Consider the following 72,089-nt stretch of genomic DNA (forward strand, 5'->3'; position numbering starts at 1 on the left):
AGTGCCGCATGAATGGCTTATAGATATATTAAAAATATATAAAGTCAATGATAATCTCGTGACCTTTTTGAAGCATATACTGACAGACTGAAAGACTAAAATTCACCTTCAAATACCTGGTGAAACCAATATCGAAACTGAAGATATCCCTATTAACCGGGGCCTTTTCCAGGGGCACTCGTTGAGTCCACTTTGGTTCTGCCTAGCGATGAACCCACTATCTCAGCTGGTGAGCTCTACTGACTCAGGATTTAGCATCAAAAATAACAACACTGTTATGACGAACCTTAATGATCTGTTGTATATGGATGATTTAAAATTAATGGCTTCCACTCGAAACCACTAAATCAGATGCTAAAATCTGTAAAAACTTTCTCAAATGATATCAGTATGCATTTTGGACTAGACAAGTGCCGTATACTAAATATAGTCAGAGGAAAGGTTCAGTCCGGAGGTTTCGATAATGCAAGATGCCAAAACGTCGAGGCAATGGGTGAAAATGATATATGTACAAATATTTTGGAGTACAGTAAGCGCGAAAAATTGACCATAAACTAATGAAAACCGAACTAATTTCCGAGTTCGTACGAAGAGTAAGACAACTAAATCGTAGCAAAAATTTAAGGCATTAAATAAGTACGACTGTTCCGCGCTTAGCTACTTATTTGGTATTATCAAGTGGTCAAAAATGGATATAGAAAGTCTCCAGCGAAAAGTCACTTCTCACAAAGGCGCAACAACACCATCCACGCAGTACAGTAGAGAGAACAAAATTATCGCGATATCAAGAAGGAAGAGGACTTATGGAAATAGGTGAGCAAGTGGATAAACAGGTTGCTAATTTAAGAACTTATTTTCAGATACAGGCTGAGAAATCTACTTTACATCGAGAAATTTGTGCAGTAGACGATACAACGTTGCTTAAATTAAGGGAAAAATAAATGCGCATAAACCATCCGACTAAGCAAGAAAAATTGCGCACCTCAATGAGATTAGCCAAGAATATGTCGACAATACAGCGACAAACTATTGGTTGGAATTAGGAAAGATGTTTCCCTCGACTGAGGGTTTCCTACTTTCCATTCAGGATTAGGTCATTCCAACTAAAAATTATCTGATATTATATTGTTAATCCTAATGATCCTCAAGTACAAAATGACAAATGCCGATATGGACGCAAGCCCAAGAAACCATCCAGCATCTTACCGGTGGCTGCCAGGCGTTTGTCGGCGCTGATTATAAAGACCGCAAAAACCTCCTAGCGAACATAAATGAACATCTTTATAAGGCCATGCACAAAGCTGTACTCCTCATGACGTCCAGATGTGTAGGTCACCTAGGGCTCGATAACATGGAAAGAGTCCCACCAGAGCTTAATCCTTTTGATACCGTAGGTATCTGGGATGAGTGTGAATTTTCCCCTTAGAGGGAGTGTGAGCCGTATGGCTAAATCTGGATAATATATATATATATATATATATATATATATATATATATATATATATATATATATATATATATATATACATATATATATATATATATATATATACAGGGTGGTCCTTAAGTAATTGTACAAAAAGAAACCGTAGATTTTACGCTTTTAATTATTACGATTTAAGCCAAATTGGTTTAATAAAATGTTGATATTAAGAAAGATACAGAGTGTTATCCCTGTGCAAGTGCAAATTTAAAATTTTATTTTTCGCTATAACTTTCATGTTTGTAAGCATTTATTTATAAAAATTTACAACTGGGTACTTTTAAATATGAGAAATTATAATTTGATGCACACTTTGATGTAACTGATAGAGGGCGCCACATATGCCACATATGTGTTATAAATTTGCACTTAACTTTTTTGCTTTTAAGCTACCGGTATTTGGGACAAAAAATATTAAAGATACATTATTTTAACAAAAAAAAAGGTATACCTGTTAATAACTTCAAAACTCAACAGTTTTCTAGATAATCGCATTTTACAAATCAGCTGCATAATTCTGATTTAAGGCAATTACTCCAGGTAACGAAGAAAAAAATAACAAAAACATTAATACTTCTGAATTTTGGTATAAAATACCTTAAACTAAAGTTAATAGTTAACGAAATATTAAATAAAATAAATATATCAGCAGGATAATTAATAATAGTATTTGACAAAATAACAGAATAATAGGATTTTACATCAAACATTTTACGTTTTATGTTAAATTAAAATCATAATCAAAACATTTTGTTTACAAACCAAATTAAGAAATAGTTAAACTAAATAACATAACTTTTTGTCAAAGTAAGTGTTCGATATGTCCACTATTTTCTTTAATTCATTTGTCAATATATTCCATAAAAGATCGTCTCATATTAAATAGCATCATTGGTTCTAAAGAAACTGCTGCAGTATTTATTTCTTCTCATAGTTGGTTGCAAATGAGTATGGGATTCTTATAGACACGTTGTTTTAATGCTGCCCATACACCAAAATCAAGCGGATTAAATTCTGGAATATAATGTCTAATGGATGAATATATTCTTTTGGATGCCTATCCAAATCTTATGGTATAATATAGAACTACATCTTATTTGTCGCAGAGGTTAAATAATGTATTAAACTGTGATGTATCTCGTTCATTGGTTACTTATATTCACACGGAATAACCTATCGATGACATTACGTTATAGCTTACGAGTAACTATAATTACATCTCGAACAAATGGACTATTATGATTTACTAACGAACTAATATTATGCTGAACTAAATTGCCTGTGTGTTTACTATATTTATAACAATATCGGTTATTAGGCCAACGATGATATTTTTGTAAAAATGCTGAGTCTTTAAAGTTAGATTTGTAGCAAAAGTATTATGAAACAAGACACATATTATGTGTTATTTAATACCTGCGCTCTAGTTTCTATTTGTCCTAATAAAAATGGGTAAACAATGGGTAAAGAATAATAACTATTATTTTCGGATTTTTTATGAATTAAATAATTATATCAATATTTCACCACATAGCCAAGGAATATGGCTACCACGACCAATCCAACGTTCAGAAAAGTTGTATTTACGTATGTTCTAACTGCCTTCTCTCTAGAATGTGGTGGTGTACCATCTTGCATAAACAACATATTTTGGGGTTTCAGCATTTTATAATAGAGAACAAATAATACAAAGCCATTATAGAAACTTAGGAGGTGATAGAAAAGGGAAATTGTAAACATGATGACGGCCAACGTCTGAATACGGACACGGCACCTAAAGAAGAAGATGAAGAATCTTTTCTCCAATAAGACATTTAGCGCCCATAACAAAGCATTTTGTGATGTTGCATTATCATCTTTGAGTTGTGTTAATAAGAAAAGACTATGAATTATGCTTATCTACAGGCATTCAGTGCTTTACCGCACAAATATCAAACTAAGAATTATTATGCAGTTGACTTATAAAATGCGATTATCTTGAAACCGGTTGAATTTTCAGGTTACTAACAGGTATACCTTTTGTTTGTAAAAATAATGTATCTTAAATATTTTTTAACACAAATAGAGCTACCTTAAAGAGTAAAAAAGTTAAGCGCAAATTTATGCCACACATGTGGCATATGTGGCGCCCTCTATTAGTTACATTCAAATGTGATAAAATTGTAATTTATCCTACTCAAAAGCATCCAACTGTAAATTTTTGTCCAAAAATGTTTACAAACGTGCAAGTTATAGCGAAACATAAAATTTAAAATTTCCAGTTTAACACCCTGTATCTTTCTTAATATCAATATGTTGGCTTAAATCGTAATATTTTAAATTGCAAAATCTACGGTTTCTATTTGTACAATTACTTAAGGTCCACCCTGTATATATATATATATATATATATATATATATATATATATATATGTCTTGAGTCAAGGAACAAATAATGAGAAACTATCTCCCATGCTCCATGCAACTCACTTTGTAATAATCCACACAAATATTCCCTAAGAGAATACCTACCGAAAATGGCAATTAATATAAAGAATGCTCTAACTCCCAATACGTGACCGAGGACACTAATTTAAAGGAGCAGATCCGTTATAAAATATTTTAGTGTATCAGACCTTAATATAGTTAACAAACTGGTGACAGACATTGTAAAAAATGCTGGTGCGTAAAAGAACCACTTTCTTAAGCTCAGCGAACAGACTATAATTTAAATACCTACAATGACCATTTATTATTTCTATTTGGTTGCAGAGAAATTTAAAATTTTTATAAAGTATATTTATATGTTCTAGTGTATAGCAGATAAATCAATACTCAAAATCTTAAGTAGTTTTTTATTATTGTAGAATTATTGGGCTACCACTTTCGAGACTTACAATATATGCCATCATTAGGCCACAGTACAAAGGTCTTTGTTCTAACAACAACTATAGTCTAAAAACAACATAGAACAAAGAATAAACACCTAATAAAAAAAAGGGTAAAATCAAAATTAATTAATGTAGCCAACAGCTATAACCTAAATTATATACGCAGCATTTTAAATCACCTGGTATGTATTAAAAAACCGAAAAACATTTTCAATATATATCTATTTCCTATAGTATATGTTAAAACACCGAAATATTATTTCAATCCTTTTTGCGTCGTCGAGATTTATAGAAAACACATTTTAAAGTTTGTTTATATAACACAGATAGGTATTTCTGCGATATTTCTTTGATCGAGAGCCGCTTTAGGATATTTTGGCGTCAAATAAACAAAAATATTCCCGTTTGTATGCGTTGTTTATACCGAGTGGGGCGAATGATTTTTGAAGAGAATGACATCAGTCTCAGTGAGGCCTCTGTCAAAGGCAGTTGGTTTCGGTGTTAGTCCGAATTTTTCTTCAAATTCGTAATATTTTTTCGTTTTTCGTCTTTTGTCATGAGAAAATGTGCAGTGTTGTAGCAGTTAAATGTGTAGTTACAGGTAGAAGTTAGGTTTGGAAGAGTTTTTTAAGAGAGAACCTGCGGCGTGGGTCGTCTGAAGAGACCGGCAAATTTGTTGGTAAAAAAGTGAATTATACTCGAATGTAATGTGTCAATTTAAATAAGAGTAATTACTGTTTTGTTTCGTGTCGTCTCTCACCTAAGGGATTTGACCAACGGCGTTTCAAACAACTTAAAAAGTTACCCACATGGTTCCAGGCAAAGGCTTGAGTGTTCCAAAAGCCGAGTTTTGAAGATTGCGTCCCAGTGCACAGCTACCACCCGCATTTTGTTTGTCCCAGGTCATTCCAAACTATCTTTGCAGTGTAAGATGCATTTATTTGTTTGCAGTGAATGTGAGCCCAGTTCTAACCCCAAAACTTTTAAAGGAAAAAACCAACATTGAGGGAAATCAGGCACTCTTCTTTGTTAAATTTTTTAAAGTAAAAATATACATTTTTCATCAATTATTGCTTTCATGACAAGTAAAGAAATTGTAATAAGTAAAATTATAAATGCTAAAGAGTTGTTGGCTGTGATATTAATTGTTCTCAAAGTTTTAAAATTTAGTATTGACATATAAAAGCACTATTTTTTGACAATTGGTATATACCTAATCATAAACTTACAATTCGTTTTATTTTGTTTTTAAATAAGGTCAACCTTTATGAAGCATCGTTTCATTTAAAAAGATAATTTCGATTTGTATTAATTTATTTCTGCTACAAAATATCGCCCATTGACAATTGTAAGTTCTTTTAGTATCTCCAACTTATAGAGTTTGTAAACCGATAGTAACATAGTAAGTTTGTTTTTGATATTTTGTATTTTATTATTATTATTTATATTTGTAACTGTTTGTGGTGGGATATCAATAAATATTTAATTTTTTTCCCTAAAACAAGTTGTTTATTTCCTTTTTAAAGGTTTCTAACCCATTTGTTTATAATTTTTTAGGAAAGAAAAGCCTTTTTTCCACCCAGTGGAAGATTCTTGTAAGCGGCGTCCTTACTTCAAACAGCGTGAAAACCTTCTTGTGCTGTATTTGTCCAGGAGACTCATGTAAGTACCCCTTTTGGATTCATTTTTGTAGTTACCCCATTCTAGCCCCCTTGTTTCATTCACTTATCTACGACCCAGCTGTCAAAAAAAACCCAGAGTAGCCGTTCGCAAACGTTCCGGTTTATTTTTCTTACTCTATCTCCACCCCAGTAATTTCTGTCCCCAATTTTCAACCCCCTACAGTTAACCCCCCCTGGTAGGCAAAATAATCGTTACAAGTAAAAGAACTGATACTATATAACATAATGTTAATTTAATTTAAAAAATGCAAAATTTATTAAGTGAGAGATTTGACACAGTATGCAATATATTGAGACATAAATGGCATTAGCTATAACCAGTCTGATGAAATTTGTACATTATAGTCAGTCAATAATAATAGTTATTAGATAAAGGGTTTGTAAAATTAGGTTTAAAATAAAAAAATTCAACGATAAACCTTATAAACAAACGATTATACGAAAGATTTACGATTTGTATATCAGACACAAGAAAAATTATTCATACTAGAAGAGCCTTCTTGTGTCTGATATGTAAGCCGTTACTCTTTCATATAATAAGGTTTATTTTTAAACTTTTTTATTTTAAATCTAAATTTACAAACCCTTTATTTATTAACTAATTGGTATAAACCAATAACCTAAGTATAATTTACAGATTACATCAGAGTACTTATAGCTAATGTCATTGATGTCTCAATATATTGTATATTGTGTCAATTCTCTCATTTAATTAATTTTGCAATTTTCATTTTATTAACATTATATATAGCGTCAGCTCTTTATTTTAATTAAGGTTATTGTTGTTGGCTCAATTTAAATTATTTTAATTTTAGCTTTGGTTTTGTATTACCTAGGTGTTGATTGTTTGTTTCATGTGGTTTTTGTCTTACAGTTTTCGTTAGAACAAAAACCTTTGTACTGTGTAGCCTAATAATTATTATTCTACAACAATAAAAAAACTACTTAAGATTGTGAGTATTGACTCATCTCCAATACGTTAGTCTTATGGATTCACATTAGTAACATATTTATCATTATATATATATATATATATATATATATATATATATATATATATATATATATATATATATTATATATATATATATATATATATATATATATATATATATATATATATATATATACAACAAGGTGCAACATCAAAAATTATTTCAGATACTGAAAGAATCTAGTAGTGATGACAAAGATTTACGCCTAATTAAAAATTTATACTTACAGCAAAGGGCAACTGTACGAGTAGACAACGAAACCTCACAAGAATTCACGATAAAACGGGGAGTACGTCAGGGCTGCATTTTATCACCGACGTTGTTTAATAGTTACTCGGAAATGCTATTCAGGGAAGCTATTGATGGTTTAAGAGAAGGTATAAAAATCAATGGTGAAATCATAAACAATTTAAGATATGCGGACGATACGGTTTTGATTGCTGATAATGCGGAGGATCTGCAAACATTAAAAGATTGTGTAGGGGAAGTCTGTGACAGATATGGCATGAAATTAAACTGTAAGAAGACCAAAATTCTTGTAGTAAGTAAAAACGACGTAATACATTGAAAATAATGGACAAAATTACATACCTTGGATGCAGCCTAAATAAGGAATGGGACCACTCATAGAAAATAAGATGTCGTATAGAAAAGGGAGAGCTGTCTTCAATCGCCTCTAAAAGCTTTTATGTAATATGCACCTGAACATTGATATAAGAACACGAGTCTTGGGATGCTATGTATTTTCTACCCTTTTATATGGAGTCGAAGCCTGGACCTTGTAAAGGTAACATCTAAACGATTAGAAGCCTTCGAAGTGTGGTGCTACCGCAGCATGCTCAGAATTTCCTATATCAATCATGTTACAAACAACACCGTGATTTAACGTATGAATAAAGATCTGAAAATTATGCGTATCGTAAAAATCAGAAAGATAACATACTTAGGACATGTGATGCGCAATAAGAAGTATCAACTAATTCAACTAATTTTACAAGGCAAGAGAGAAGACAAAAGATCTCAAGGGCGCAGGAGGACATCGTGGTTAAAGAACAGATTTAAGAGCAAATTACGATACATTAACCCCGATTGTCAGCAGTATTGCAGTTCAATAGCCCAGCCCAATATTTCTAATTCTAATATCAATTCACAAGTATCATCCTTTAGAATAAGCGATTCTCTTTCAACAGTTTTTGAATCTAATATAGAATCTAGTGAAAATATTAAACCAGATTTACATTTAGTTGATAATAATCATATTTTTAAGTCCACAAATTTGTTTGAAATACCTTCTATAATTATTACACCAGCATCTATTTCAAATAATTCTAATATGGCACCCATTTTTGATGTTAATAAGGACCTTTCTATCGTACCAGAGTACGACGGCAATCCAAATGAACTCCACAATTTTATTGGTGTTATTTCCATGCTTCTAAACCATTTCTGGGATCATACAAATCCCGAAAATTTTCAAAATCATATGCTTACCCGGTTAGTTATGAACAAAATTAAAATAAGAGCCAGAGAAATTATTTCTGTATACGGCTGTAAAGACTGGCCGTCAATAAAATCAATTCTTGTCCAAAATTTTGCAGACCAACGTAATGAAAATTCATTAACTAGAGATTTAGTCAACCTTCGGCAAGCTCCAAACGAAAACCCCCATTAATTTCATGAAAAAGTTATGAGTCTTTTAAATACCATTTCAAATCATATTGAATTACACACGGAAAACGAGGAAGTTAAAAGAAGTAAAAAAGAATTTTTCCAACAACAAGCTCTAACCACATTTTTGGCAGGCCTAAGAGAACCCCTAGGATCAACAATTCGATCCATGAGACCACCCAATCTCGCTCTTGCTATCCAATATATTCAGGAAGAAAATAACATTAGATATCTCCACAAAACTCATAATTATTCCTTGCCATCTTCTAATAAACCATCTGCGACTTCACAAACACAGAGATCCAATTTAACTCATACACCTGCTCCTACACGATGGCAGCCTGAGGTGCCTAAGCCCCAATGGCCACAGCCATTCTTTAGACCAAATCAAATTTCTGTGCAACAACAATCATTCAATAATAGTCCAAGAGGGACATTTCAACCCCCTAGATTCCAACAAAATCATCAACTTACTCCATATGCACAAAATTCTAGGGCTAATTAACCCAATTTTCATAAACCAGTTCCATCTCAATCATATAAGCCAACACCTATGAGCGTATCTACACGCCAAACCAGCTTTAATAGACCCCAATCTCAAAGAAACTTCCGCTTTCAACAAACAGCCAGCCCCCGATTCACCGTAGAAGAACTCTTTAATATCGAACAAGAGGAAAATAATTACGATGAAGGTATAGACAATGACACATACCCAGATTACACTTATTATGAGCAAGAAAGCCAAGAATATGAGGAAGATGTAAATTTTCAAACGTTTCAAGACGAAAAAGAAGAAACGTAGTAGAATTGCATTCCTATGCCGACAAAAGAGAGCTTCCTTACATTAAAATTCAAAATCCCCCTCTTAAACTTCTTATTGATACAGGAGCCACTAAATCTTTCCTTAATCCTGATATAGCCAATAAATTCTACAAGAATAATATTAAATATGAACCATTTATCGTTACATCAATTTTTCAAAATCATTCACAGGATTATTGTGTAGAAATCCCAATTTTTCCCGAATTTAACTCCGATATTAACCTAAAATTTTATCTTTTCAAATTTTACAAGACATTTGATGGTCTTATCGGCCTCGAAACTTCTAAAAGCAAATCTCGATTTTACCCAAGCTACTCTTACTACAGAGCATTCTAACCTTCCTATTAATTACTACGTCACAAACAAAGCCCAATTCTATACAGTCCAGCTAGAGCCCCAATCAATTACCCAAGTCCGCTTGCCAGTAAAGGAAACATCAGGTACAATCGTCATCCCAAGACAAGAAGTCGAAGGTGCCATCCTAAGAGAAACTCTCACCATTGCCTGTAATTAACTCGCCTGGACCGAGCTAGTCAATAACACCGATGAATACATCCAAGTAGCATTAACTGATCCCATCAAAAGTCAACCCGTAAATCTCGAGGAATATCATATAAATACGTCAGATATCATACCTACCGAAGACAGTAATCTAAAAGATGTCGATCCTCTCCTTAGAACCGATCATCTTAATACCGAAAAAGAATCTCACCTAAGACGACTGTGCAGGAAGTTTGCAGAAATATTTCATCATCCAGACGATCCTTTAACATTTACTAACCAAATAAAGCACCATATACGAACCAAAGACGAAGTTCCAGTTTATACCAAGTCATATCGGTATCCACACATCCATAAAGAAGAAGTACGTAAGCAGATCACTTCGATGCTTGATCAAGGAATTATCAAACCGAGTCAATCACCCTGGTCATCTCCAATCTGGGTCGTTTCAAAGAAACCAGATGCCTCAGGAAAAATTAAAAGGAGAATAGTTGTCGACTACCGGAAGGTGAACGAGAAAACCATCGATGACCGATATCCAATTCCAAATATAACAGACATTCTGGACAAACTAGGACGCTGCCAATACTTCTCAACCCTAGATCTAGCCAGCGGATTCCATCAAATTGAAAATGGCCACTATGAATACATGAGAATGCCGTTCGGACTCAAAAATGCACCCTCAACATTCCAGAGAGTAATGGATAACGTACTAAAAGGACTAATAGGAGAAATATGTCTGGTCTACATGGACGACATTATTGTATTTTCAACCTCTCTTCAAGAACATATGGTAAATCTTAAGAAAATTTTTGAAAGATTAAGAGAAACAAGATTTAAGATACAAGTTGACAAATGTGAATTCCTTAAGAAAGAAGTCGATTTTCTAGGTCACGTCGTAACCTGCGAGGGAATTAAACCAAACCCGACTAAGATTAAAGCCATCATAGACTATCCTGTACCACAAACAACAAAAGAAATTCGAGGATTTTTAGGATTACTTGGTTACTATAGAAAATTCATAAAGCACTTTGCCAAAATTACAAAACCACTTGCTATATGTCTTAAAAAGGATGCAAAAATTGAACACACCGAAGAATTCTTAAACTGTATCAAAACCTGTAAAATCTTATTGATTAATGAACCACTTCTGCAATATCCAGACTTCACTAAACCCTTTAACCTCACGACAGATGCAAGCAACTTCGCTATAGGAGCCATACTATCACAAGGTCCGATAGGAAATGATAAACCTATCGCCTATGCATCCAGAACTTTAAATGAAACAGAACTGAAATATTCGACTATCGAAGAGGAGATGTTAGCAATTGTGTGGGCTACTAAATACTTCCGCCCATACCTTTTCGGACGAAAATTCAAAATTTTATCTGACCATCGACCTCTACAATGGCTATTTTCACTTAAAGATCCAAACTCAAAGCTTGTCAGATAGAGATTAAAGCTGGAGGAATTTGATTGCGAAGTAATATATAAATCCCGTGTCGAAATTCACACGAAAGAATTAAACAGTGTAGACGAGAATATGGAAGAAATAATGAAACTCCTCTCAAAAGATGACGATGGTATCTCCATGATTAACCACCCCAGTTCCTTATCCGATCTGGAAGAATTTCTAACCGACCGAGCCGAAGAGTCTCAAAAAACTTTGAATCCGTCGACCCCTTTAGGTGACTTAGATAAAATCATCCAAAAAAATCAAACTGCAACGTTAACTCCCGAAGAAATAAGGATAATAGACGAAATCCTACATGAAGACAGCAAACAGCAAAAATCTAAAGCTCAGCCATCAAACTCCCAATACTTACAAGAAGATAACGATACAGATGTAACCAAACATTCCACGGCAGAAAATCCAATAATGGGAATTCCAATTAGCGAGAAACAACTAAATTGTTACAATAATCAAATAATTCTCAAGATAGTAAACTATAGCCCGGCGAAACCAATCATAGAGCAGTGTTTTGTAACAAAGAAGAGAATGTATGTCCAATTGGGAAAAAATGATCTTCACAACGACATTTTCCAGTTTTTCAAGAACTATATAGATCCGAAAAAGAAGTACGCCATTCTGTTTGAGAATGATGAACTCTACAAATCCCTATGCAATATTCTACGAGAAACTTTTAAAAATTCCGCATTCGATCTTGTCAAATGCAACAGCCTCCTAGAAGATATAAACAGCACAGAGAGACAGAAAGAAATTATAGAGAACTACCATCAAGGGAAGACTAACCACAGAGGAATTAACGAAACCGAAGCTCAAATAAGAAAACGCTACTACTGGCCTACGCTAAAGAAAGACATCGAAGAAGTTATCAACCTTTGTGATACGTGCCAAGCTAACAAGTATGACAGAAATCCAATTAAGCCGAAATTTATGGTAACACCAACTCTAACAAAACCGTTATAAATCATTCATATGGACACATTCCAAGCTAACAGACAAAAATTCCTTACAATAATTGATGCATTCTCGAAATATGACCAAGCATATCCCATAGAAGGATCCAACGCAATAAATGTCCTTAATGCCTTCATGCTATTTATAACCCACCATGGACTCCCACACATGATAATCGCAGATAGTGGAACCGAATTCAAAAACGGCCTTGTTTAGGAATTTGTCGATACACACAAAATTTCGATTCACTACACAACACCAGATAATCCACAATCGAACGGAATGATAGAACGTTTTCACTCTACAATTTTGGAACACCTAAGAATATTTAGAGAAAAAAGGAAGACTCTGGGTATTAAAGAACATATGTTGTATGCTATTTTAGGATACAACAATTCCATTCATTCATCAACTAAACAAAAGCTAATCGAAATTCTAAATGGCCATATCGATCCTCAGGATCCATTTGACATCGATATTAACAGAACTCTAATAAATAACTATACACAGAGCCACAGATTAAAGACAAAAGAAATCTACAGTGAAATAAACAAAAAGCTACAAGAAACCAAACAGAAAAATATTGAAAAAATAAATCAAAAAAGACAAACACCAATAACTTGCACCCAGCACAAAAGTTTACACTAGAAAAACAGTAAAAAGAAACAAACTTCTTCCGAGATTTTCTTCCCGCATTGTAAAAAATAATAATTCCGTAACAATGAACACTCAAGACACGTCAATACACAAAAAGAACATCAAACACCGGTCAAAGACTAACGCTAAAACTGCTTTACAGATGTACCTTAGTAGCAGCCCAACAAGTTAAAATTCAAAACCTGAAGGACAATCCAGGAATCCTCCCAGTTAAACTTGGACAAGCGAGGATACAGACCAGCACTCATGACTTCATCCACTATTTCCATCTAGAACCCATCGCAGAAGAGATTGAATCCATAGAATCTCAGTATATCACCACCAACAGAGCAAAAGAAAATGGACTTAGTCAACCATATTTTGACAGCCTACAAAACTTTGATAAAACTGTACAGTACCTCCTCCAAACAGCAAAAGAGAAACTAGACACAATATATCCAAAATCCAGAAGCAAAAGAGGACTAAACGGATTGGGAAGTGTAATAAAATCTATTTCTGGTAATCTAGATCAAGAAGATGCTGAAAGATACAACGCTGCCAATAAATCACTTAAAAATAACCAACAGAACATTATTACCAACATCAATAGCCAACTCAGTCTCAATAAAAGAATAATGACAAATTTTAACCAAACAATTTCATTACTTACACACAACCAAGAAATCATAGCTGAAGAGACAAGCAAAATTAGCTTAGAGATGAACCAATTCGTTTTTGATTTTAATGATTATATGCAAGTTCGAAATATCCTTGACCAGATAAATCTAAATTTACAAACAATTATACAAATACTGGATGATCTACAAACAGCAATTACATTTGCAAGAATCAAAACTTTACACAACGGTCTCATTAAACCTGAAGAAATAAAATGGACCGTGCAAAAGATGCTTAAACACCACCCTGCATCACAGATTCTCTATATTCAGGAAGAAGACTTAACCAAATACTATGAAATCATAGACATTGATGGTTACTACACGAATCACACCCTTGTTTTCATTTTACATTTTCCTATTCTTTATTCCAAGTCGTTCACATACTTCCATTTATACTCCCTTCCAACTAATAATCACACAATAATCATTCCACCTGGTCCATACCTAGTCCACAACTCAGACCTTTTTCAGTATATGGATGTACCATGCAAAAGAAGCGAATCCAAATCATTCATCTGTCCTGAGAAATTTCCACAAGAGAATGACCAGACTAATGACTGCATCATCCAAATTCTCCAGTTAATCAATGATGCTGCCCAATGCCAAAGTGTTCCCGTCACTGTTACTACAACGATCATTCAAAAAGTATCCGATGCACACTACATTGCCGTTTTTCCAAAGGCTACGAAAGTATCTACGAACCAATAATGAAGTTTACATGAATTCCAAAACAACAATTAAAGAAGAACCACTAACATTACCAAAAGTCAAGACCACCACTATTCCGAAGAACCACCCAATAGTCAAACCCCTAAAATTGGACAGAATTTCTTTAGACGAACTACACAAGTTATCACAGGAAGAAGAAAGGTTCCAATCCATCCTTCCAACACAAATGGACCACAGCTACATATGGACACCACCGATATATATCCTGGTAGCAATCCTTTTAATTTTTGGTTTTCTCAAGCTACGCAAACTGAAAAAAGAAAAAGATGAGCAGAATCCAACCACAGCAGAAGACATCTCTGACCAAAGCCAAGAGTCCTCAGAAATAGTTCACAGAGTTTTGTTCATCCCTCACAAAACTTCCTCAGGGGATGGAGAAATTACGATACATTAACCCCGATTGTCAGCAGTATTGCAGTTCAATAGCCCAGCCGATCAGCAGTTTCGACACATATTGTAGACAGGTCGTCATCAATTAATTTCATATAAATACTGTAAATTTTTATTCTAAAACCAGTTGTAATTATATTAAATAAAGTGCTGTTACTCTGTCAGTTGTACCTTTAAAAGGGCCTTTTTAAAAAGTACCTTCGGGAGTGACAACCCTTAAGTAGCAGCTGTCAACAAAGTTGTATGGACTAACGTGATTGCCAACATGGACAAAAAATAGGCACCAAAAGAAGAAGATAACTATATATATATATATATATATATATATATATATATATATATATATATATATATATATATTATATTTCATGTATAATAATTTTCCAATCATATTGTACAGAAAACATAAAATAATTATTATTTAAATTGAGCAGCCTACTAAACCTACCCTGTAATATCGTTAAGTTCCGACACACTGGAAACACGGAGCATTTTGTTTTAATTATACAACTTATGATGGCCTGGCGTTAATGTTAATTTGCGGTAAAAGGGTATTTCCATGTAGGTAGTAAACATTGTTTTTTGAAATTATTAAAATCATGAATTGTCGCAGGAGAAAAGTAGTAGGATTATATGAAAATAATATTGTTACGAACACGAATGTAACTAATTGTAAAATAAAAATTTTAGTTTTAAATCACTAAACCTTGGAAAAATTCATAAGAGGTGCAAAGTGTAAATCTTAATGGTTTTGGATTGACATTCTAATTATCTAATGATATATAGGTCAAGATAACTAAATTATCCACAATTAGTTCGTAGTATTTACTTATCCAAAAAAAAGATACAAGCGGCCTATAACAGCAGCTTAAGAGAAGCAGTCAACGTTCCAAGATACGTCGCTACACGATTCTTATTCAGGGAACTGCAACAAGTCAGGGTGACTAAAATAATGAAGCAAAAAGCCAGGATAAAATTCGCAGAACTGGAAAATTACCCAAGTCTGCCGCTCATACTGCGGGAGATCATAAGGTATGACACGTTCCATTAATAGAAACACAAACGTCCAAAACAATAAACAGTGGAATATAAAAAAATGTATCCAGAGAGATAGTAAAACAAAAATAAATCCTAGAAAAAGAACAAGAAAAAAGTACACGGAGAGAATAAAACAAACAAACCCTAGAGAGAACAAACCCCAGAGAGAGAGAGTAAAAGAAAGATAGAGGGATAGTTCGTAGCTCTATTACTGCAGAAAAGTGCAAAAAAAGTGTAGAAAGTGGACATGGGTCGCACCTAACGGAACTACCAAAAATGAAATAGACTATTTTCTCTCAAACAACAAAGGAATATTTGAAGACGTCACAACAATAAACCACGTAACAACGGGTAGTGACCATCGTATAGTTGGAGCAAAAATAAATATTAACATGAAAGAAGAGAGAAAAGGATTTTTAAAAAAACAACGAGGATAGATGCCTTTAAACTAAGAACAAATGATGAGCAATTCCTAGAGTTCTTAGCGGATAAGTTCAAATCTGATCCTTCACATAATCAAGATACAATTGACGAGATTAATAAAAACCTAAATAAAAACCTTCTCGCAGCAGGACTACAGGGCGCAAAGAAAACAAGGACTAAAGAAGACAAAATAAGCAATAAAACTGAACAGCTAATGACGGAAAGAAGACAACTAGTAGCGCAAAACAAACGCCATACTCAAGAATACAGATAACTTAATAAAACAATTAGAAAAGAACTAAAACGCGACATACAAAAATGAAACGAGAACTTGATAGAGCGAGTCATTGAAAACAACAGAGGCTTAAAATGTCTAAGACCCAGACTGGGAGTTCAAAAAATCATCAAAATTAAAGACGCCAACAATAAGGTAGAGATGGACAAATATAAAATAACAAATATTGTCGAAGACTTCTCCACATCCTTGTACAGCTCGCAAGGCCAGCCTAATGAAACAACAAAGAAGAACGTCAAAAGAAAAATAAAAAACGTGGGATTAGAAGTACTACCAAATATAAAGGGATTCGAAATAGAAAGAGCTTTAAAAGAGCTAAAAAATAATAAAGCTCCAGGACACGACGGTATAATTGCCGAGCTCTTGAAAACAAGCAAGAAATTAACAATCCCTGTACTAACAGAGCTATTTAATAGATGTCTCCATAATAGCAAGATCCCTAAAGACTGGAACGAAAGTCTAGTAATACTCTTACACAAAAAAGGGGACAAATGTGATCTACAGAATAAATATTAACCTATATCGTTGTTCAGTCAAGTCTACAAACTATTTATGAGAATTATTAACAATCGGTTAACCTACAAAATAAACAATTACCAACCTGTTGAACAGGCTGGCTTCCGCAAAGGATATAGTACATCCGAACATTTGCTGACAATGAGAACATTGATAGAGAAGGAAAATGAATACCAACTACCCGTATTTCTTGCCTTCGTCGACTATGAAAAGGCGTTTGATATTATCGAGATGTGGGCCATAGAACAAGCTATTAATAATTGTAGAATAGATTCGAGATATAGGCAACTAATACACAATATATGAAAATGTAACTATGATCGTACAACTAGACGAAAATACAAATCCCATCCCCATTAAGAGAGGAGTGAGACAAGGAGACATAATATCGCCAAAGCTTTTCAACCTAGGCCTAGAAGACGTCTTCAAAACTACAAATTGGTCAACCTATGGCATTAACGTTAATGACAACAAGTTAAACCACCTCAGATTCGCTGACGACGTAGTGATTATAGCGAGCACATTCGAGGAACTGCAAATTATGATGGGAGAACTAGCAGCCAGCTCCCAATACGTCGGTCTAAAAATGAATATGAAAAGAACAAAAATAATGACAAACACAGATGACCCCTGACGTATAACTGGCAGTGAGATAGAACAAATCAAGGAATATATCTACCTAGGCTAAATCCTGAGACTTGACAAAGAGAACCAAAGTGCGGAAATTACTAGAAGAGCAAGACTAGCATGGGCAGGATTTGGAAAACTTAGTTGGATACTTAAGAACCGCAAAATACTCCAATACTTAAGGAGCAAAGTGTTCAACCAATGCATCCTTCCTATCATGACATATGAATGTCAAACCTGGACCCTAACCAAGGCAAACATGAACAAACTAGCCACAACAGAAAGAACAATGGAAAGAGCAATGTTAGGTATACAACTGTCAGATAAAAAGAGGAACGACTGGGTAAGATCCAAAACAAAAGTCGAGGACATAGCAACAAAAATTGCCAAACTTAAATGGAACTTCGCGGGCCACACTGCTAGACAAAAAGACCAACGTTGGAATACTACAATACAACATTGAAGACCTTACGAAGGTAAACGACCAAGAGGAAGACCAGAGATGAGATGGGTTGATGATGTAGCATGTTTATTATTTTCTTTAAACAATTAATTTATTTCAACATATTTTGATATTATCCTTTTTTGTTAACTTTCTCTTTTGTTTTGCTAATTTTCTTCTAAACATAGTTGGCGCCCAACTCTTCTATAAATTAAATATTTATTTTGTTTAATCTTTAACTAATTTTGATCATTTTTTCCCATATTTCAAGCCCATTATCTACTTCACTCTATTTTATGCCATAGACATATATAAAAGGTATATCCCTCATTTTAAGTGACAAAATATATTTGTCAGTTGGCTACTCACCAATTCTGTCATTGTTAACAAATTTCAATTTCGCTTCAGTAGTAGTGGAAACCTTTTTCATCTACTTAAGCTGATGTTTTACTGCATAAATTCATTTATATACACTCGCGATCATAAAATCCGGGTCACCTTGAAAATCACCGATATTTCATTTTTAACGAGCTTTATCGTAAATAATAATAACACAAATACAAACTAATGCATATTTGTGGGAATTGTTGTCGGCTTAGCGGTTTCCTTTGCAACAAATAATTTCAATAGTGCCGATTTCGCGGGAAAGCGTACACTTCCCAAAATGAATGGTACCTGTAACTGCCGCTTGTTTTAAATGTCTCATTTGTAACTTTTAATATTGCCACCATTAGTGTTTATTAGTGCCATTATTAGTGTTTAATATTGTTTATTTTTTGTCAAAAATACCCTTAAGTGTTGTTGAAACGGCACAAATTGTAGCGCTTGTGAAAGACGGTAACACTCAGCGGCAAGTCGCAAGAACTGTTGACGTAAGTGCTTCAACGCTTTCAGAAGAAGGATTTGATATCCAGACGACCTGGCTCTGGACGAAGAAGAATGACCACGGTACGAGATGACCGTTTTCTTGTGTTTCAGGCTTTACGAAACCGGACCTCAACTGCGATTATGCATCGAAATCTACAGGAAGTACGAAATCGCAATGTTAGCGTTGTAACAGTCAGGAGAAGATTTCGTTCTTTTGGACTATCTTCTCGGGCAATGGCTACAGGACCGCCACTTCGCCTGGCGCATCGAGTTGCACGACTAGCTTTTGCTCGACAATACGCGCATTGGGGAATTAACGATTGGAGCACAGAGTTATTCTCAGATGAATACCGTTTCTGCCTAACTGGATCCGATGGACGTGTAAGAGTTTGGAGGAGAACCGATGAATGATTTTCACAAGCTTGCATTGCTCCAAGAATGCCATTTGGTGGAGGCTCGGTCATGGCTTGGGGAGGTGTATCTTCCGACTTCCGCACAGTATTACCCTTCATCGCAAATGGGTCCTTACTGCAAGAAGGGACATTACGGAGATTCTGGAAGAACATGTTATGCATACCATGGCAAGGCTAGGAGAAAACGTTGTTTTTATGCAGAACAACGCGCGAATGCACATTGCCACGATCAGTATGCAATACTTGGACAAGGTTGGAATTACGAGGTTACCCTGGTCAGCCAGGTCTCCGGAGCTAAATCCCATGGAACATATCTGGGACGATTTGAAAAAACGTGTTCAACCCCTAAAATCCCCTCCTTACAACGTACAGGAGCTTAAGGATCTGTTAGTGAGAGAGTGGAATAACATACCACAACATGTAATCCGGAGAAAAATTGAGAGTATGCCCGTCGTCTGCAAGAGGTCATTAGAGCAAGTGGAGGCAATACACGATATTAGTCATTGAAATTTCACTGACATTTTACTACGTGCTGTATTTTCCATTTTTTTTCGTATGCCTGTTTTATCAACAATTTGGTTTGTTTTCTGCTTTTTCAATAAAAACAATAAAAAACCGTTTTTTTCTTTCTAAACAAACATTGATGACAAATAAAAAATACGTTAGCCTAAAAAAAAGGTTATTAGTTCACCAGAGGCAAAAATATTCCCGAAACTTGAAATTTTTAAGGTGACCCGGATTTTATGATCGCGAGTGTATTTAAATCTCTTCTCCGGAGTAAGTACAAATTTCTTTTCATATTTTTAGTTGATAATTTTTTTATAATTTCTTTTATTCTTTTTGACTTTATTTTATATAAAGGGTGGTTTATTATTAATTAGAAATACTTTAACTGTATATCCTTAGGCTTAAAATATTCAGGTTTAACCCAAATCACCTAAATAAAATGTAGCTCCTTACTGAATTATAGGGCGTTTTATTTAAAAATTTGTACCCAGTACTTTAAAACTGTTTGACATATCCTTATCGAATATGGCAGGAAATTTATGTACTGTACTACTTCATATTAAATTATGTTAAATAAACGTTTCTTGTTACTACCAGAAGCGTACGACAGGGAAAGTGAATGGTTGATCTTTCTTAAATTGTACGCCACTGAAAGTATTGATATTTTAGAACAATTTTTTTATTCTCTTATACTTTTATGTAAATAATATACTGTTTATTTGTAATAATAAAGTCATTATTTTTCGAGATATTTGAAGTTAAAAATGAAGCTGCATAGTTATTTTAATTAATATAGAATTTTATATCAGTGTTTTTGGGTCATAGGACTGCATTTTTTATACAAATAAAATTGTATTCGCTATTAAAAAACATTGTGGATGATAAATTAAATCGTATTTTAATAAAAAATATATTTTTACTGACGAGGCTACATTTAGACAAAGAAGAGTATTTAACTGCAGAAATAGCTACAGTTGGGATATTAAAAATATATTTCGAAAGTCACATTTTTAACATAAACAAGGTTGTTGTATGGTGCGCTATACTTTTAGATAGTTTGTTAGGTCCTTATGAATTACCAGCAAATTTGAAAAGTAACTAGTGTTTACGTTTAGTTTACAGTCGTACAAACGACACTTTTTGACAATCTAGAAGATGTGCCACTGCATTAAAGAACTATCTAGATTAGCAATTTCTTCATCGTTGGATTGGCAGAGGTAGTGAAGTTCCGTGGCCGGCCGGCCGGCCGCTGGCCGCCTAGAGCATCTGATGTAATCCCTTAGATTTTTATTTCCGGGGGTATATGAAATAACTGATATATTTACAATAATTAAATGATCGTTTATCAGTATGGCAGCAAATGGTAAATTTCGCTAGTTTTATAACCAATAGTCCAACTATTTTTTTTTTTTTTAGTTAGAAGATCATTTAGCAAAAGAATTCATAAGTTTTTTAAGGTAAATGTGCTTCACATTTAACATTTCTTAAAAAAAGTTTAGTTAAGATGTATCCTTTGATAGTTTCGAGTGAATAAAATTGTCCTTTTATTAAGATTATATATATATATATATATATATATATATATATATATATATATATATATATATATATATATATATATATAATAACGTCAATAAATAACGTTTTGTTATTAATAGCGATTAAAATTGATTTGCATAATAAATGCAATTCTAGGACCCAAAAACAGCGACATAATTAATAAAATAACTATGCAGCATTACTTCACTTAACTTCAAATAACTGTTTAAATAGCAATTCCGTCAGTGGCGTAAAATTTGAAAAGGGTCAACCTTTCACTTTCCCCTGCCGTACGCCTTTAATATTAGCCAGAAAAGTTTATTTAATATAATTTAGTAGGATGTACAGTTCATTCACACCCTGCCAAGTATGACAAGGATATATCAAATAGTTTTGAAGTACTAGGTACAAAGTTTTTTTAAATTCTTAAATAAAGCCCCATGTAACTCAGTAAGAGGACAAGTTTTATTTAAGTTATTTGTGCGGGATCTAATCTCCAAGCTACGCTTTATTTTTAACTTTTAAAAATGTACGTGCATGTAGGATCTTTATTTAAATTAATTAAATTTAATTTATTTTAATAACTGTTATTTTCATTTAATTATTATTGGCCTCAGCTATATTTTTTCAATCACAGTTTTTTCCACTGCAAGGAAATTTTTTAAACGTGTGCAGTCGCAAACACTAGGTGTCTACTATTTTCTAGGCTTAATTAAATTTTTCTTATCCACCTATTGGTGGAGCATAACCTAGTCCAGGGGTTCCCAATTTTTTTTGGTGTCAGAACCCTATGTACAAAAAGGGTGTACATATGTGAAATTATGAATATAATTTCAGTTAATGGGGACTGTATTACATAGGGCTGGACCGGCATTGACTGGATTACACTCGCGGTTGTTTTTTATACGCGGAATCTGTCCGGGTACCGGTTTCTGAACACATGTTTTGCGGTACTAATACTAAGATCACAAGATAGAGCACATTTTGCGTCTGTACACGATTTAAAACAGTATTTGCGGTATTTTTCGCGTAACTAAAAGCAGGAGAAAGATAATTAGTTAGCGGCAGTCAACAGTAGAGAGAAACCCTTGTCACCAGACGACAGTCAACAGGGGAGAGAGAGCGTCCGTTCTCATCGATAGACAACAGGCAAGAGAGAGTCTTTCTTGTTTGCTATCTTACAACTGTCTGTATTTCTAATGGAGTGGGGTTAAAATGTGAGTAGGAAGGGTTAAAGAATGAGAAATAATTGTAAAATTGTGGTAGCTAGTAATACAGCGAAAAAATGACATGATTTTTTGGATGTGAAAAAATGTACCACCCTAATTGACGATATTTTTTTGGCGGAAACCTTATTGACGATATTTTTTTTTCTGCAATGGTTCAACAAGTGTACTAACAGATACAGAAGTTTAACAAGCGTACTAACAGATACAGAAATGGGTTGTTCGGCAAAGAAAATTGTAAGCTCGTTGCGCAATTCAAATAAATCTTTATTAAACTTTTCCTTTTGAAAGCCATCTTACTTCCGTGTGTAGCAAAAGTGACTGATGCTGATTTCCTATCTCTTCACATGCTTTTTTAAAAAGCCTCGACTGAAATGGACGTAATTTAACGTAGGTAACAATTTGTACGGCTTAATCGAGAACTTTCTTTGAAGCCGATGGCATGTTTTTCGGGACAAGCGCATGGCGATGCAGAACGCAGTAACTGCTACTACAATTGGGTGCAATATTCTTTATTCTTGTTACAGTTTCTTTTATTTTGCCGACAATAGCTGCAGCTCCGTTGCTGCATACATCAATACATTTGTTCCAGTCAATATGGTGTTTAGTCATATAATTATCAATGGCTTTAAAAATTTCTTCTCCTGTTGTGTTTGTCTCCAAGGGTGTACAGAGAAACAAATCTTCTTCAATTGATCCTTTGAAGGGGTATCTCACAAAAACAAGTAGTATTGATAACCCGGCGACATCTGAACTGTCAAGTTGTAAAGAAAACATCTCACTGTCTTTCAACCTACAGGTTAATTTATCTTCAATGTGGTCTGAAATTTTATGAATTCGATCAGATAGGATGTTATTGGAACACTGAACTGCTGCAACTTTTTTTGCTGCATCTTCTCCGAGTACGCAGCTGACGATATCTGCAATACATGGTTTGATTAAATTCTCTGCAATCGTGTGTGGTTTACCAGCACAAGCAATTCTGTAACTTAGCAGGAATGATGCTTGCGTTGCGTTTTCATTATCTGTTTTAACATATCTCTATAAAGCAGCCATACCGGTTTTATGTACTTTTTTGTGTCTTTCAAAAAAGCTTACACTTTTATCTTTCAGTTGTGGATGGTTGGCATGGACGTATAAACACAGATGGACTCAGTTATTTACATAAAAATGTGAAGCCAAAATTATTTGACTAGGTCACATTCTCAGCACCTTCAAATATTGTCACATTTTTTTATTAAAATATCTTATTCACGTATCGCTGAAAATATTACTATATTTATTTTATACTCTACAGGTGCTATCAAACCAAAATAATAATTTATTACTTATATTAATATATTTAATTGTAATTAAAACATCAAATGTGCACATAGTGTGCATATCATTTAATAATAGCGTATAACAGATATCAACCAATTATTTTATATGTAGAAGCACTGAAACCTATTTATTAATGGCAACGGTGTTTACATTTCTCTGTCTTATGGCTCTACGTCAAACTTCAAATGCCGTTCCATGTCATGTCCATGATTTGTTTACTTTTTACCCAAGATGGGGAAAAGTTGTTTTTCGATATTTTGGCTGTATTTTAAGTGATATTTGTAAATAGTGAAATAAAGAAATTATAATAATGGTGCTACAGTTTTGCATTTGCAAAAAAAACGACATATTTACATCCCAATGTCTCATTTAATTTGTAAGTACTGTTTGTTTACATTATTTAAGATGAGGAACTGAGGAAGCCTGTGTATTTACATTTTAAAATATGTCTTTCATGGGCGTACATTGGGTTTATTCATATTAATTAATGTATTGAACAAGATATTAGTTCATGAAATTAGTATAGACATTTTTAAATTGTAAGTAGACATCATCTGATTAAAAAGATCTGTTTAGTAGCTTTTTAATTTAATATTTCTCATGAATTAACAATAAATTTGTGAAATGAATAAAACTCATTTATTTTTCTATGTAGGTTTCCAAATAATATTGATTAATGATGAAACTTACTCTAAACTTTATAGAACTAACTCTAAACTTGTAAGGAAGCTGAAAAATATTTCAGATTTTTGAATAAAACTATAAATATCTACAACAGACTAGTTAAAAACCTTATGAATATTTTGATTAATAAAACCATACAAAATGTCCCAAAATCAATCTATGAGCATTTTGGTGACCATATGTATGATGAAGATGCAATCGATGGTCACTCTATGCAACTTTTAAAATTGGTTCTTGAGAAATATTTTAAAATTGGAATTCATCATGAAACGAGGACTACTTCAGATGCTAACACCGTGCGCATAAGAAGCGTTCTTACTAAGACTGTTTTATTTCGCAATCAATAAAAATGTATTTCTATACCAATGTCTTCTATGTCTATTTACCATTTTTACTTTAGTATTTCTGTTCGGTAAATAGCTTTCCAATAATTTATACATTTTCACGCCTACTTTTTAATAAATAGGTATATTTGCAAATAATTTTATGTCAAATGCCCTCAAGAGCTTTGGAATGATCAATAAATAATTTTGTAGCAGAAACCCTTACTACGTGGAATCTATTGATATTGTATTAAAACAAATTTGTCACAATTTGAAAAAATATGTTTTAACACATTATCAATAAATATAGGTATGTACTTAAATTTGACAAATGTATATTTTTTAATTGTTTTTTTATCGTAGGATTATTTATCATTGATACCTATGAAAAAATTAACTTGAGCTCAACTGTATTTTATTGTATTAATTTTAAAGCAAATAAAATTGTATTTTATTTTTTCTATAAAAACGTGTTTTTATACATTATTACTACTTCCAATTATTAACGTCTGAATAATTATCCCCGCGAGTAAAAATTCAAGCACGCTTATGCTCATTGAGGAAGTATCACAGTCTATCGATACCCGTTTTACTCCCCTTTACCCTCTTGTCCAGGAATATCGAAGCTTCAAAACAGTGTGTGTTTAAGGTATCTTATTGCTGTGTCCATCTATGTTTATACGTTCATGATGGTTGGTGTCAAGGTGCCGTTTTAGATTTGCAGGTACAAGAGAGTTATTGAACATAATTTTACTACAAATAACGCATGGTCCATCTAGATTTTTAGCAATTCCCACAGAAAATAATCCGAAAGACAAGTAGGATTCATCATATTTTCTCTTTTTTGAAACAGTTCGCTCCTTAGATTCAGCCTTTTTGTTGGTAGGTGTATTTTGTCGGTCTTGTCCAGCACCAGGGTCTTCTGTATTTGCTTCCGTACTCTGTAATAAATTGTTAATGATCAGCAAACGACATTGATAAATAACTAGCAACAACAATAAATAAACTTTATAAATAACAAACAACAAAAATATTAAATGAAAAGTAAAAGTGATCAGTGGTAAGACTGTATTAAATGGGTTGGGTAAATAAAACTTCCTTACAGAACAACCAGCAACGGCTTCTTCTGAAATATTTTCTGTAGACTCTGCTGGTAAACGTGATTGAACACTTTTGCTACTTGCAAGACGTTCCGTTTTGAGCCAATTATTCATTATTATAAACTGAAACAAAAAGGAACACCTTAATTTAATAAAATATCACGATGCACACGACAGTTATTTTAATCGGTTCCCAAATCTTGATTAGTTACAAAATGTATACATTCGGTACTTAATAAAAATATGTAAAAACATCAAATTAAATCATTTGCATTTGATTTCCAACAATATACTTAAAAATATTTACGAATAAGCAAAAACTTACCTGCAAAGATCAAAAATTTCAGATTAAGACCAGAAAAATTAATATCACTGTAACGTCTTTTCTTTACAATACACCAATAACATCACATCTAGTCTTGTGTCGCGCAATTGACTCGCTCGAGGGCTGGTGGTTCTCTGCGCCCCCCGCGTACCGTTGCGATGCGCAACTTGCCCAACACAAGAGCGCTCACGTGCCGCAGCGCCAGGTGGGTAGCCGGTGGCTTACCCTCACCACTCAACCAAATGGTGTAAGATGTTTGCAGCGCACCATACCGGGGTTTAAGCGAAAAGTCGTAATTATAGTTTGGCCAGAGAACAACTCAACAGTGTCTCTGTTATTCTAGGGTTTGGCCGCTAAAAAGATGGAATGATCACGTGAATGGCACGTACTCTTAAACGTTCCTATGTTACCACTTTTCCCACGTTTACACCGCTCAACAAAAACGAACTAACTCTCGCTATAATACATGTATACAGTTTTTTACAGGTTATTGATTTATATTAAATTTAAACATTTTATTGACTTTGGCGTATAGATTGAAATTCTAAGTTTCAATTTTTACCAGGTGTACAAATAAAAAAGTTTATATAATATGTCAGAAGTAGTAAACTTTAAAAAGAATTAAGAGATAAATTCGGTTTATAAATTTGATGAAATGCGATTTGTTTGAATAGAATAGAATACCTTTATTCGCAAGAATCGGTTGACAAAGAAAAATATGATTTAAGTGATTGAAAAACACGCTTTTGTTTCAATATACATTATAGTAAAATTTAAATTTAGTAAACACAAATTAATTATAAAAGTAAATGTCAAAAATTTTGCAATAATTAGAATTAATACATAATAATATATACATATAATATATATATATATATATATATATATATATATATATATATATATATATATATATATATATATATATATATATATATATATATATATGTATATATATCTATAATATAAAGGATGTTAAGTACCTAAGTTTTTTTTTGCCAATAATTTACTTTATATTCTTTTTCTTGGAGGTGAAGGAGTGTTTATATCCATATTTAATAAACGTAACACACAATTAATTACAATCGTTAAACCTAATCTACACGATAAATAATACAAACAATTTTTAGCACTGCCTGACTGCCTAACAAAAGTCACCAGCCAGCGGAAGTTAAACACAAATAATGTAGACGGTGTAAACAGTTTCTTAGAAGGTATAGTTTTGTACGACCTGTCGATGCTTGCATTGAGTGATCATGCGACCTTGGATTCCATCTTTTAAACGGCCGGGGTATAGATGTGGTTATGATTTTTTTCTACGAATATTTTATTTAACTGTCGGACGGACACGGAACCCCTGCTCTCCTTCTACGGAACCCCAGGGTTCCGCGGACCACCATTTAGGAACCGCTGACCTAGCCATATTGCTGGAATTTCCTGAGCCGAGTGGTACTACTCAAGGACTTTTCAAAACACATGGTCGATTTTAAAATAAAAACTGCAACTGCTACTTAAAACTCAAAGGCTTCCTGGAGATACATACAAATAAGCATAGATTCAGCTACATTCAACCTATCATTTAAAGCCAACAACTACGTTCAACAAGCGATATAACTGCACAAAGCCAACAGCACATACAAAAATGCAATAAATATCATTTTTTAATTTTTGTCAGGATCTTGGCAGGATTTGCCATGTTGACAATAAAATTTCATTTTAATTTTTTTAATGTACAATAAATATGAATAGTTAGTATTATTTATCATAGTCTAGCTTAAACATATTGGCTGCACACCGTTTTTGATCGGTAGGTAATTGTTGTACTAAATAATTTAACTAATGTTTATCAAGTTCAATTATATGGTAGAGCTGAGCGGTGTTTAGAAACAGTATATATCTGAAGATCCATTATTTCTAAAGGTTCTGAAACTATTTTCTTGTAACATGTCTAAGTTATATTATATTGCATTTACATGGGATTAAACCGTAATTGATTGTAATAAATTATATTTTTAACCAAAAAATTGACGTTTCTATTTCTACTCAGAAAATCATTTACTATTCTGTTCTCACAGAATAGAAGAGGCGGCAGAAATATAATATATTTTTAATTAAAAACAGGGGCAAAAGAGACCGGATTAGAAATAAATATACAAAAAACAATAAAGCTGGCACAGGCAGGAACTAGGGGAAGTAGACGTATACTTAAATAAGAGGACAATATTGAAACTGTAAAAAGTTTTACATACCTGGGAGTTGCATTAGACACGGATGGAATGGAAAAACCAGAAATTTAAAAAAGAATATTTAAGGGAAACAAAGCTTACTTTTCACCCGCTTTACTTTCTATTCAGAGATCCAGATACAAAAATTTATCAAATACAACAGACCGTTGGTCCTAGTTTTCGTAGACTTTCGTAAAGCAGCCGATATGATAGAAATTAACAGCGTAATGAGAGCGTTGAAGGAACGTCGCATAGATTATAGGTACTCCAAACTGATCGCGGTTATATACAATAATACAACCATGGCCGTAAGACTACACAAAGATACAAAATGTATAAAAGTCAAAAGAGAAATCAGGCAATGAGACACGTTATCTCATAACCTTTTTAGAGCAGTTCTAGCTTTCAAACATGCTTTTAAAAAATAAGAGTGAGAAGCCAAAGGGATTAATGTTGACGGCGAAATGAACCATGAACTTTACCTACTGTTCAAAGAGGCACGGCTCTCAAAATTCATTTGACTTCAAAAACTTTGATGAACTGGTTATGTAGTAAGAATAAAGACCGAAATATTGCCAAACAGAGCCCTAGATAGTAAAATGTAGAGCGTAATACCAAAAGGAAGACCACAGAAGAGGTAGAAGGATAAAGTGGCAGCGGACGCGCAAAATTTGCTAGACATAAGAACCTGAAGAGGATCGGCGCGGGACCGGTAAGGCTGGAGGAATAGTTTGGATAAGGCCAAGGATTGATTTGGGCTGAAGCGCCATTGAAGAGAAATCATTTTCATAAGAATATTTAAGAATTTTGTGAAAATGAATATAACCGCGAAAGCTGTTAAAGCTGTCATTTCTAAATTGACTGTTGATTTAATTAGCCGTGGTATTGCAGCAAACACTAATGCTTTTGGCTGGACGAATCTGAGGGTAGATTTTGTGCCCTAGGGGAAATCAAATTCTGATTATCTGGTTGTTGCTGTATTATGTATATGTGTTTGTGTGTGTATGTGTTCATGGATTATGTTTGTGTATTGTGTGTTGCATATGTATCGTGCATGATTGTAGACGATATGTCTCAGACTTTTTTAATTCGCTATTGTTGATGTATTTTTGCTATTGACTTCTTCTTTTATATCTGTAACCAAAGCCTGCGGCATTCTGCTGTTGGGTTTGTTACACATTTTTCTTTATTAAGTAGAATGAAGGTTGCTTTTTTGATTTATCTCTATTTTATCTCTGTTTCTTTTATGATTATTGATGCATTTTTCCATTGTGTTCATTGTCCCAAGCATGTTTGCATATCTGTAATTTGTCGATATACCTGTTTTTGATTTATGTTTCCTTTATCCTGACACTAAGTGGTCTTGCGGTTTCTTTCACATAGAAATCATTGCATTCAGAGGGTATTTTATAGATGCAGTTGTTTGATTTCTGTTGTGTGTTAAATTCTTTTTTTGTAAAATTTTTAAATATTCTTTTGAAAACGATTTCCTAAATAAAAATCAAAACGTCACATTTTTATCATTGATCTACTGTGTCCTAATATACAGAATATTTAACTCTGTAGGTTAATTGATCATTTCTTTAAGAGTAGTTTTCAAGTTCAATGCTTTATACAAGTTGAAAAATGATTTGCAGTCGGTGATGATGTGTTTCACTGTTAGGTAAACATTGTAATGCTGGCTTTGCAAGTTGGATGAGTTCCTAAATATGTCAAAATGTCAAGGTAAATTTATTGTGATTAATTTGTCAGTAACTTAATTAAAAAGTAAATATAAAAATAAAAGAAGAAGTGTCAAAAAAATTATTGTCAACATTTAACATAAATTTGAAAAGAGGACAACTTGAGACGAAAATAATATAATATACTGGTCATTGTTTAAATAAAAAACAAAGGTATATAAATACTTTAATCCATTTATTGCGATTAAGATAAGAGAAATTATTTTATGCAGGTAATAAGCAAAAATAAAAATATGAAAACAATATTAATGTTCACGTACCTGGTAGTAATCTAATAATTAGAGGATGAAGAGGTGAATCTAGATATATTAATTAAAGCGGAAAACATAAGGGTTTTTAATCATTAAATTATAAAGTTTTCTAAAAAAAAAAACAAAATACATAGGAGAATAAAATTTATGATGTACAAAACAACACATTATAATGTTCTTAATGTGTCTTGTTTGTCAGTCCTTCTTTAAGGTTTACTATTTTTCTTTAAATTGTATATATTTGGATTTTCGTTGTATACAATCACTATGTAATATTATATCCATCAGCTCTAGTAGCTTAATATTTTAAAGTTTTAGACGTAAAAGCCAAAAGCAAGAGCCAAATTGTCTCCACTGACGAACCAAATTAGTTCCATATCTGTCGACATACTGTCTCATTAAAAATTCAGAATCCCCATTGGAATTTATTTTTAAATTGGTTTTTAGCAGATATAGGGATACTGCAGTAAACCCAAGGATATTTATATTTTTTTGTTCCTTCTCTTTCTCATAACTTAGTTTGTTATTAGCTCATTTTTAATAGTTTATTATTTAAATTATGAGTTACTAATTTTAAATATCCGAAGGATTTGAGCCCTGGTTTAAGAGAATCTTAACAAAATTAGAACCTGGTCAGGTCACGTCAATAGACGTTTTAGCCTAACTTCCGCGACAGCCGGGTAGCATCAATAAGCTTTATGAAAATTTATTTGTTTTTTTATAGCTTTTTGTAACAATAAAACACTAAAAACTTTGTATTCGAAACTTCCACAAAATTTATTATAAAATCTTACAGCTATTTCGGTAGAGTACCTTTCTCAAGTGATCTATTTTTGGTATGCATTTAAACAGTATAGTCTTTAACCAAATAGGTTGAGGAGGGGAGAACTGTTTGTCTCAAGTTGGTTAAAGACTATAAAGTGGTTTCGTTAAAGACTATAAAGTGTAAATGCATACCAAAAATAGATCACTTGAGAAAGACACTCTGCCAAAACAGCTGTAGTGATAAGATTTTATAGTAAATTTTGTTGAAGTGTTGAAAACAAAAGTTTTCAGTGTTTTATTGTTAGATAAAATAAATTTCCATCAAGTAACGGTCGAATCCATTATATAGTTTTTTGCTTATGACATTCTGTATTTTTAGGGGAATGTAGGGAATAAGCCACAAAATATATTCAAATGTTTAATTTACTGACGTTTCGATCTCTATTCCAGAGACCGTTTTTAAAGTTTTAAAGAAAAAAAAAGAAAATAAATAAGATAATAAACAAACTAATAAATGTAACTATCGTGTATATCTTTCATAACGGTCTTTGGATGTAGAGATCGAAACGTCAGTAAAAACCTGTAAATAAATTTATATTGTGGCCTATTTCAAACAAATAATATCTTAGAAATATTATATAATTATTAACGTTGAAATAAAAGTAAGTGTACGCCACTGGATTTCCATGAGCTTTTTCCCACTTCTCTGCTTTCAAACGATGAAATCACTTTTCCAAATAGTGGCATTATAGTATAACACTCTATTAGTGAACATCAGTTTCCGGCGTATGTCGGATATGTAATATCAGTAACAAATAAATATTACACACAATAGACTGACAAACAGGCACATAAATACAAACAGTAATTGAACTTAAAAAACAGGCTCACTCTTTTGGAAAAGTTTTGGATTAAAATTTTTAATATCTTACAAAGATTTTGAGGGATTTTTTTAGAGATATTTTGGAATAATAACTAAAACCGGTCAGTGTTTTATTATTTTACTATAACACATCTAACAAACACAATTCGTCTGGGCTGCACGTCTATAATCTTGCTATAAAGACTAACTATACAATCATAACATGAAGTAATCACCACTCTCTTGTAAGAAGAAACTTTGCTCGACCATATATTAGTATGGAGTATGGAGGAAGAAATGACCACATAACCTCCAAACATGACAGTAACATAGCACAATCGTGCTGATATAATAATATTTTAAAATTTGTTTGTAAATTCAATGTATGTAATGTCCTTATAGTTTAAATTATCAAAAGTTTACCCCTATAACTACATCTGACACATATATGGCTTGGTCATAACTTAAAATAAACAATACATAATATTTCCATATCTGAGTAAATGGGTCTCATGAGGGTGGTGGTGAGCTGCATAATTATACAAAACAAAAGAGCCTTCTTGTATCTATTATGTAAGTCTTAATTCTTTCATATAATTTGTTTAACAGTTAACTTTATACTTATAAGTCAAATTTAATTTTCATATTCTACATCACTTTAATCAACTATATACTGACTATAGTGTACAATTTTTCATCATACTGGTTATAACAAATTTCAATAATGTCAATCAATGGGTATATTGTATACGATGTCAATTTTCTCACTAAATTATTTATACATTTAATGAACAGTATATAAATATATCCTCTTCACTCCTTTAGTAGACATATTATGTGTATGAATATGAATTCAGTTAAATTTATATCCTGGAAGTAATGAAAATGAACCTGTATTTGGTAATGTAACTACTACAACACAGTACCCTCGACCGTTCTAGAGTGAAGTTCGGTAACTCACTCATAGATGGCAGCAGTAATGACATAATGAAGAATCGTAGAAAAAGGGTTCCATACGGTGACTTACATATTCGTGGTACTTAAGTACTGTTATTAAAACATCATTTTAGGTTGTAAATAGTATTTGATCTTCTATTCGCAATATTCCGTTTTGTCGAAGTTCCCAAATGTCTACAACATTTGCAGTATCGGAAATTTGGAGACATAAAGAAATTTGTACACATTTGTGTAAACGAGAACCCAACATTGTTTCTACTATTAATTATTATGGCTACATATGTGTACACAAGTTCCCAGATCTAGTTGTACTATTGATTATTATGGCTACATACAGTGTTTTTTCCTTAATTGAAAACCTTAAAACATCTTCATTAGGTACCATTAAAGCAAAGAACGCCGAGACAAGTCTCTTTTTATTTTGGAGAACTGCAACTATGATGACGTCATTCATTTGTTTATTGCTTAAATGGTAGTTACTTAATGGAGATATTTTAAGGTTCCAACCCAAACAGTTACACTGTATGTGTATACTAGTTCGTAGTTAGTAGTAGATATTAATCAGCATCTAAAAATGCAATCTTTTTTACAGACCGAGAAAAACCCGTGATCTCGAATGAGGCAGTGATGCTGGAGAGAATGAAGAGAAAAATTAAAATTTTGAACACGAGAAAACTAAGGGGGTAAAAATTTAAGTGATTCCGAATCAAATGAAGATGAAAAGGAGATTAGCCTTACAGAAAGTATGAATCACAAACAAGAAACTGGAGGTGTAATGCAAAGTGCTCACACTGATGAAATGGAGACGAAGGGTGAAAACTCAGCAGACATTGGAATTGTTCACGCTGTCAAAAAAAAAAAATAATTGCGCGGAAGCTCATAAAAACCAGAAAATGAATTTAATTTTAAACGGGACAAAAAATTTAAACTGAAAAATAAATTTTCAGAACTTCAAACTAACTTATCAGATTTAAGCAGCGAGTTTAAGCCATTACCATTAACATATTTTGACGATTAATATAACAATGATTTTTGTGAGTTAGTTGCTACCCAAACTAATATTAGTTTTCATTAAGTTCATGGAGAAGTACTAAACACAACTGCTTCTGAAATTTGAAATTTTGTAGGAATCAGTTTAATTATAAGTACAACAAAGTATATAAGAATAAATATGTATTGGGCTACCCATTACCGTGTTCCTTTAATAGCGGACTGTATGACAAGGGACATATATTTTTTACTGCGAAACACAATGTTGACAGATTGTTAATTCATTTTCCGAAAATTACAAGAATAGATTATAGAAAGTAATGCCTATAATCCAACGATTTCAGCAAGCAGTTTTAAATCTACCAAGAGAAAAACATGTTTTTATAGATAAGCAAATGACTCCTTTCGCTGGTCATGTTAGAACTAGAAGTATGTACCTAAAAAACGAAATCCAACTGAACTTAAACTTAAAATCTTGCGTCATCTCCAAAGGGACACATTTTAGATTCGTTCATTTATCAGGGAGCTACCACAAATCTTTTCCGATCAATCCCAATTCGAAATTAGGTACAGGAGGTCGAGCTGTCTACAACGTACAAACGTTTACTTTGACAGGTATTTTAATGGAGTTGTACTCATAAAAATTTTTCACGAAAAATGGATTTGTACAACAGAAATAATAATGACAAATCTTCTTCTTCCTACTTTATAAATAGGCTTAATGCCTGTTTTACTTCGGTTTTTAGCCTCAATTGACGTTGTCTGACCATCTTTTCCTTGGTCGTCCCAATGATCTTCCATTTGGCGATTTGTCTCTTGCTTCTTCGTACTATTCTATCTTCTGTCATTCTTTCGATGTATTGATTCCATTCCAATTTTCTTCTTTTGGTCCACGCGTTTATTTTCTCTATACCACATCTCGTTCATATTTCCCCACTTCTTACTCTGTCTCTAAGAGTTTGTTTTGTTATTTTTCGTAAGACTTTCATTTCTGTTGTTTTTAGTAGTCTTTGTGTTTTCGCCGTATCTGCTCTTGTTTCCGCTGTGTACGTCATTATCGGTCTTATTGTTGATTTATATATCCTGGTTTTCGTTTCCGTTGTGAGGTATTTGTTTGTCCAGATTGTGTAGTTGAGACATACTGCTGCTCTGTTTGCCATGTTCACTTGTTTTTGTACTTCTTCTTCCACTTTTCCGTAGCTTGATAGTTTTATTCCCAAGTATTCAGTTTCCATCACTTGTTCTATTATTTTGCTATTTATGACTAGTTTACATCGTCTCGGTTCCGCTGCTATCACTATCGGTTTAGTTTTTTCTGTTGAAATCTCCATGTTGTATATGAGCGCCGTATCTTCGAATTCTTTAATTAACCTTTGTAGGTAATCTTCATTTTCGGCTGTTATTATGGCGTCGTCGGCATAGCATATTATCCTTATTTCCTTTTCTCTTATTCTATATCCTCTTCTTTTTTCAACTTTCTTTATAGTTTCATCCATTATCAGATTTATTATTAATGGGCTCAGCGATTCTCCTTGTCTAATGCCAGTTTCATATTTGATAGGTTGCGATAGTCTTACTTTACATCTTACCATAGCTATGCTATCTTTATATATATTCTCAATGGTTTTTACCAAATCCAGTGATATTCCCTTTTCATATAATAAATGTATCGCGTCCCGAATTCTCACTCTATCAAACGCTTTCTTCACATCTATCAGAAACATATATGTTGGTTTTTTGTATTCCAGCGACTTTTTTTTATTTGTCTTATTACAAAAACTGCATCCGTGCATGATCTTCCTGTCCGGAATCCTTGCTGTTCCTCTTGCAGAGATATTCGTTCGTTTATTTTTGTCGCTATTATTCTTGTTGTCAATTTGAGTGTTGTATTTAATAGATTTATTGCTCGATAATTATTGGGGTCTTTCTTATCTCCTTTTTTGAAAAACATCAACATGACCGCTGTCCTCCATTCATCTGGTATTCTGTTTGTGGTGATTATTTTATTAATAAGAAGTTGCAGTTGTTGTACAAGGTGATCACCTCCATATTTTAAGAGTTTATTTGGTATTTCATCTTCTCCTGGTGACTTTCTGTTTTTTAATTTGTTTATTTCTTCTTTTACATCGTTTTGGGAGATTTCGGTCTTTTCCTCAGTTATTATATTTTGCGTTTCTGGTAAAGGTTCTTCGCTTTGTTTTTTACATATTTCTGTCAGGAAGGCCATCCATGTATCCTCTTGTATGTATTCTATTTAAACTAGTTCTTTCATTTCGCCTCTTTGTTGTCTTATAAAGCGCCATACTTGTTTCTGTTGTCCATAGAAATCCATCTCTAGTCCTTTTGTGAATCTTTCCCAGTAATCTGTTTTTGTTTTTCTTACCAATTGATGAGTTTCAGTTCTTATTCTTTTATATTCTTTTATATGGATAATGACAAATCAATTTTCAAAAATCAGATTAAAATCAGATGCCAAAATGAAAAAGATGAGAAGAGGGAGTATATATTCAAGAACTATAGAGAATGGCAAAATATGCATTGTCAAATGGATGGATAACCGATCTGTACTACTGGCGTCAACAATACACAGCGATCGACCTTTTGATAAGGCGAAAATATATTATAAATCCGATAAAGCTTACATTTACATTTAAGTTTGACAGTTAGTAACCGGATTATCAGTTTGGATTCAAACAACAACATGGAACAATTAAGCAGGTACATAGGGTTGCCAAAGTAGCAAGAGGTGCAATTGAAAAGAAAGAATACTGCACTGTTGCCTTTTTGAATGTCTCACAGGCATTTGATAAAATAAGGCATGAAGGTCAGAAAACTCATTTTTCCCATTTTATGTACATACTTCTTAGATCCTATCTCACCAATCGATACTTCCAGGTCAGATACAATAAAGCAGTATCAAATCTATACGGCAGATATTCTCACAAGAGTAAAAAGCACAATTGCTACCTACACAGATGATACTGCAATATTGGCTTCTAGCTTAGTTCCTAATACAGCGCGCCACAATTTACAAATTAATTTAAATGATCTATAAAAATGGTTAAAACTGTGGTGAGTTAAAGTAAATGGCAGCTATTCAGCACATATAACACTCATTTTACGCAGGTCGAGCATACCATATGTGCGTATACATATTACCCAAAAGAAATGATGTTAAATACTTCGGAGTATATTTTGACAATCGACTAAATTGGGAACGGCATATCTGGACATAGCGACTACAACAATGATTTATTTTAAAATACAGGAAAATGTATTGGTTCATGAATTAAAAATCCAAATTAAGTATACATAATAAACACTTTTTTTTAAATTCCTATAAAAAACGTAGATATGTTAAGATAGCCTTAGATAGATCACCAGTGCAGTTACCAGCTATATATGAGAGAAGCCACCAAATTTGATAGTAAAAACACCTTAAATAATGTTATTTTTGTTAAAAAATACATATTTCTTGTTAAATTTAAATGATGTAGTTTTAAACAGATTTACATCATGGCAACGCAAGACTCTCAGGAGTTGCCAACCCAAGCAAAGGTATTAGTGGTCTTTGTTAAGATTTCTGCGTGGACACTGTGGATAAAATGTAGCCCTGTTATAGCTATAGATTAGCAATGTGACGGTTGAAGCAAACCAGCTCGTTGATATGACTGAAACAAAAAGAACGTTCAGAAGTGCAAAACCTTCAAGTAGCTCTATATATGAGACCAAAGTAATATTTATTAGAGATAAAAGGATATTAGGTAGCGCTTTTTTTTTAATTTTTCATTTGTAAATTGATCAAAATTTAATATTTCAACATGCGGAAAATAATTTTACGCAAAAAAAATGATATTTATGTATAATTTAAAGGAGTAGTAAAACCATAATATTTTTGGATTTCCTTAATATAAATTTTATATACACATATAGGACAGCCTTACAAAACATCTTAAAGTTTAGTTCTTAGACAAACTTTTCCAATTTCCCGTATTACCGATTGTCTCTATAGCAATTTATCTCAAGTTGCCATATTTCATCATCACAAACAAATTTATAGCTATAAAAGTCAGATCAGTAAGATTTTTTTTTTGAAAAACTTCCATTCGTTATTCTAAAAGAATTACCTTTGTTTTTATCCTTTCGCGAGGTTTTTCCTCTCCAATAAATTGTTAAAGTCATTTATCAATTTAATTGACGATGGTTTCCCGCATATATAAGGAATTAAAGAATCCATTCTGCTGATGAGAAAGTTCTGGAAGACGATTTGCACTTTCCTGGCCCCTATAAAAATTATGGCTGCTTTTAGTAAGAGCCAAACAGATGGATTTTTGCAAAAAATTCTCATATTTTTCAGATAACTGTAATAATTACAGGCTATCATTAGTCAAATGTCGTGGTTAATATTGTCTTATAAAATTAAAAGTAAACTGTAACATTTTATATCACGAGGAATATAAAAAATAATATCTAATATTGGTTTTAAATTTATATTACACTTATTATACCATCATATTAACTTCTTATTTACACTGTGGCGTAATCACGTAATCAGGGTGGGGGGTTTGGGGGTTAAAACCCCCAGGGCATATAAAGTAAAAAATATATAAGAATAGTAAGAGAATGTAACTTGTCTTTCACACACAATACAAAAAATCCAAAACGCTAATTTAATAATTAAATTACCACTTTAAATATGTAGAATACAATAATTATTGTATAGATACACAATAATTATTAATATTTTTCATAATGTTTAGATATAGATACCTAATATTAAGCTCATGACAAAAGTAGACAGAACGAGTCAGTTGCAAATAGCATGCGCCTACAGGACTGTATAGGCGGCTTTGGGAGCAATTACGGGTTGTGTTCCTCTGCATGTGTTAGCAGTAGAAAAGAGACTACAGCAGTAAATCTCTATGAGAGAAGAGAACATTTGACAACAGCTATAAAAAAAGAAGAAAGGGAAAGATCAATGGAAAGATGGCAAGCAAAGTGGAATAAGAAGGAAGATGTTGCCCAATGGACAAAGATGCTGATCCCAAAACTAAGGGACTGGGTAGATTGTCTGTTTAAGGGCGTATCTTCATAGATTCACAAAGACAGATACATAAATGCCTATACTGCGAATATTTCGACATTGTTACTCACACAATGCTGGAGTGTAATATATATACAGTGGAGAGAAATAGAATGTATAAAGAAATTTGTATGAATCCAAAGAAAGAAGAAGAAGAGAAACATCAACCGCACCAACGACAGAGATAAGTAATAATTACTATTTAAATAGGAATAAGCCACAATTAAACGTTTAAATAAATTTATTGACGTTTTAATCTCCACTTCGGAATTCGTTCTCAAAATAAGTTAGGTGCGCTAAATATTGCCACTGTTCTTAATGGTGCCCTCCCGTATTACAGATAGTATCAACGATACAACTAAGGTGGCAAGTGTCTTTGTCTATCAGCAACGTGTTTTCTTTAGTCTATGCTATCCATCAGATGTAGAAGCTCGCTATTTGTTTTTCGTGTCCTCGTTTTAAATAAACCCCACTGCGTAGGGTCAACGCTACGCAATATATATTATTTTTTGTTCGATTTTTGCAATTAAGTTTAGGTCAGTATACTCCAGTGGATATTATTTTATGAATTGCATGAATTATTTTAAATGAAATTTTACCTTACGGATTTTTTGGATTAGGAACATCATTTGTTCCTAATATTGCCATTACTAATAATTCCTAATATTGCTATATAGTTACAATATTAGGGACTAAATATTAAACTCTTTTGCAGCATGCAAGAAAACGAACTGAGTGATCAGAAGATCTACGCTCGGCGCTGCAAATCATAGCGAATGGAATGTCAATCAAAGGGGCTGCCAAGCATTTATAACATTCCTCCTCGCCTCGCTAGGTCTTTATCACAGAACACATAATCCCTTAAAAAAGCTTGAAAGATCACCGGTGTTGCCTGCAGCATAAGAAAGTGATCTTGTCGAAAGAATTTACACATTAGCTGAAGTAGGTATGCTTATTACAAGGAAGATTCTAATCAAAAGTGTGTTTTCTTACGCTACAACAAATCATTTACGAAATCCGTTTTCTAAAGACTTAAATAAAGCTGGTAGAATATAGCTTAAGTTATTCTTGTGCCGCCATCCAGACGTAGCTAGGCAAAAAGCTCAATTAATGAATACGGCTCCAGCCCAAAATAATGAATATAATATTCGTTGATGACTTATTTCATAAACTGAGAGATAACATAGAAAAACTAAACCTATTTGATAAACCTGGTAGCATGTACTATATTACGAACGAAAAAAGGACGCAGATTGACAATCCATAAGCAACAAATTGTTTTTGTTAAAAGATGAGCAAAAGCTGTACCGCTTTTGTGTTATTTAATGACCAAAGGTTTAAACCTAAATGGTATGATCACTTGCCCCCTGCTCAAAAGCTATTGTTACACATAAAGGCAGTACGACATGCGAATAATTTGTTTTGTGGCGTGACCATTTCTTTTCATTCAGAAACCCTGGTCCTACACTACTAATATTTGATGAAGTTTAAAGTCACCTAGATATTTTCATAGTTGGGGCAGATAAACGTATAGATATAACTTTGTTTTGTCTTTCTAGCAACACGTCACACCAGTTGCAACCTATGAACAAATGGTTAAAAGCTTAAGACATTTTGGGACCAAGAAGTTCTACAGTTTTTAACAACAAACCCCGGCAAGGCGATTATCAAAATGATGTTTGGAGAAATTTTTTACTCTATTTTAGCTAAAAGCAATGATACCATCAAACACTATCTCCGGTTTTGCATTTACCGACATTTATACATTTAAACCAGACACTATACCTGAAGCTGTCTTTGCACCACGTTTATTCACTTACAGAGAAGAAGACAAAGTAAATCACAGTAGCTTCCAAGATATATCAGATGTTATTAGATGTTCTAGCAAGTCGGTTGAACTCGCATATACAAACAAGGTGAGTACAAGCGGGTATCAAGTGCCAGAAAAAACTAATAAGAAAAAAAAAGAAGCGTTTAATTACTATCTCAAGAAGCGAATTATTATCAGATTTTAGTCTTTACGATGACTCACCTAATGATGTCTTTAGTTAAGATGTACCTATGAAAAGACCTACGAGGAGCAGCAGCTCTAAAGATGACAGTCCACTAATTGAATCAAAATATAAACAGAGAGGCAATACGGTTCCAAAAAAACAACAAAATGTAATCCGGGGTCTAATCAAGTAAAAACTTTTTACTCCAAATACTTAAACAGTTCTTTTGAAGATACAGAACTGCTGATTACACCGGAAATTAAATTATCCATCGTAAACAGAAAGCCAGCTTTAAACAGTAGATATAATTACTATTTAAATAGGAATAAGCCACAATTAAACGTTTAAATAAATTTATTGACGTTTTAATCTCCACTTCGGAATTCGTTCTCAAAATAAGTTAGGTGCGCTAAATATTGCCACTGTTCTTAATGGTGCCCTCCCGTATTGCAGATAGTATCGACGATACAACTAAGGTGGCAAGTGTCTTTGTCTATCAGCAACGTGTTTTCTTTAGTCTATGCTATCCATTAGATGTAGAAGCTCGCTATTTGTTTTTCGTGTCCTCGTTTTAAATAAACCCAACTGCGTAGGGTTAACGCTACGCAATATATCTTATTTTATGTTAGATTTTTGCAATTAAGTTTAGGTCAGTATACTCCAGTGGATATTATTTTATGAACTGCATGAATTATTTCAAATGAAATTTTAACTTACGGATTTTTTTTTCTGAACATCATTTGTTCCTAATATTGCCATTACTAATAATTCCTAATATTGCTATATATTTACAATATTAGGGACTAAATATTAAACTCATTTGCAGCATGCCAAGAAAACGAGCTGAGTGATCAGAAGATCTACGCTCTGCGTTGCAAATCATAGCGAATGGAATGTCAATCAAAGGGACTGCCAAGCATTTATAACATTCCTCGCTCAAAGCTAGGTCTTTATCACAGAACACATAATCCCGTAAAAAAGCTTGAAAGATTACCGGTGTTGCCTGCAGCATAGGAAAATGATCTTGTCGAAAGAATTTACACATTAGTTGAAGTATGTATGCCTATTACAAGCAAGATTCTAATTAAAAGTGTGTTTTCTTACGCTACAACAAATCATTTACGAAATCCGTTTTCCCAAGACTTAAATAAAGCTGGTAGAATATAGCTTAAGTTATTCTTGTGTCGCCATCCAGACGTAGCTAGGCAAAAAGCTCAATTAATGAATACGGCTCCAGCCCAAAATAATGAATATAATATTCGTTGATGACTTATTTCATAAACTGAGAGATAACATAGAAAAACTAAACCTATTTGATAAACCTGGTAGCATGTACTATATTACGAACGAAAAAAGGACGCAGATTGACAATCCATAAGCAACAAATTGTTTTTGTTAAAAGATGAGCAAAAGCTGTACCGCTTTTGTGTTATTTAATGGCCAAAGGTTTAAACCTAAATGGTATGATCACTTGCCCCCTGCTCAAAAGCTATTGTTACACATAAAGGCAGTACGACATGCGAATAATTTGTTTTGTGGCGTGACCATTTCTTTTCATTCAGAAACCCTGGTCCTACACTACTAATATTTGATGAAGTTACCTAGATATTTTCATAGTTGGGGCAGATAACCGTATAGATATAACTTATGGTTAAAAGCTTAAGACATTTTGGGACCAAGAAGTTCTACAGTTTTTAACAACAAACCCCGGCAAGGCGATTATCAAAATGATGCTTGGAGAAATTTTTTACTCTATTTTAGCTTAAAGCAATGATACTATCAAACATTATCTCCGGTTTTGCATTTACCGACATTTATACATTTAAACCAGACACTATACCTGAAGCTGTCTTTGCCCCACGTTTAATCACTTACAGACAAGAAGACAAAGTAAATTACAGTATCTTCCAAGATATATCAGATGTTATTAGATGTTCTAGCAAGTCGGTTGAACTCGCATATACAAACAAGGTGAGTACAAGCGGGTATCAAGTGCCAGAAAAAACTAATAAGAAAAAAAAAGAAGCGTTTAATTACTATCTCAAGAAGCGAATTATTATCAGATTTTAGTCTTTACGATGACTCACCTAATGATGTCTTTAGTTAAGATGTACCTATGAAAAGACCTACGAGGAGCAGCAGCTCTGAAGATGACAGTCCACTAATTGAATCAAAATATAAACAGAGAGGCAATACGGTTCCAAAAAAACAACAAAATGTAATCCGGGGTCTAATCAAGTAAACACTTTTTACTCCAAATACTTAAACAGTTCTTTTGAAGATACAGAACTGCTGATTACACCGGAAATTAAATTATCCATCGTAAACAGAAAGCCAGCTTTAAACAGTAGATATAATTACTACTTAAATAGGAATAAGCCACAATTAAACGTTTAAATAAATTTATTGACGTTTTAATCTCCACTTCGGAATTCGTTCTCAAAATAAGTTAGGTGCGCTAAATATTGCCACTGTTCTTAATGGTGCCCTCCCGTATTGCAGATAGTATCGACGATACAACTAAGGTGGCAAGTGTCTTTGTCTATCAGCAACGTGTTTTCTTTAGTCTATGCTATCCATCAGATGTAGAAGCTCGCTATTTGTTTTTCGTGTCCTCGTTTTAAATAAACCCCACTGCGTAGGGTTAACGCTACGCAATATATCTTATTTTATGTTAGATTTTTGCAATTAAGTTTAGGTCAGTATACTCCAGTGGATATTATTTTATGAATTGCATGAATTATTTCAAATGAAATTTTAACTTACGGATTTTTTTTTCTGAACATCATTTGTTCCTAATATTGCCATTACTAATAATTCCTAATATTGCTATATATTTACAATATTAGGGACTAAATATTAAACTCATTTGCAGCATGCCAAGAAAACGAGCTGAGTGATCAGAAGATCTACGCTCTGCGTTGCAAATCATAGCGAATGGAATGTCAATCAAAGGGACTGCCAAGCATTTATAACATTCCTCGCTCAAAGCTAGGTCTTTATCACAGAACACATAATCCCGTAAAAAAGCTTGAAAGATTACCGGTGTTGCCTGCAGCATAGGAAAATGATCTTGTCGAAAGAATTTACACATTAGTTGAAGTATGTATGCCTATTACAAGCAAGATTCTAATTAAAAGTGTGTTTTCTTACGCTACAACAAATCATTTACGAAATCCGTTTTCCCAAGACTTAAATAAAGCTGGTAGAATATAGCTTAAGTTATTCTTGTGTCGCCATCCAGACGTAGCTAGGCAAAAAGCTCAATTAATGAATACGGCTCCAGCCCAAAATAATGAATGTAATATTCGTTGATGACTTATTTCATAAACTGAGAGATAACATAGAAAAACTAAACCTATTTGATAAACCTGGTAGCATATATATTACGGACGAAAAATGATGCAGATTGACAATCCATAAGCAACAAATTGTTTTTGTTAAAAGGGGAGCAAAAGCTGTACCGCCTTCTGTGCTATTTAATGGCCAAAGGTTTAAACCTAAATGGTATGATCACTTGCCCCCTGCTCAAAAGCTATTGTTACACATAAAGGCAGTACGACATGCGAATAATTTGTTTTGTGGCGTGACCATTTCTTTTCATTCAGAAACCCTGGTCCTACACTACTAATATTTGATGAAGTTTAAAGTCACCTAGATATTTTCATAGTTGGGGCAGATAGCCGCATAGATATAACTTTGTTTTGTCTTTCTAGCAACACGTCACACCAGTTGCAACCTATGAACAAATGGTTAAAAGCTTAAGACATTTTGGGACCAAGAAGTTCTACAGTTTTTAACAACAAACCCCGGCAAGGCGATTACCAAAATGATGTTTGGAGAAATTTTTTACTCTATTTTAGCTAAAAGCAATGATACCATCAAACATTATCTCCGGTTTTGCATTTACCGGCATTTATACACTTAAACCAGACACCATACCTGAAGATGTCTTTGCACCACGTTTAATCACTTACAGAGAAGAAGACGAAACGAAAGTCGGTTGAACTCGCATATACAAACGAGGCCAGTACAAGCAGATATCAAGTGCCAGAAAAAACTAATAAGAAAAAAAAAAGAAGCGTTTAATTACTATCTCAAGAAGCGAATTACTATCAGATTTTAGTCTTTACAATGACTCACCTGATGATGTCTTTAGTTAAGAAGTACCTATGAAAAGACCTAAGAGGAGCAGCAGCTCTGAAGATGACAGTCCACTAATTGAATTAAAATATAAACAGAGAGGCAATACGGTTCCAAAAAAACAAAAAATGTAATCCGGGGTCTAATCAAGTAAAAACTTTTTACTCCAAATACTTAAACAGTTCTTTTAAAGATACAGAACTGCTGATTACACCGGAAATTAAATTATCCATCGTAAACAGAAAGCCAGATTTAAACAGTAGAGCCCATCAAGTTACCAAAGTCTTGTTAGCACCAAAACCAAAACTGAATAATCCAATCAAATATTGTTCTGAAACTATTTTCTTGTGCCATTTTAAAGTAATTACTATTTAAATGGGAATAAGCCACAATTAAATGTTAAAGTACGTATATTGACGTTTCAATTTCCACTTCGGAAATCGTTCTCAAAATACAAACATTAGTAAAATGAAAAAGACAGTAAAGATTCCATTTCACGTACAAATCGTCTATGTATCTGTTTATACGTATTTCGCTTTAATAAAGCTCATCAGAACAGTTATTCATAGGCGTTCTCAACATGAAAAATAGATCTTTTCTGTCTTTGGAAAGCAACGATAAAATGGCTTCGAAACGGACGCAATAGCGACATCTGATATTAAACCCGTAAAATAGTTTCGAAACACAATTCAGATTTCTGCTTTAATCTGAACCTTCTATAAATGCAAGGTATAACAGACGTTGATAAAGATGTTAATAGAGACATGGGGAATCTAAAATTTGCATTCCACGACATGTCTCCTCAACTAAGCAGAAATCGGTAGCGAATTGGTTTCTTGTACTCATACAGAGTAGATCCGAATAAAATGAAAAAGACAGTAAAGATTCCATTTCACGTACAAATCGTCTATGTATCTGTTTATACGTATTTCGCTTTAATAAAGCTCATCAGAACAGTTATTCATAGGCGTTCTCAACGTGAAAAATAGATCTTTTCTGTCTTTGGGAAGCAACACTAAAATGGCTTCGAAACGGACGCAATAGCGACATCTGATATTAAATCCGTAAAATAGTTTCGAAACACAATTCAGATTTCTGCTTTAATCTGAACCTTCTATAAATGCAAGGTATAACAGACGTTGATAAAGATGTTAATAGAGACATCGGGAATCTAAAATTTGCATTCCACGACATGTCTCCTCAACTAAGCAGAAATCGTTAGCGAATTGGTTTCTTGTACTCATACAGAGTAGATCCGAATAAAATGAAAAAGACAGTAAAGATTCCATTTCACGTACAAATCGTCTATGTATCTGTTTATACGTATTTCGCTTTAATAAAGCTCATCAGAACAGTTATTCATAGGCATTCTCAACGTGAAAAATAGATCTTTTCTGTCTTTGGGAAGCAACACTAAAATGGCTTCGAAACGGACGCAATAGCGACATCTGATATTAAATCCGTAAAATAGTTTCGAAACACAATTCAGATTTCTGCTTTAATCTGAACCTTCTATAAATGCAAGGTATAACAGACGTTGATAAAGTGTTGACATATCGTGGAATGCAAATTTTAGATTCCCCATGTCTCTATTAACATCTTTATCAACGTCTGTTATACCTTGCATTTATAGAAGGTTCAGATTAAAGCAGAAATCTGAATTGGGTTTCGAAACTATTTTACGGATTTAAACATTAGTAAATTTAAATCATTGAAAGGAACGAAATTTCTAATACAGTTACAAATTTCTTCTTTGACAATAATTACGACTCCGTTACGTTTGGGTCCTTCTGCCTTTCCCGAGTGGTAGACAATGTATCCATTGCTCTCGAATATGTTTGACCCTAGCCATTTCGTCTCGCAGATACCTACGATAGGAATGTCTAGTCTGTCCATTTTAAATTTGTAATTTACTAATGTTTGTATTTTGAGAACGATTTCCGAAGTGGAAATTGAAACGTCAATAAACGTACTTTAACATTTAATTGTGGCTTCCCTAGCCTGTGCCTGTGGCTAATTCCCATTTAAATAGTAATTAATCCAATCAAAGTTTAGTCAAATAATCAAAATAAAGAATCTTGTTAATGTTTTTTTTGTAACATCTGCAGTAAACAAGATATGCGCTTGTACATAGTGTGCTATCGTTATATTCACGAGGCCTGTGTAGGACCAACTAAAGATAACAAAGAAAAGTTTACTTGCCCTCCCTGTTCTTAAGTTATATTGTTGTTGAACAATGTGTTATTGTTAACTGTACTGCAGAACCTAACATTGGCATGTGTGGCAATAATACGAGATCTATAATCCTAATATTACCATTCGGAACGTCAATAAAAAAGTATTCTTTATTTATTCTGTATTCTTTACTATTACTCAAATTTGTTTTCATTTATTAATAAAAGTGTAGGATTCATTTAGAACCAAACCATAAGGTGGCAAACTTATTTTAACCTTTAATTGTGGCCACAAGAAAATACCTTCAGAACAACAGATAAGATCTATATAAGAGAAGGGAGTGTTCCAAAAATGTCGTCAGTCTTACAGCGGCCACCTCACTTTCGGAGTACGGTACGTGCGACAGTCAACTGCGCACAAGTAAGAGAGGGTGGTTTTAGTTGGTAGGCAGAATAATAGATACCTGAATTTTTGGCACTGCTATCTTTAGTACGTTAAATTAAACTAGAACCCAAATTTTAGGGACTATGGAGGTAGCATTAAAAAAATTTCGAAGCCCCCCCTCAGGAAAATTCTGGGTGAGCCACTGTATTTACAATACATTCGAATAGAAAATCTTTGTGATAATATGATTTGTCTTCCTCTTTAAGTTTCATCGTCTATCGAAGGTTGGAAATCATCATGACTATGCGGAACCTGTTGACTGCCGCATTAAAAAGTTCTGCACTACTGCATTAAAACCAATCCCTTAAGTTCTTCTTCTTCCTCTTTATAAGCAATTCTGCTTGTTTATTGGCGGATTAATACCTCTATGTAAGGTTTTTACTGCATCTAGTGCGCGGTCGCCCGATACTTCTTCTGCCAATTGGTGACTTATCTTTTGCTATTTTGACAACACGGGTCTCCTCTATTCTGATTATGTGGTTATTCCATTCTTTTTTCTATTTTGTGTCCATTCATTTATTCACTGTACGTTACATTTTCTTCTAAAGTCTTCACCTCTCTTTCGGTCTCTTAGCGCATTTCCTATAATTCTTCTCAGTACTCTCATATCTGCTGTTTCCATTCTGCTGTATAAATTCTTGACTTCATCTCAGTGTTAATGTTTGTGTTTTGCCATGTAGTGTTATTAAGGCATCTTGCTAGTCTATCTTTTGCTTTTTGTAATTGATCTCTTACTTTTTTGTCCAGGTTTCCATAGTTAGACAGTGAGATTGTTATAATAAATTTATTTTCTCTTATGTTAAATCTGTGGACCAGTCTTTGCAAACTATCTTCATTTTGGGCTATCAATATTGCGTCGTCTGCATAATAGAGTATTTTTATTTCTTTGCTTTTCATTCTCTATCCTCTTCCTTTGATAATTTTATCCATATTCTAACTGAAGAGCATAGACCTCAATAAATCACCTTGTCTTATAGGTTCTGTAAGTTGTCCATCTATTCTGACTTTCATTTTGTTGTTTGGTAAATGTTTTCGATAGTTTTATATTTAGGGGAAGTTCTCAATTATTCAGAAGATGGATTACATATTTGAGTAAATTCAATTACCTAGGAGTAGAGATCACTAGTGACAGGGATATAAGAACAGAAAAGCGGCAAGAGTAAGTGGTTGCCTCCCAGAAACCATATGGAGAAACAAATATCTGACCACGGAAAGCAAAATGAAAGTATTCAAGACAACAGTAAGACCAATACTAACATATGCAGCGGAGACAAGGACCGATACAAGAAAGACGAAACAACAAATCAACAATATCGAAATAAAAGTATTAACATCAATAGCGGGCATATCATTAAGACACAGACAAACCAACAGAAGTATACGCGAACAATGCAAAATTCAAAATATTAACAGGTGGATAAAAACAAAAAAAAACTGGAACGAATGGGTCCAGATAGATTAGCGAACATCTAAAAAAACAAGCCGTATAGCAGAAGACCCGTTGGACGGCCGCCAAAAAGGTGGAAAGATAATGTACACTCAACAACGACTGAAACAGAATAAGAGGCAGACAAACAGGAGTAATCCTAGTCGCACAAAGAAGAAGAAGAAGAAGAACGGGATCGTAGAAAAGTGTCTAGCCGCTACTTGCCAATGTTGTTGATAGAACCAACTTTTAGTGATAAAGAAACAAAATACCATATATAGAGTAGTCAGTCCCACGATAATTTCTGCTAACAACGCACAAACACTTTATATATCTGTTTATTACGTTTACTGGGTGATTATAACTTTGTAGTTTTACTGAAAAACTAAGTATTCGCCACAATATCTAATCCCAATATACCAAAATTAATTCAGGCTACGATTTACACTCACATTTGTTAATTATTATTTTTTTATTGGTTAAAAGTGTAGATTTTCGTATTATTATTTGACATATACCGCAGTTTGATGGTGGCTTTCAACCAAAACCATTTTGGAGAAACTTTCGTTGTTTGATGGTTTTCCAGTTAAACATTGTAGATAAATTAAAAGTTTCAAGATAAACAAACTTTGTGCGATCAAACGGAACTTTGCAGATTACACGTAGTTGTTTAGCATTTAGTTCAAAATCAATTAAAACTTTGCTCAGTCATAAAAGTTTAACTAAATGTTAGTTGAAAGTAATTAATAAATTGTTAAATATGTAATAAAATATCTTTCTATAAAATCACACGTTAAATATTAATATAACGTCGGATTTTATGTGTTAAGGGATATAAAAAAAAATAAAAATAATCTGCATTAATTCATAAAAGGCATAAAAAATTTATTGGTGACTATTATTCAAATAAACAAGTATTTCATTGATAATAATCGCCCTTTTACGCAAGTAATCTTGAAATAATAATCTTGCAAATCACAGAACTTGCACTGGTACTTGAAACTTGAAACTTACTTGTAATATTTTATGGTTGTTAAAGTGCATGATGAACAACTTGTGAGTTTATACCATTGTTATTAACACACAACCTAAGCTCTGGGTAAAAAAATGTCGATTTCTATGTCTTTTTAATCGGTGTTCTAACAGAAAATATCAGGAAAAACTCCTCAGTTCGTGCAATAGCCAATTGTTGGTTATAATTTGTTTATTAGACTATAATGTGGTAAGGTATACATTTTATGATTCCCGATTATTGCAAAACCTACCTGACTTTCTAAAAAAATACCATAAAATCATAAACTTAGTGTGATCTACTAACCTGAACTATTTCGCTAATACACACATGTGCTCTAGACATTGCTACCTTAAGCAGACGCCGGAATAATTATATTGTATAAACTAAAGTAACAAACAAGAGACAAATACAGGATTCAATTTCCTTAAATAATTACAGGTGGAGTGGGGTGGTCACTGTCGTATGCCATGTCAAAAAAATACAAATAATTTAAATCTAATAGAGTAAACCACACAGTTGTTGGCACTTTAAAGAAAAGAGTTGTTTAAACATTAGATTTGCTAATATAGGTAACATCATAGGAGGATATTTTAAATTTTTTTATTATTTACTATTATTACTGAACACAAATTAAATGTCATTTTATTATAAATATTGAAGAAAATAGTGCAAAATAGGTTATTTTAGACATTATACACATTTTCTAATTATTTGCAGTTATATTCTAGTTATTGGCGTGCAGTAATTGGTAGTATACTCAATCATTGGCACCCAGTAACTGGCATAATTTTTGTATCAAAATATTGATTGAGCATTGAAAACAAAACTAAAACATAAGTAATTACGTACAAACAAAGTGTCATTTATTTATACATTTTTTAAAAACAAATTTTACAAAAACAATATTCTTTATACGTTGTTTAAGGCAAGTTTTACAAATAAAATATTCTTTATATAAATCATACCCTTATTCATAAACATGTTATTTTTAGGTAGTGAGCAGAGTTCGGGAACTTCTGGATTAAATCCTGAAACTGAAAGATTTTTAACGTGCTTTTGGAATTAATCTATTTCTATATTTTTCTCATGAGGCTATTGATCATCTTCTTTATTTAAAAACTTGTTTACTTATAAGTCTTCTAAAATACTAGGTTTCTGCTGAAATAAAGTAAAACCTAGAACCTAGATACCTTTTGCTTAACACTTTTTCTTTCAAGGAATTTTCTTTACTTTTCAGAAATCGTTTTGCTTTATTTTCTAACTTTGTTCGCTCCTTTTCATTTTTTTGCGTTCCATTTCCTCTAGTTATCTTTTATAAATTGAAGAAGAAATTATAAAACTAGATCTTTGACTAGTGGAGGGAACTGAATCAAAAGCTGAAATGGTAGTAATGAGTAAAGTGCTAAACTTTGTGCCACTTTTGTATTTTGTTCATTCTTTCAAAAGAACAACAGGTACAGATTCTATATCGTTAGTTAAAGTCATCGCTGCTCTCCCTTCTACTACAGACATATCCTCCAAAAACATTTCATCTATTACAATTTGTGAATTATCGTCTTTTTCATTATTTGAATTGTTTGGATGTAAAATGTTAAATAAGTTAAGTAGTACCCTAAAACTTTTGCTAGTGTTATCAGAGTTTCTATATTTTCTGGTTTCTTTTAAGATCTCTAAAGTAACTTCATCGCATATGTTGCAAAAATCGTTCAATTTGATTGATTCTGTTGTGGTTTCGCCAAATTTATCTACGGTATATTTTTTACCTAGGCATTTGCTGTAGTTAATAATATTCGCGTTCCAAAGGCAGAGACCACACACTCTAAAACCACTAAGATAGCCGATTGTTTAAAAGTATCTACCGTTTCTTTTAAAATTGGAGCAAAGTACTACTGAACAACTAAGTAAAGTCTTACTTAGTTGTTCAAATGGATTTTGTCTCTTTCAATTTAACAAAGCTCTTTTCTGTTCATTTTTAAGTGGCCTGAAACTAGAGACGTCGGCGGGTTGAAGAAAATTAGTGGCATTTGGATATAATGTCACTAAGATTATTTCGAGTTCTGTACATAGTTGACTTAGTTGGTATGTAAAATGCGTTTTGTGCCTGTCTACAAACATTATAATTAAAAATGTAACATGTTGTTTTACTAAATAAGGATATAATATCTTATATATATAATCATGATAAACATCTACTCGCATCCAACCTTTTTCACTAGTAGCAATACCCCACCCATCTGGAACACCTTCTGCGATGCTTTTGGGTAATCTTTTATAAGCATAAACGATCATCGGTGGCGTTGTAACTCCCGCAGCAAAAAATGTGAACATGAGTGTAATATGTGTTTTCGATGGACATTGCTCTATCTGATAAACATTTTTGACATCTTTTGGTGCAAGAACCCTATCTTCTTTCGGATAAAGGGTAAAATAAGTTTCATCTGCGTTGTAACTCTGCTAGGATCAAAAAGAATGTCAAAATAGTTCTTTTCCATTAAATGTTCTTGTATATTATTAAACCACTTTCTGATATCAATTTCTGACACATTTCCACTGGCATTGTTTACAGCTTCAGGAATTCTATTTGTTAAATTAGGGTGTCTTCTTAAAAACGAGTGATACCAATGATCCCCAGGAAGATTGTTTTTAAATGGATTTGGTCAGGGGTTCTGATCCAAAAATGACTTAACAGAAGCTAGGATTTTTTTTCTTTTCGGAAACCTTTTCTGTGACAATCTACTCCCCTTTTACGGGTTCTTTTGAAACACTTAAATAAGTATTTGGACCATGTGCTACTTTTTAAAATTTTTCGCTTAGTCTAAATTGCAGAGTAGCTCTTGATATCCCATATTTAACTGCTGCCGTCGCCTTTAGCATGCCATTAATTATTTCCCGTAAAGCTTCTTAAAGAATTTCTTTCTTACATTTTTTTGTATATTTGCTTTTCTTTTGACTTTCGGCATTCTTTTCTTCCTGAAATTAAAGGTGCCAATCACTTAATATAAATAAATGCCTCGACTACCTAATTATTGGCAACACTGCCAATCACTAGCATTTGCTATAATATGACATCCAATTGTTAGCGTTAACAAAAATAATTATGATTATGTAGAAAATAAGCATAAAAACGACAAAACGGTACAATGGAATCTAGAGATTAACCTAGTATACCATTCTAGTTATCACAGCTAATATTACAATTATACTTACCTCTAACACCCATGATGCCTTACTAAAATCAGGTAAAATATAGGGATAACTTAACGTCTAACCTTCACTCTCGAATAGTTGGCGGGATATTGACGATTATAGTATTCTACGCCCTACCATAAATAATACATGTTGTCAGATCATTATAAAAGTGGAAGTAAGTACTTACAGCGAATTGCTCCTTAATTATTTAAAAATAAAGTGTCCACTGCCAATAATTGGACTAGTGCCAACAATTGGGTGGTTTACCCTATATCACATCATTCCTCGCCTTAAAAAAAATGCAAAAAAATATATATGAATATTTATATCAGATTTTAACAAGTTTGGATAAACATTATTTTTTATTACGTGAGCATCTTAAAATTGGTGTATTTTGACTGTTGTATTTAGTAAAATTATTTTCTGTGTAAGGTTGTGAAATTTGAGGAATGTCTTCAGCATGATTTTCATCAAGGTTTTCTATTATTTGAACCTTTTGACACTTGTCAAATTTATCGCCTTCTTGAGCGTCGTTAGCTAGAATATTTGATTATATTGGAATGTGCGGTATTTTAGAACTAACAAACGTTTTAATTCGATTGGTGCGCGTTTTCCAAGTTTTTGCAAATCGATCACTCCAACTAAGTAAGTTCGCTTACCTAAAAATATTACAATTTTTGCCCTTAATATAAAGGATAATTAACATTTCTATAATTTTTATCTGAAAGTGTTTTTTTCTTATTTTAAAATTAACATTATTTTAAGCAGCGTTATATTGTACTTGCTTTTTCTGTCCGTTTTCGACCCGTTTGCGTATTTCAAAAGCGTTAAAGTCTTTATTTGTGATTTTGTCTTCTAATGGCAAAAGAGTTAAAAACCTATTTCTTAACTGTCTAGCGAACATGAGTATCGATAAGCTAACACCAGTAGAAATATGCGGTGTGTTACTATAGTTACACAAAAATTAGGCCAAATTAGTATCTCCAGTGTTATGAAATTCACGAGCTATTTTAATCGCGTTTTTAACAGATTTGACAGAATTTTCTGCAGCCTCGTTGGAGGAGGGAGAGGACGGAGGACTATTTAAGAAATTATCAGACATCGGACATCAGAAACTAACGTTAATGGCAGGCCAAATCTAGCAAACACATTTCCAATTACCTTAATTGTGCACATAGAATTTATAGTTGATATTTCGAAAACTTTCGACTAAATAATATTTTCGTTTTAGCTCAAAATAATCTAGATAAATTCTTTCCCATGGACCTTTTGACCACGACCAGGGTATTATTTCCGTTTTTTGGGGATTGTTCGAATGACGCATACATACCTCGCATGGCTTGCTAATTTTTTTGTTTAAATTTGGAAACCAAACATAACCTCTAGCAAAATTTTTCATTCAAGCAGTACCGATACGTGTATTATTAAGTTAGTTTAGAATTCGTTTCGGATATTAATTCTATGATTTAAAAAAATGCAATGGTGTTTAATACAAAAATCAATTTTTTTAAGAAAAAATGGATACAACTGTGCTTCCTTTAATTTCTTAGGTCATCCATTTGTAATAAATTTTTACAATTTAGTAAGCAGAATATTGGTTGCTTGACTAATATTCTCGAAATTTAATTTTAAATTTTCATTTGATTTTACAAAATTACAGTAATAAAATTTAACCAATTCACTTAATCAAAAATCGTTACTATTTTTAATAGGTAACCGTGAAAGCCAATCTGCATTGTTTTACCACTTAAAACGTACTCTCTCTCGTATTATCGAACTGATATCCTGATAAAATAATTGCCCATCTCTTAAGACGATTTGCTGAAAATTGTGTTATTCCTTTTTTTCGGGCCAAAAATAGTTAAGAGATGTCTCTAAGATTATTCTAAGGTTATTCTAAGATCCAACTTTGGATCAAAATGTACTAAACCTTAAAAATATTTTAAAATTTCTTTAATTTTATTGAATGCTACTTCACATTCTTCAGTCCAATTCCAAGAAACTTTCCAATTTTTTTGTAACAATTTATATAGAGGATTTAAAATAGTCAACATATTTTTAACAAACTTACTATAAAAATTAATGCTTTCTAAAAATGATTGGAGTTCCCTAATTTTAGTTGGCCTCGGTGCCTTATCAATGGCTAGAGTCCTATCTTTAGATGGGTGTAACCCCTCAGAATCAATAACAAATCCTAAATATTTAACACTTTTTGAAAATAAAATGCATTTATCATAATTTAATTTAAACCCTGCATTTTGTATAGTAGATAAAACTCTTTACATTTTCTAAATGACTTTTTTTATCTCTTATCGTAACACCATTAATTATTGCATCCAATTTTTTTTTTTTTAATTTAGTCGGTGCGCAAGCTATGCCAAAAGTATAAGGATTAAGTTTAAAACGACCTAAATGAATAGAAATTATTAATAATACTTTAATGTCCTTATCCAGACTTATTTGCTAAAAAGGTGAACTTGGTGAACACCCTGCCTCCTTGAAGCTTTGCAAATAAATGTTCCATTCTTGGCATATAGTGCTGATCGATTTCTATTTCAGGATTGACTGTTACTTTAAAATCACCGCAGATTTTAATTTGCCCATTTTTCTTGAATACCAGTACTATCGGTGTAGCCCAGTGTAGTCTGTCGGTGATAAACCTAGTACCTAAAGACAAAAGACGATTTAGTTCTTGTTCAATTTGTTACCTGATGGCCAAAGGTGTAGGCCTTGCCTTTACAAATTCTGGAGTTACATTTTAGTTTTTTTAAATTAATTTTCACCAAGAAATAAAGAAGAGATACAAGAAATAAATAAAGAACAAAAAGTAAAACCCATAGCAATAGAGGAAATTGAAAGAGTTAAATTAGGCAAAGCACCAGGCAAGGATCATATTACCCCGGAAATGATAAAATTCATGGGAAAAGAGGGAGTGGACAGCATGAAAGAACTAATGAATGATATCATAAAGAGAGCAGAAATACCACAGGACTGTAAGAAAGACATTATACTACAAATACACAAAAAGGGCGACAAGAGAAACTGTAATAATTACCGAGGTATTACCATATCAAGTATCCCTGGGAAGGTATTCGCAAGAATAATAGAAACAAGAATAAAAACCCAAATAGAACCAACTATGGAAGATACACAATGTGGATTCAGGAAGGACAGAAGCACGAAAGACCACATATTCACAATAAGACAAATAAGTGAGAAAGTAATCAATAAAAATAGAAAAATACATATATGCTTTATTGATCTAGAAAAGGCGTTTGACAGAATACAAAGAAAGGACGTATGGAGGACATTAAAGGAAAGAGGAGTTGACAGGATAACAATTGATGTAATAAAGGATATGTACAATAATAATACAAATACGGTGAGAACCAACAACGAGGAATCCGAAGAATTTACTACAAATAAAGGCATCAAACAGGGATGCGTGTTGAGCCCACTGCTGTTCTCTCAGTGGTACTGGATGAAGCAATAAGGAAAGCCAAGAGAAGAATGAGAAAACTAACATTAGGATACTGGTAAATGAAACAGACTCAACTATCAGAGCTTATATTTGCAGACGACATGGTTTTGATAGCAGAAAATAGGGAAGACCTAAAGAACAACCTTGAAATCCTAGAAGAAGAACTGTCAAACATAAATATGAAATAAATACAGAGAAAACAAAAACAATGATAATTTCAAATAAGAGAAAGACACACGCAATACAATTAAACGGAAAACAACTAAAACAAGTGGAACATTTTAAATACCAAGGAGTAATAATTGAATCAAACGGTAAACAAGACATGGAAATAAATGAAGGAATGGAATGAACAGGAAGCTTATTTAACACTATGCAAACAACATTTTTGGGGAAAACAGAAATACCGGAGAAGGTAAAAACGGCAGTCGTTAAATCAGTAGTTAGACCTACAATCATGTATAATAGCGAGTCATGGACATTGACTGGGAGACAAAAATCTTGAGTCAATGCTATGGACATGAGGTTCCTGAGGGAAATAGCAAACAGAAAGAGGACAGACAAAATACGAAACGAAACAATCAGACAAAACCTAAAACTAGAACCAGTAAACGAAAAAATAATAGAGGGGCAACTAAGATAGTTCGGGCACGTGTGTAGAATGTCGAATAAAAGATTAACAAAACGAATGTTTGAAACGAGAGTTAGGAGTGTTAGGAAACGCGGAAGACCAAGAGTTAGGTGGGTAGACGAAATCAGAAAAGAAGTTGAGAAGAAAGAATTGACATGGGAAAATGCACGAAATCAAACACAAGACCCGATAGCATGGAGACAACAGTGCAAAACTTAACCCCACCAGCCTTACACCTAAAGGTAGAAACTAAGTAAGTAAGTAGGACTAAGTAAGTAAGTAAGTTTCACCAAACCTGTTTTAAAATTACCTACTCCAGGCGAAAAACGTCATTACATTTTGGTACTAACCTTGAATATTTTTGCCATTTGAATGTAATTGTTTAATATTATTTAGGACTGATAATCTAAGATTATACTTCACTAGAAAATCCCTACCTAGTAAATTTGGACCACCGTTTTCAATAATAAAAAAATCTAAATAATTTTCTTTATTGTTATATAAAATTTTTAAATTGATCACCCCTATAGGTTCTACTTGTACCCCGTTATAAAAAGTAAACGTCGATTTGTTTGTTTTATGTAAATATCAGAAAAATATTTTCATTACATTTCTTAGATAAACAAGAAGTACTGCTGCCCGTATCAATTTGAAAAACTAAAGAATGATTCTGTATTAATATCTTTAACGTAAACAAGTCTTGTAAAATATTAGTATGTATTTGTGATTTGAACATCGAATATAGTCCTGACTCGAAATATTAAAAAAGTCAATGTCATCATCGTTATTAACTTTATGAATTAGTTTTGTCAGCTCTTGGCTTTGACAAAAAATTGATGCGATAAAAAGAGTTTCTTTATACCTGTACAAACATTTAATAAATGACCAATTTTATTACAAAAATTACAACTATAATTTTTATAAATTCACTTATGGTTGGTTTATCTTTCCACATACGTGACATCGACCATTGTAGCGGTTATTATTGCCTACCACATTGGGATCACTTATAGGGGATTGAGAGTTGGCGACAGAAATTGCTGGGCTGGGGATAGGGTGAGCAAAACCAACTAGTACGTTTGCGAACGGCTACTCTCGGTTTGTTTGGAGAGCTGGATCGTGGGAAAGTGAATAAAAAAAGGTGGACTGGAAAGGGGTTACTACAAAAAGTGAACCAAAAATGTACTTACATGGATTTCCTGGACAACACAAGGCAAGAAGGTTCCTAAGCTATTTAAAATGGACGCCGCTTACGAAAATCTTACTGCTGGATGGAATGATAGGCTTTTCTTTTCTAAAAATACATCAAAAGAGTTTAGAAAAATATTTTTAAAGGACATAATACTACTCTTAGTTTAGGGAGAAATATTATATATTCATTATTATTTCACCATAAACAGTTAAAAATACAAATAATATTAACAAAATACAAAAAAAAACGACTTACAATGGTGCTATCGGTTTACAAATCTAGAAGATGAGGACACTATAAGAACTTAAACTAATAATAAATTGAAATCATCTAGATCTGTCCATGGAGCTTACATTAAGGTCAACGTTTTGAAAAACAAAATAAAACAAATTCAAAATTTATGGTTAGGTATGTCCAAATGTCCGAAGAAAATAATGCTAACTGTCATATGTCAAGATTAAATTTTAAAACTTTATAAGAATAATTAATATGATAGCCAATCTCTAATATTTATATTTTTTTTATTACAAATTTTTAACTTGTCAGTTATTGATAAAAAATGTCTATTTTTACTTCAAAAAAATTTTTAACAAAAAAAGTACCTGGTTTCACTGACTATTGTATCTCATTTAAAAATTTTTGGGGCTAGAACTGTACTCAAAACACTGCAAAACGACACAAATTCGTCTCACAAGCTGCAAAATAGTCTGTAATGACCAAAAACAAACAAATAGACAAAGTTGGACACTGGATTATCGATATTCGGGTTAAAAAATTGCATTCTTCAAATCTTGGCTTTTCAAAACTTCTCGAAAACGTGTGTACCCCTTATATCGTTTTAACACCTTACAAATCTTACATTTAGGACACAATACAACAAATATAATTCATCAAAACTTGCCACGTTGCCTTTGATTTTTGCTCCAAACAAAATCTGCCGGCTTTTTGAATATTACACATCCGTGCTCTTTTTCCGTCAAGATCTTAAACTAACCTAATTTGGACCATCTTTCACGCTCTGTACCGGCTTCTTCTGTTGCCTCTCACCCCTTTTATCAGCAAAAAGGACTGGCTAATCGGAATTCTTTTCAACGACGCTTTTCAGAGGAATTCAACCTTAATCATAGCTTGGCTTTGAAAATCGCAGAACTAAAACGTAAAATATGACCATATTTTTACTACGCAGTTAAATTCTTTCTTCAATTATCGAATATAAACAAAATTCAAGCCCAGGGGCTTATCAAATACATTTTCTTCTTCTTAGTCGTTAACCTGATGCAGGTATCGTGATATCATGAAGCTATTAGCTAAATTTCCCAATGTTCCTCCACGTTTTTCTATCTTCTGCCATTCTAGCACATTCTGACAATGGAGCGCCAATGGTAGCAACAATATGGTCCGTGTATCGTGTGGGAGATCTACCTCTCTTTCTTTTGCTTTCTACTTTTTCTCTGGATGGTATGTTTTTCAAGACTATTTCTTCGAAGGACATGTCCAAAATAGCTTATTATTTGTTCTGATATTTGTGTTCTTAGTCTTTTCTTTATGTTTAGTTGGTCCAGTATGGATTCATTTGTTCTTCGGGCCACCCATGGTATTCTCAGCATTCGTCTCCAGCAGTACATCTCAAATACATCTATGTTCTTTGTGTCTTTCTCAGGAAGGGTCCAGCATTCCGATGCATAAGTAAAAACTGGAAAAACTAGACTTCTTACTAGTCTCATTTTTGTATCGGTAGTTATTTCATGGCTTTTCCAAATTTTTGTTAATTTTGCCATAGCGCTTTTTGCGATTGCCGACCGCCACTTTATTTCTTCAGTACAGCCTCCTTTGTTGGTTATTAATGAGCCCAGGTACACAAATTTATCTACAACAGCGATATTGTTTATCATGACCAGATGATTTTGATTGTTGTTAGCTCTGTCAATTATCATGATTCTCGTTTTATCTCTGTTTATTTTAAGGCTCATCGTTAAGCTTACGTCTTCTATCCGTTGTAGCAGGTGAATCAATTCAGCTTCAGAACTAGCGAGGATAGTAGTATCATCTGCATATCTCAAGTTGCAAATCTTCTTCCCGCCAATGGTGATGCCACCGTTCCAGTCCTCAGTAGCTTTCCGCATTATCCATTCACCATAGATGTTAAATAGAATTGAGCTTAGTATGCAGCCTTGTCTCACGCCCTTTGTGACCCTGAAACTATAGGTTAGTTCCCCATTTATTCTAACTCTGGCATAATGGTTATTGTACAGGCTTTTAATTAGCAGTATCAGATTATTGGGGACTCCCATTTCAGACAAAACCTGCCATATTTTACTCCAGTTGACCAAATCGAAAGCTTTACTATAATCTATGAAGCACAAATATGTTGTGATGTTAAATTCTCTGGATTTTTCTACAATCTGCCGTACGTTTAAAATTTGTTCTCTAGTACCACGTCCGGGGACGAAACCTGCTTGTTCCTCCGCAATGTTAGGTAGTAAAAAGGGCTTTATCCTCTCGAGAATTATGTGTAAGAGTATCTTACTGCAATGCGCAATTAGAGCAATTGTGCGATAGTTGCTACATAAATCTTTCATTCAAATACATTTTATATATTGAATATTCGATGGTTATAAAAAATTCATACATGCTATACCATGTTGACCAAGTTGTATGCGCATATCATGCGTGTAGTGTCTCGGTTGGTCTCGCAGGTGCTCTTCGTGTCCATACTGTGGCGCCTTGGTAATTGTGCATTTCCTCGGAGGTTGCTTGTTGCTCCAACGTTGCTGCTCCTTGTACCTTTGCGTCCTGACATGGTTAATAGGTTTCGTCTTCACCTTCACTATTACGTCGTGGATTTTTTTGGCGACCATCTTGGAGGCCGCTAAACTGACATTTTTTTTGAGATTGATAGTTACATCTTCTTCCATAAGCCGCTCCAACACAGGTCTCTTGCCGAAACCGAACAAAAGTCTGTTTCTTAGGCATACTTTTAGCTAGTGGGAGAATGGGGAAAAATTAAACGATGTAGTGGAATAAATAAAATGTTAAGAAAGAGTTACTGAAGTAGGATTCGTTAGTAGTAAGATCTCTAAAAAATGAGCCAGGGTCCAGTGTGTATTTACTTTTGTTCCAAAGACGTGTTAAACGATTTTTTTAGAAACGTTCATTAGAAGCGTTATAGAGCTTATTTAAATCTGGTAGCAGAGAGGAAATAGCTTTAGTAAATTTGTACGCTTTTACCAAAGGGTCAAGATTACCGAGAGTGTTCTTAAGAAAAGCAATTAGTTGCGGTTCTTGAACGGAGAATGAGGTGTTAGCTTGAGCATATAAGTTTTGAAAGGTAGATCAAGTTAAGCTACATACGTTGCGTATGTCGCTTATTATTTGATTTTCCGATACTTGTGATTCGGAAATTTTAATTTTTTTTAATGGTTTTTGAATTATTTGTGATGTAATGGCTTCAGAGAGGATGGAGTATTTAGATCAGAAAAACTAAGGGTTTTTGGAATGGTAAAGGGTATAATTTTCTGTCACCAGGTTACGGTGACTGTGCAGATATAAAGTTGGTAGGAAGGTTCTGAAAGTCATTAATAGAATTTTGAGCAAAATTAGCGATACTATCAATATGAGAAATGTGAGAAATATGATTAATAGAATTTTCATTTGGTTGCAAGGAAATAAGACTGGGTATATTAGGGCAGGTGTCAGTAGTGAAATTCGGCTGCTAACAAAGAAGGCATTTCAATTTGTCTATTGATATACACATTCCATGCGGGATATTTTCATTAAAAATGAAAACCGAAGTTTTAGGGAGAAGTCTTCTCATTCCGGAATTATATAAGTTATCCTTTGGAAGCTCATAATGTTAGCTTTGCATCGTCAGTTGTACCGCATCTGTCATGAGTAAGAGGTGTAATAATTTTTAATCTAAGATCAGAGAGAACTTCCTTCAACAACAGAATCTGGGATAGAAGGGCTGGCATTAGAAATTAAAATTCTTTTTGATGTGGCGATAAGTCTGTGTATAGGGAAAACTTTTTTGCACATTTTTCGGCGTAAAAATTGTGCCGATTGCCTAAATATAATTAGAAATAACAAGTATAGATCGGAGAGCACTATAGTAGCTTGATCACGTTAAGGAGTGTGGGGTGAAAGAGCTTTTGAGAGAGTAGTATTTGCATCAGATAGTTGAGTTTTGCTTGTGGTAGAAAATGATTTTTTTAGGGTGGTAGTAAAAAGTAGATTGAGATTTATTTTTGGAGACGGAATCAAAGAATTCAAAAGATTGATTAGACTAGGCATTGTGATTGTGGATACCAAAAGCACAACACTTAATATAATATAGCTATTTAATTTACAACGAATATACCATATCTATACTTATTCGACAAAAGTTTACTTCCTATTACTGGCCTAATAATGTTTTTTTTTTTTCACTAAACAGAACAAAACGTATCGCCAACTCAACAAAAACATGTATTATTGGAATTCAAATAAAACACGTCCATTTGCAACGAAGTCCAACTCGTAAAATGCAATTGAGTTTAAAATGCGTATATTGAGGAAATAGAACAAGTACCTCAAAACTTCTAAACAAAGCAGATCGGTTAAATCAAGTGTTTGGCCGATCGGAAAGCCGATTCAGTGCAAATGAACTAACAAACAGGTGATTAATGTACTTAGTTTTGAATTCGTCTACTGAACCTAACAAATAAACAAATAATAACAATTTTAACAATTATTCTACAATTTAATGTTATTGCAATATAAATTTGAAAGTTTGCGTTAACCGTGACAAACCGTACATCTTTTAAAAGTAATTAAATTAAGTGCGTGTAAAAACACTTGCAATAAGTTGTTTCATCTGTCTTTCCTTGTCTAAGCTCGATTCGTTTACCTCCTCCAGTGCCGGAGCAAAATGTAGCATGTCAAACGAAATAATAGTTATAAAAGAAAATTATAAATTATTTTTCATTAAATTTCTATTAACGGAATATACGTATAAATTGCGAAGAAGTATTTTTCTAGCTTGCAATAGGACAGGATATAACGAAAAGTACATTTTAAAAGGATTTTGAAATATACCCAAAAAAAGTGTTAATTATTTAACCCACTTTAATTAAAAAATGATACAGATTTTTTTAAGTTTTAAGCACTGTAGCGAATTCTGAACTGTTACAACGTACTGACCTTGATTAATTAGCTAATCAGTCAGCGTCTTCACTGGAATTGTCTTCATCATTGGAATCTTCCGCCAAATCGATGATAATCCTACTTTCATTTTCATCATATGTGACCATTTTTGCCCAGTCGTCCTGAATTAATTTTTCGGTATGGTTAACACAACTCGCCTACACTGCAGGTGTTGCCTCAGCTAATGCATCGCCCCAAACTTTTTTCACTGTTTCATCTCCACGTCCATGTTCTCCAATATGTCGATCATAGTATTGTTTAGAAAGGCCCCAACCCAATCGGATTATATTGACAGTGATATGGAGGCAATCTCAAAACCTGATGCCCATGTTCTTGGAGTAGCTCGTCTATAACGTACCTGGTATTTTGTGATTTATTCTGGCGACAAAGACTCAATAGCTCTGTCTTGCCCGAATCGTCGTCAAAAATTATTTTTTTCGCTCGTAACCATTCTTGTAAGTCCGATTTTTTCCAACTGGCATTAGGTAACTTTTCTATAAAAGAGCTATGGTATGAGGCATTATCCATAATAATTAGAGACGGTTCCTCCAACATTGGTATCAGCTTTTCGGAGACCCACTTTTTAAAAGACTCTTTATCCATAGAATCATGATAATCTGTACTCTTCGATTTCGTAGAAAACAGTAATCCAGCATCTTTAACAAATCCTTGCCTACTTCCGGCATGTAAAACAACAAAGCGTTTACCTGTATTTTCGTGTCCTTTTCTGATGCTTTTCACACAGTCATCTTGCCAAGTACGTTTATATGCCCCTTTTAGGAATATCCATGTTTCATCTAAAAAAACGAACTGAAGTGGGCTTGGACTTAAAAAATTTCTCATATAATGCCTCAAAAAATACAGTCGTTTGGAGGCAATACATGGTTTCTCATATAGCACTCGTCTACATAAAATATCAATGGTAATTGGTACAATTATAAACCTATTAGCCAGCTCATTCAAGAACAATGCCACAAGTCATTATTGCAATGGGTATCAGAAGAGAGAGAGTTAATTTATAATAAACTGGAATTTTTAAGGTGTCGAGAGTATTATTTTATGTAATGGAATTCCACACAGTAAGAGCTCAAACTATTAATTAATTTTAAACTGTTTACTTATAAAAACTATTTCATCAGCTACTTCAAACCTGCACAGATCAGGGTAACATGTTAAAAGAAACACGTCACTGCCAGCTATCTGTATTCGTAAAGAGGCCGAACTTATCACCTACACCGTATCGGCCAAACGCATCGGTGTTATTGCTATAATACTCGGAGACGTGAGTGGTCTCTTCATTCCCTTCTCATCGCACTTTACCATGACGAAGGTGACTCGCACAATTGAATTACGCATCTGTGTATCAGAGAGAGACGAATATTAAAAATTCCGTAGTAGTTTATTTCAGGCACACGCCAAGAACGATGAAAACGAGTATACACCTTTTTTATATATTATTCAGTTCTATTTCTATCAGGGTTAAATTTTAATCACATTAAACAAGCTAAAAGTAACCTCTTTGTATGGAAATACAATACATGTGTAGTCAAATATGGACATACAATATATCAATATTTCCATACTGCAATTAAGAAAATAGCATAAAATCAGGTTTAAAATAATACTAGTAGTACAAATAAAATTTTTATTAACCTTCCAGCATTCGCGCGTATGTGGTAGATACACGGGTAATAGATTTAGTATAATATCTATTATCTACGCTGCGCTGAGATCGGGTGCTTTCGCTATTCCTACTGCATTACTAAAGCAACCTACCAGTGCACAAATAACCTGTCAATGGATAGTACGTTGCTGAGAATTTAAAATCTGTATTTCAGATATACGCGCGACCTTTTAGGTAAGTTTTTATAACATAATATTAATAACATATTCTTATTTCATGCATTTTTTGTGTTGAAAACTTTCTACATTGATATAAGAGGTCTGTATCTCTCATATACACGCGGCCATTTGTGGCAATTACTTCCATTTTGTTTATTTTATTTTAGAAATGGCGGATAAGAAGAAGATTTTCAATCTCAATGATCCCACTGATATAGAAGCTGTTACAAATTTGATGTTTGCTGCAAACAAAAAAAGTAAACGACCATCTTGCAATATATAACTCCGTCTCCCTGGGGTTATTGGACCAGCTAAGAATCACACAGACATCGTTGATATTTGGAAGTACCTCATAACTGATCCTATGATTGACAGCATCGTGAACTTCACAAATAAGTACATAAGTTCTGTAAGATCTTATTATTGTCGTCCAAGAGATGCCAGGGATACAGACCAACTAGAAATAACATCCCTTTTGGGCTTGCTTTATTTGGCGGGCATTTATCATGGTAATCGAGTTAAACTTGAAAAACTATGGAGAATAGATGATTTCAAAACAGTGATGAGTTAGAGAAGTTTTCTATTTTTAATGAGAGCATTACGTTTTGATGACATAGCTACGAGAGTAGAACGTAAAAGAATGGATCGCTTGGCCCAATAAGGAATATTTTCGAGGAGTTTGTGCTCCTAATTGCCAACAATGCTACTCGCTTGGAAAAAAGGTTACAATTGACGAGAGACTAGAGGCATTTCGTGGAAGATGCTTCCTTATTCAATATATCCCCAAAAAACCCAATAAATATGTGATGAAAATTTATGCCATAATTGACGCTCGCATTTTTTACACTTATAACATAGACATTTATGCAGGGACTCAACCAAATGGACCATTGTCCCTAAGCAACAAACCACGAGACGTGGTAAAAAGGTTGGCAACACCTATATTTAATACGGGGAGAACACTGACCACTGACAACTGATTTTCTGATTTTGATTTGATAAAAGATCTTGATGAGAAAAAAATTGCTTTTGTAGGAACGCTGAAAAAATTAAGGTCCAAATTCTCAATGAATTTTAAGTTACAAAATAGCGTGAGCCCAAAATCAGTATTTTTGGGTTTCGGAAGGACATGACTCTTGTTTCCTACGTACCTAAGCGCTACAAAAACGTAATATTTCAAGCCTACATGATGACGCAGCAATCGACGCAGAAACAGGTGACCAAAAGTAACCCAAGATTATATCATTCTATAACAAGGCAAAGAAAGTTGTAGATGTAGTAGACAAACTTTGTGCTTCTTACAATGTTGGGAGAAACACCAGAAGATGACCGATGGTAGTATTTTTTCCCATGTTGAATGTAGCCGCGATCAATAGTTATATAATCTATCCCACCAATAACAACGAAAAAATACTTAGAAGAAAATACCTTCGACTACTTTCAAATGCTCTTGTGAAAGGACACGTCGAACGAAGAACACAATACTCCCTTCAAAATGAGCTCAAAGAAAAAATTAAAGAAAAGCAGAATTAGGTATCGAGACAGTAGGGGAGGCCACAGCAAGTAAAAGAAGATGTAAGCCTTGTCAAAATGATAAACGTTCAAGGATCACGCGCTTCAGCTGTGAAATTTGTCAGAAATTCATCTGTATGTAACATTTAAAACATATTTGTAAAGACTGCAAAACTGCCATACACTAATATGTGTAATGTTCAATATCTAGGAGACATCTGGGATTTATGACACAGTTGTTGTTTTTAATGAAATTCAATAAAAAAATTTAAGAAATACAGTGTACATCTTCCACCGAATATATTTTGTATTAATATTACAATATTTCATTACCTACATCTTAAAATAACTAATTAGCATTTAGCGTATCTAGAAAATACGCGCGACTATTCTTGTTTGGACAAAGACTGCAACCGCTCGAAGGTTAACGGAAAAACATGCATAAAGTCAAACACAAGTAAAACTTGCTGTTTTGTATTTATAATCACTTGAAACAATATTTTCAGCCTCTACGGATTTAGATAATGTCTTTACAAAGTTTCTGTAGTCTTCTGGAATTACCTTCTCGCGTAAGAGACACAGAAGGTCATGCTTTTTTGGATTGGATATTGATAAAAAACTGTTTGCAACATAATTGTCAGATTTGATGTGAAACGTAACCATTTAATTTGCAGCCATTTCACTTGATTTCCGTTTGTGTCACACCATAATCTTAGAAGATAACTCCGTAAAATTTTATAAATCAGAGTAGGTGAGATGTTTAACAATGTAGGGACGAGGTACATTGACATTTTTCCAGCACGTTCTATGATAGCGTGCATATAATCCACTTCTAAATATGTATTTTCTGGTTCCAAATATTTTAGATCTAATATTTGAAGATTATCTGTTTTATCAACAGTATACATCATCGCAGCAGTAACATACTTGTTGCAGTTTTGTCCACCACAAGTATCTGAAAATGAGGAAAATGTGTAACAGTATTTGGTTAAGATTACAAATATTTCAACAAACAACTTTCAACTTCAACTGATGCTTTTTTGTCTTGTGTCTCATCCCATAAATATGAATAATGATTTGCATTGGAAGCGTCAAAAATTATGACATTGTAAACGGAAAGTTTACAACTGTAGAATATTTGGCTATCACCAGCATAAGGCACATTTAGTATTAATTGAAGACATGAGATGATAAAGGTGCCATGTCCACTTTTTCAGATATTGAGTAATTGAAGGAAACGCGTTTTCACTTATATATTTTTTTTTAATAAATTTTATAAAAATTACTAATATCTTATTAGATTAGAATCGTTTTGTACTTTTTCATATAATATTTTTTGTTTTTCTAGAATTTAAACTTTTTTAGTAATTTTAATTTTAATGGACATAGCACCTTAATCAACCAACATTTAATGCAGATGTTGGTATAAACTTGAGTAGAGAAAGGTGTTATGTCACCTATGTTGTATTTAAATTTTAAAAAAATAATAAAAAAAACTATTAAATAATCTGGAAATTAAATTTTATTTGCAGATTAACAAAAGCAAAGTAAGATACATTAAAAATTTATAAACAAAGACACAGAAACATTTAAATTTAACATGAATTACGTTTTTTCTTAGGGTTTTTCAAACATTCTTCTAAAACAATATCATAATACCATTTATACTCTGCTGGAATAAACGTAAGTTGATCTTGTAGATTTAAAATTTTTTCAGAAGTCAAACCACCGCATTTAGGTAACTTTTGTAAAACAATTTGATTACTTTTAATAGTGGGTATTTTTTATGTGGGTTTTTAGTCCTAGAATAATGTGATTCTTGTGAAGGAAACTGCTTGATATGATTTTTAATGCAGTTTATTACTTCACAGGATATTTTTTTTGGATTTTTGTGATGCCCTTGCTTATGTGGTGAGGGCATTACCTGGCCAGATTTTAAGTCATTTTGAGCTTTAAAGACTTTTTTTCGTCCAATTCGTTATAAAGAGCAGAAAGCATCTTTACACACTAGTGTATTTTCTTTATCACACGTAATAAAATATTTAAAGCTGTAAGCTTTCGTTTTTATATTTTTACGAGGGCGGTGACGATTAACTTCCTGCATCTTAATACTTTTAAAAATTAAAATATTTTTGGAATTTGTATCTAGCTTATAAAATTTTCTTAGAATTTCTTCTCTGCTTGCAATACTAAACTTCTCAGTACAGTTTAGTCTACGTTTTTCTTTACACAGTAAATCTCTTTTAGTTGTTTTTTCTTCGATCACTTTACCAGTCTTTTGAGAAATATATTCTTTACCTTGTTGTCTTAACAACTTTGCAGCTTTATTTCGTTTCCAATTATCAGGTTTCCGGACTCTTTTTTTAGTTATTTTTAAAACTGGTTTAACAATTTCTCTTCTACTTATTTCATCGGCAGTAACATGGAATTGCTGGTTATGGTCTTCTATACGTATTTCCCGAGGTATTTCCTCCTGCACTTCGTCAATCCTATCCGGGGTTTCCCTGCTATTTGTCGGAACCTTAAAAATATCTTAGTTATTTATTAAATTTATACTTATTTCTAATTTCTATTTTTATTTCTTAATCTTAACTTTTTTTAGCATTACCTTTTTAATTTCTTGGTTATCAGAAAACATTTTACGTTTGACTCTATCAACATCCGGATATTTGTTTATGAGACTCGTCGAATCCTCTTCTGAATCTTCTTCACTGGAAGGGGAATATTCGCTGCCTAATGTAACACAATAAGTAATGTATATTATATCTATATTTTTTTAAATAAAAAATTGAATTGCAGAGGGGGTAAATTGTTATTAAAAAGAGATGATTAATTAATAAAGGTAGTAAAAAACTTTTTAATATACTTTAGAGTTGACCTTCTTTTGAAGTCCACTAGTGCTTGGCTGCTCCAAAATCATCGCATTGGTATTGACCTCTAGAGAAGTACAAAATACAGTTTCTATTTACAAAAAAATTCTCTATTAGGACTTACCTTTATTTGAAACACACATTTTCTTGTTTTTTACTAATTCTAACATTCTTTTACTTCTCGAACCCATGTTGAAAGATGTGATAAACAACAAACATAACCTTAAAATGTCACATGACACCTACCATGTTAATAAAACTTTCCCACTATCTAGTGGATAAAGGTGCTATGTCCTTAAATATGGACATAGCACCTTTATCTAATAAAAAAGGGTACTTAGTCATAGGACATAGTACCTTTATCAATTAAAATAATCCTTATTATTAACAATTTAAGAATCTTGAGTTATTCAGGGGTTGTATTACGACTTTAGGTAACCAAATATACAAATAAGTCATTTTTTGAAAAAAATGGACATAGCACCTTTATCAACTCATGTCTTCAATTGTAAGTCAAATGTAATTACTTGAAATGTTTTACCTTTATTGTCGACGGCTTTCTGTTTGTCAGCTGCTTTCATTTCTATTCCACTTTTTCTTTTGCTCTATGTGCCTCCCACTGACTTTGTAATTCTGTTTTATCTGTAGCACTATTATAAACTTACATGTTACACATTGATCTTTTTTCGGTTTATAAAATGACAAAGGTGAATCGTAACCATTAAATATTGATTTAAATACATCGTACTTAACAGGTGGTATATTATTTTTGGGACAATAGTCACTGCAGTATAAACGATAAATCCCACTGGTATTTAACTCAATTGACAGATAATGCCTCATGGTATCACGACGACAATTTACAAACGAAGATCTAACTGATTTATATATTCTGTCGATTTTGGAGTCGCCATCAGGAAATCCTCTGACCTGCCTTGATAGGATCTTGTGGGACACTGTTCTGTAATTTGACAGATGGTTTGGGGTTGTCCACAGTCACAGAGTGGGGATGGTTGTTTACCCCATTTGTTCATCATGTAACCGCATCTGCCGTATTGGGTTCTGATTCGGTTCAGCATAGTCCATGTGTTGCGTGGTAAGTCAAAACCTGGTGGTTTTTGTGTGATGCAGGGTAAGCTGCTATTTTGCTGTTTCATCCATTCTCGAGTCCAAGTGGTCGTTAAGTTGAACTCATTTTCTACAGCAATCTGTGCTGTTTTTATTTGCAGTCGTCCGGAGCGTAAACGGTTACCGTTGGCAGCATCTATATCTTGATGAATTGGCAGGAACTCGTTACTAAGTATCTTTTTGTACTCACTAGTGAGGAAGTGTATGCGCCGTAGTTTGGGTGGTGGAATGGGGCTCAGTACTGGGAGCCATGGCGTAGGGGTGGATTTGATAACACCAGCAATCATTCTCATTGTACTGTTCAATTGGGCATCTACCTTGTGTATATGTGGGCTGTTAAGCTAGGCTGAAGAGCAGTATTCTGCGGTTGAGAAAACAAGGCCTAGGGTGGATGATCGCAAGGTGGAAGCCGATGCTCCCCATGTTGTGCCGCACAGCTTCTGGATGATGTTGATTCTGGATTTA

The 72,089-nt window shown here is 33.2% G+C and overlaps 1 protein-coding gene across 1 annotated transcript; it reads right to left on the reverse strand.

The window, feature by feature from the left end:
- Window positions 1–23,182: 23,182 nt before the first annotated feature.
- LOC140442191 (zinc finger BED domain-containing protein 5-like) lies at window positions 23,183–26,315 on the reverse strand. Its single transcript, XM_072533268.1, has 3 exons — window positions 26,205–26,315; window positions 25,784–26,042; window positions 23,183–23,691 (listed from the first exon to the last, which is right to left on the reverse strand). The coding sequence occupies exons 1-3, from the start codon at window positions 26,313–26,315 to the stop codon at window positions 23,183–23,185; spliced, it is 879 nt and encodes a 292-aa protein (XP_072389369.1).
- Between the last annotated feature and the right edge of the window lie 45,774 nt (window positions 26,316–72,089).

This window comes from Diabrotica undecimpunctata, chromosome 5, assembly GCF_040954645.1.
Source record: "Diabrotica undecimpunctata isolate CICGRU chromosome 5, icDiaUnde3, whole genome shotgun sequence".
Taxonomy (NCBI): domain Eukaryota; kingdom Metazoa; phylum Arthropoda; class Insecta; order Coleoptera; family Chrysomelidae; genus Diabrotica; species Diabrotica undecimpunctata.

Excerpts from the sequence above, each read along its gene's own strand:
- LOC140442191 (XM_072533268.1), bottom strand. The coding sequence starts at position 26,315 with ATGAATAATTGGCTCAAAACGGAACGTCTTGCAAGTAGCAAAAGTGTT. Across the intron at positions 26,043-26,204 it reads AAGCCGTTGCTGGTTGTTCT|AGTACGGAAGCAAATACAGA; the intron begins GTAAGGAAGTTT and ends AATTTATTACAG. Across the intron at positions 23,692-25,783 it reads TGACACCAACCATCATGAAC|ATATCGTCAGCTGCGTACTC; the intron begins GTATAAACATAG and ends CATGTATTGCAG.